Source organism: Quercus suber, unplaced genomic scaffold (genome assembly GCF_002906115.3).
Source record: "Quercus suber isolate HL8 unplaced genomic scaffold, Cork oak 2.0 scaffold_89, whole genome shotgun sequence".
NCBI classification, from domain to species: Eukaryota; Viridiplantae; Streptophyta; class Magnoliopsida; order Fagales; family Fagaceae; genus Quercus; species Quercus suber.
In genome coordinates this window covers 129,630-201,543 of record NW_027069554.1, presented here as the reverse complement: position 1 = coordinate 201,543, position 71,914 = coordinate 129,630, and the positions used below count along the sequence as shown (strand labels likewise).

The window sequence follows — 71,914 nt, the reverse complement described above, 5'->3', positions numbered from 1 at the left end:
AATTTGAAGATGATCAAAGATGAATAATCATCTCATCTATAAAATATTTAAATTTGAAGTTTTATATTTATGTTCATAGTAAATAACAGTTGATTTTCACGAAATTTGACATGTATGTTAGGAACATAATGGACATGTAATCTAATGGTGAATTTGTCAAAATTTGCATCTAATTTTAAAAAAAAAATTAAATTAAATTGTGTAATGATACTTAAGGTTATCCCATGAATAACTTTTTTTTGAGAATGCATCACATGTCACTAACTTTAACTATTAGAGGTTCTTGCTGATGTTAGTTTTAAATTTCATGATTTTTTTTCTTTTTGTTTTATTGAATGATTAAATTCATTGCATGAAAGGCACTAAAATAGGGCACCCAAAATTCAACCACACTAAAAGCAAAATATACACTAGGAAACATCAGGGCTACAAGCATTGACAAAAGTCAGGAAAATATGATGGAGGTAGGATCTCCAAAAAGTGAGGGTGGCAATTCATGTTTGTGGATTAGGTTTGTGTTGTGTGGAACCATGAGTATTTGACTATATGGATTGATCTGAAGTTGACATGTTTAGTAAATGTATTAAGAATCTTCAACCCTAACATGACATGTTTATTAAATAGGTCGACCTGACACGACACGTTTAACCCATTTAATTAACAAATCATATAAAGATAAATACAAATTACCCGTTTAGTAACTTGTTTGATTAATATGTAATACCTGACCTAAATAACTTGTTATCAAATCCCATATATCTAAAATTAAAATACAATTACAACCATAAATATAGTAATAAACATAGAATTACAACAACAAAAAGCAATGATAACAAAATAATAATAACAAAAGCTAATACCCTTAAAAGTTAAACAGGTCAGACGAGTTCGTATGTTGAACACGGACATGACTCATTTATTAAACGGGTTAACCATGTTGACCCAAATATGACTCCAACTCATTTAGCCTCAACCCATGATCTGTTTATAAACAGGTTAATCGTGTTGAGTTTGCGGGTCATGTCAGATTTTGCCACCTCTGCCAAAAAGTGACTATGATTATGATTTGCCCCACTTGGCCAAGCAGTGAACTGCCTTGTTAGAAGATCTAAGAACCCAATTGAAGAAGCAACAAAGATCACTATTGCTACTTGCCAAGCATGCTTTGAGCATTGTTGTTTTTGGGCTAGAACTTGAGCCTTTAGTTTGGCATGCTTTACTAAGGGACCAATACTAGTGCACCGAGCTCAAGTTCTGATTTTAAGGGTGTGTTTAGATATCGTTTATTTTGTTGAAATTGAAAAATTATTGTTGAAAGTACTGTAGATAAAGATAAAATTTAGTTAAAATAGTACAATGAGGCTTATGAATAGTGTCAAGAAGTGCAGTGTGGCCCATAAATAGTACCAAAAATAAGCTGAATAGTGAAATAATTTTAATTTTTCATTTCAATCCAAATGCACACTAAGACTTTTTCAAATAGAGTTGGGTTGGCTTTAGGCTTACTGCATTGGCCTAGAAGATGTCCAAATAGAGCATTTAGGCCCAAAACTAGTTAAAGGTACCAAAAAAACAAAGAGACAAATGAAAAACAACGAATCAAAAATGTTGGATCATTTTTTATTATTATTTATAATTGGATAGCTACAATAATGGGTAAGAAGAATTTAAACTCTAGATATTTTTGTTGAAAATATCAAAAAAATTTAATTGAGTTACAACAATAATAACTAAAAAAATTGAATCATGAACCATAAAATTACATGCTTTGGTCCACCCAAGTCCAGTAAAGCTTGAAAAAACAAGCAATTGAAATGTCCAATCCAGTACAGTTAAAAAATTGTCAATGCCATTCACATGAAAGATCCAAGTATTTAAGTTAATGATCAGCCAGTACATCGTTTTCGAAGAAAACAACCTCCCAATTTCCAAAATTAAAATAATTGATGCTTACATATGTTAGTTATGGTCCTCGTGGAATCAAATTCTAAAGGGAAATGATTTGAATGACCACTTTCTTCATCCGTCATTCAAAGTGAAAATGGCCACCTTGTCCTCTTGCATAACTATATTATTCGAGGTCATTTTCCAAGATTGCTTTCCATTCACTTCTTGAATAAGTGGTTCATTAAAATGACAAATTTCTCTTTGCACTGATTATCTTCATATAAATAATGACAGGTAACCCTATATATTTTGCTTTCTTTGGGCATAGCAATGAAAGATGAAAGAGTTATAATTAGTCCCAAAACCCACCCAATTGGGCTAACTAACCAATAAAATAACGGGGGACAAGTTTTACAATGAGAGCAAGCTGACTATGTACTCTTTATTGTGGACTTGATTTCCAAGTGGACATCCCAACTAAGTGATTAAACCCCATCAGAAGAAAAATGATCCACTTAGAAGAAAAATGATTCATTCAGATTGGAGTATAGCCGAAGTTGTGTGCATGTCCTTGTGTGCCTGTTTGATAACAGTTTTTAATCTTAAATTTTCTAACTACAATTACATTTAACCCATTTCAATAAATAAACTTTCAACAAAAAGTACATGAGAGAGAGAGAGAGAGAGAGAGAGAGAGAGAGTTTTCATAAATTCATCAATACACATATGTAGTACAATCTACTTTTTGTCCCATTAACAACATTAACTTTCATCCTTACATCATTCTGTACATCTCATATTATACTACAACTTATATTTACCAACCTTGGCCCAAAAAGGGAGAAAGAAAAAAAGAGCTTACATATACCAACTAAAACTTGACGTCCCTCTCTACTTTTATGTGGCCTTTAACATGCATGAAGATAGCTACACCCACCCGGATGCTCAAACAATTGACCAACTTGCTCTCTCTCTAGCTGCACAATAAGGTAAATGTACATTCAAGAATATCATAATGTCACCAATATATACCACCTTCAGATGTGACCTTTATTTCCGTCTCTTCCCATACAGTAAAGCACAAGAAACTCAGTCTTGAGGCTAACCAAAAGCCAGAGGGTAGTTTGTTATAAACAATGAATTTTTACTTTTTATGAAGCCTATTATGACTAGGATATTGGTAGCTCTATGGAAAAAAAATTCTAAGAAAAGTATATTGAAAGAGAAAAAAAAAAAAAAAAAAAAAAAGCTCTATGGAAAAAAAATTCTAAGAAAAGTATATTGAAAAAAAAAAAAAAAAAAAAAAAAAAAGGAAAATATTATAAGGTCACAGATCAATTACTCAACTTGAAAATCAAGTAAAGGAAAAGAGGGAACATCCTTCATCAACTCCTCCAAGTCCCATTCTTCCCCCATTCTAAGCTCTTCTCCTTCCCAATAATTTCCAACTCGAGCTAAATTTTCTGCTCGATTATTGTTGTTACTGCAGTTGCTGATGTTGTTCAGGTTATTTGAGGTGTTATTATTCATTGTCCTCTTATTATACATATTTTCAGTTTTAACATTTTCTTCAATGCTAATACTCTCTAAAGGAGGAACAAATAGTTCACCATCTACGCCCATATCAGCACCCCCAAAGACTCCATTTCCACCATAAAAACTATCTCCATTGACACCAATTTGAGTCATGTATTGTGGTGCTGCATTGAAGTATCCACTTGCATTATTGGACATGTTTAGGCCATGATGGATCATAGGTAATGGATCAATCATGTGGTTTAAGGTCATAGCCTGCATGGAATTTGTTGTTGACGATGATGAATCCAAGTACAAGGGCATGATGCCTTGTTCTTGCATGGAAATTAGCCCTCCCATAACATCTTTAGGTGATGATGAATCGCTTGTATTTGGTGAGGGTGTAGATGAAAAGTTCTTAAGCCTTTTCTTTATTGTTGAATTCCAAAAATTCTTGATTTCATTGTCAGTTCGTCCAGGCAAGCGTGCTGCAATTTGAGACCACCTTGAAATGAGAAACATAACAAAAGTGTCAGTTTCAACTAAAGTGTATTATGTATTATTTATTTTCTGAATGCATGATTTGCATGCTAAAACTAGAACTCAAAAAAAAGGTAAGGAGTGTCTTTAACTTAAAGTGCAGACATCGACACCACGTTACCTGTTTTCTTTTGGGTCAACTTTGTCTTTCAAAAGAAGTATTTGAAAACCAAAATTATATGTTAGACTCTAAATTATGTAATATTTTATGCTTTTTAAGTGTTTTTCCCCCCATGAAAGCTTAATTCATTAAACAAAAATAGGGTATGGAGTGTCTTCAACTCAAAGAGCAGTTGTCCACATCTGAAGACCAATGTCCCTTTCAGCTCTAATCCTCCAAAAAGAGTGTTTCAAATATATAATATAACCAACCCTCGTGTACATAAGTCCAGATATACTACACGAATGAATAAATACAAACACATAATTGTCATGTGTGTGTAAATCTATGTCATATGTACAAATTTTAAGGTTCATCAGAAGAATGTAAAAATTACAGATCATATTTGATGGCTAAGACTAACATATTATATTGGTTAGGAGATTTGGATAAGATACGTAAAACATGGGCTGATTATGTGCTTGTTTGACTCTTTGCACACACTTAGTGCTTTTCTTTCCTATATATATATATATATTGATTTTTTATTATTATTTACTTACTTTTTGGGTTCCAGGAGTTTCCACAGTAAGTAAATTAGAAAACATAATTACTACTATTTATATAATGTATCCTTTTTAAATTTATTTACTTATGTGCAAAATTTTTAATTTTTTAAAGATACAATTTATTAACTTTCAACGAAAATCATAAGTTCCTTTAGATGCACCATTTTGTTGAAATTTATTTGTTAAAATTTGATTACGATATAATTGTACCTGAAAAGGTGAATTTTAAAAAATTGTATATAAAATAAAATAAAACCTAAATTAGTAAAAGAAAAAACCGTTAGCAAAAGTTCATAATGCCATAATCACATTATGAATTTCTATCCTCTTCTTTTTACGCCATTCACATAAAAGAAAATGCTTATAAAATTGACTTAAATCTTAAATAAACAAAGTATAGAAAAAAAATATATATCTTTTTTTTTTTTTTTTTCCCTTGAAGGAAAATATTTTATCAAACACAAGAAAAATTAAACCGAAATAAAGTTGGGTACATCAAAGGAAGGCATTAACAAACTCAAGGAAACACTAAACCATTTATTTCCATACAAAAACCCCAATTACAGTACCTAAAAAAAAAAACCAGTTAGTGCGCATACACATATATATCAGAAGTTCTAAATAAAAACAGCAAAATACATTATGACAGTACAGAAAACAGTTAAGCATGATGCAAATGATTATGAGAGATATGAATGGATGAACCTGTTGCCAAGAAGGGAGTGCAAATGGATGATGAGAGCTTCTTCTTGAGGCGAGAAGGCGCCGCGCTTAAGGTCAGGCCTCAAGTAATTAATCCAACGAAGGCGACAGCTCTTTCCACACCTCTGCAAGCCAGCATTTCTTGCTACATCACTCCAGCAGCCTTGTCCGTTGTTCATCATATAGTTCATGAGCTTGTCATCCTCTTCTGGTGACCACAAACCCTTTCTAAGCTTGTTGTTGTTAACTTGGTTGTTTTTCCCAACTGATGAGAGCTCAGGCTTCCTCATTATTTTTGAGAGACTAGCTAGCTTTGGATCCAATATTTGCTAGCTAGCTTATTGGTATATGAGTATTTTGATTTCTCTCCCAAATGAGTTGATGTAGATTGGTGAACACTTTATAGATAAAGAGCTAGCTTGAGAGAGAGAAAGAGAAAGAGAGAGAGAGAGAGAGTGTGAGAGAGGAGGCTTCATGAAGTGGGAAAAATGATCATGATTATACTGATGGTTGTGGGGTTTGCTTAGAATATAGGGAATAGAGAGAGAAAGAGAGAGAAGCGTTGGTTGATGGGTCTGAGTAGAAAACGGTTTGGAGGGGGACCTGAAGAGAGAGAGAGAGGCCGTCTTGTCTTTGACTCCATGACTCCATAACCTTTGTCTTTTTCTATTACATATTTCTCTTCACTCACAAGGTAATCATCAAATATAAATCATAAAGAGCATGAAGAAAAATATAACAAAGTTTGTTTTATAACCAAGCCAATGTATTTGCTTCCACTTCACATAATCTCACTGTCTCTCTCTCTCTCTCTCTTTGTGTGTGTCTTTCTCTCCTCCACACGTGTATCTGAAGGTAAAAAATAAAATAGTAAAAATTAAATACTGATGATGATGCACGTGGGGCATGATCAGTCCGTCCAAATCAAACGGTTTAGAATATAGTCAAGACTAAATATTAGTAACACAACTCTTTTTCACCACATTTTTTTATTACTCTGCCAAATTGGCAAATTATAATGTCGTGTTAACTGAAGAAATTACTTTATGTCAAATTTCTTTGCTTTATATTATATTTTTGACTAGTTTCATAGATTATAGAGTCAATGAAACTAACCTTTTGAATTCCATTTATTATTTCAGCATTTATGCTAATTTTTTATTAACTAGACTTCACAATAATTCATCCTTAAATGATACCATATGGTGCTTGTTAACATTTCTTAAATATAATTGAAATTTTTTTACTTTAATCTAAATCCATCACTTACCACTTTTATTTATGATCAATCACAATAAACTATATGTCAATAATGGTAAAAAAATATGTATTGTTCCACTCATTGTTTGGCTAAGATGCTCCCTTTAAAGTTACTTAGAGAAATTGAGGAAAAGTATTTAGTGGTTACTCTCCATAATATAGGAAAAAATGCCTATAAAAAATTTTCACTTGAGAGGTAGCAAAAGAAGAGATTTGGAACTTTCTCAGATACCTTGTTATTTGCAAACATAGAGTTTACAGTGAAAGTTGCACACCATCATCATGTTCTTCTGTTGACTACACAAAAACTTTATACCTAGGTGATTTATAACTATGCAAAAATTTCTGTGCATTTTTCATTTTTTTCCCATCGACAGGCTCTCTCCCTCTCTCTCCAATATATTACTGAAATATGAAAATCCAAAAACAGTGGGGACATAATTAATCTTCTAGAATGTAAAAATACCTAGTCCATGACTGCGAATTGCTTTCCATGTGCCAAACAGACCTTGTAGTAGGTTCAAGATCAAGTGGTAATATGAGAGTCTTAAAATTTCTCAAAATTAATTACTGGCAAAAGAACAAACAAGAGCCTCCACACCCGGGGGTCCATAATTGGTTGTCATTACATGGGAATCTTCTAAACTGAGAAACATACACAACTAACAAATCACATAAAATCTTTTCCAGAGAAATAGACCCTAAAACAAGTGAAGATTGGCCACACCAATCAGAAATATATATTGCCATGACACATTACACACACACACACACACACATATATATATATATATATATGCTTCTACATTATATTCTTCCTATGTTTCTGTCTCACTGCAATTTCTTTAGCAGCTACTCTATTGATGCCAAAAAGAAAACAAAAAAGTTGAAAGGAAGTCTAGAAGCTTGAGGGCAGTATAAAAGTAAACAAGTAATTGATTGATAAACTCTAAGAGTCCCCATTGGGACCAAAAAATGAAAAAAACGTTAACTCATCTCAAGTGGGTAAAAGAGGGAGGACCAAAGAGAGTCAATAATAAAATCTCGTACTTATGAATCATTATATGTGGCAACGTAGGATTTGTTTGGGATTAAATGGAGAAAAAAATATCAGCGTTCACAATTATGTCGTTAGTAGCACGTCATTGTGCCGACTACAAATCAGTCTCGTGATTAATCACAGTGAAAGCAAGCTATGCTAAAGAAAACAAAGATACAATGAGTAGTGAACAATGTCGGCAATTAAACAGAATACTTGAGCAGACTTAAAAATACATCATCATATATTATCAAAGTAGACAAGACCAAACTTGCTTAAACTTGCCTCCAATTGCCTTTTTATTCACAAAAGAATCAGTAACCCCAAAAATACATATGAAATTGATAAATAATAAAAATACTAATGGAGAGTAACAAGTACAGGAAAACATTATAAGCATTCAAAAGCTTCCAATTTTTTCCATGCTCTCTCTTTACAATTGTCAAGACAAATTAAGAAGCTTTGTTCTCGTTCCTTTACATATTGATTGCCTTGGTGATAGGCAAACATGGGTTTAGGTTTATAAGACTGGAATAATTAAAAAGAATGACCTTCCATTTCAGACATAGTCAAGGAATGAGCAATTACATCATCAAGCCCGTCTATCTTCTAATGCAGGGGAGGGCCATACGTACTAGAAAGATTCCATTAGAATACATCACTCAATTAAAAGCAGCCGCAATAGAAACATTGTTGAAAAGGCAGGGATTTTAGCTATGAAGGGAAATTATTTCCCCCCATAAATTTTTATTTTGAGGTAGAGAGTATCACCTTTTCAATGTTAAAAGAACATACGAGCGTAAGAAGCGACAGATAAATATGTTTTTGCAGCATCAACAACAGTTATGAAAGAAGTAGCTTGAAAAGAAAGGGAACTATTGATTGGTTCAGCTTCTCTTTTGTAGGACCTAAGCATTTATGAGTCCCCAAGAAAACTGTCTCTCTCTCTCTTCCAATCCTATCTTTCATTTCATGTATAATTGGCTTGCCCCTCCAAATGGGAATGTGCAGAAAACTTAGATCTTACCCCCAAAGCAGCTTGATCATAACCAAAATTTCTTTTTACATTATCAAAATTTTCAGTTTTGATTGCATTCTATGTATTGCCTCTACTTTGATTAAAAATGTAGGATAGAAGATTATTACATTCAAAACTATTTGATATATTTGCTTTTGCTGTAAATAGATGGATAGATGAATAAAGATAGAGGTACCTCAAATACCATGGAATTATCTGTAGTCAGGACCAACATGCATGATAGCACACAAAGTGTGATCAATGAACATTTGACAGATTGGGAAGGATTTGGCTTTAGTAAATTAATGTTGAAAGACAGGTCAAGGTAAGGAAAATTTCTAAAACTAGCTAAGTTCCAGTGTCCAATTTTAAATCACTTGGAAAGAAGTTTAAAAAGGAACTCCTTCTAAAGTGGCACACAAGTGTTTTAACTTTTAATCAGTGAAACCTGAATACACATGGACCATAAGATAACAAAGGAATTGACATATGAATGTTCTACGTCGCATTAAAATGGTCACGAAATGCTAGTTGTACAGAAGCAAATTGCAGCTCAAAGCATTTCAATTGACCTTTGAGGTCAGTAAAATATTAGAAAGCAAAAGCTTAAATTAAAAAAAAAAAAAAAAATTGTTATCTAACAAAAGCTAAACTCAATGTTTAAGTTTTTCAAGAGTCTAATTGAATCGCTTAACCCAGAAGCCTAAATCCGAACACTTCACAGAACTTATGGCATACACTAAATATTCCTTATGTTAGAAAACACATACAAAAATTGTTGACTAGATGAAGTCCACAAAATAGAAAATACATGTTGCACTGTGGGGAACCAAGCATCACTATCTTTTAGCTCACCTAACAAACATCTTCACAATGCAAAAACTTTAAGATCTACAAAGGTCAGAAGATTGAAGACACCTCTCCTTAATCTTCTGCACGCAAAAAATTGAGGCCAAGCACATTCAGCTTTCATTTATTGCCCTCACAAATCACAAACAAGATAATTGACTGAAGTTTCTACACTATTTATGCAACATCCAAATATAATACTCCAAGATAGAATTATGACTGATGAATCAACACATACAAATTGGGTGATAGGAAGGACACAAGTGCAGTGTGAACTACTGATCCTCCTATGCTCAGGGGCCTTTGGTAACGTTGTTTTAGTAACATTGTATGTATTTTTTAAAAATACATATAAGTGAAAAAGTATGTCAAAATATGTGTAATATTGTTTAAAAACTAAAAAGTGACTCTTTAAAAACCAAATATTGATAGCAACTTCTCCAATAAAAAGGTATATGCCAATATTGACTGACAACCCTCACAAAAAAACTACCTGTTAGTACGTCTGCATTAAAAACTTACTCTTGGTACTAGACTACTCAGACTTGCCATCGGTACTGAAACTAATTAGTTCTTTGAGACAGAAGCTCCATGAGCATGAAGAATAGTTCCAAAGTTCAAAATATCACAAACCCATGTGCCATATGGGACCAAATAACCATTAGTGGGCTAAATGATTCGTAAAGATGCTGACAATGTTGGCCCCCCACGTCACACCAAAATTGTTCTTGTTAGATGCAAGGTGACTCAGGTGCAAGTGTCTCTTCAGATGAGCAACACATGTATATAGATTATTAGCGCAAAGTCACATAACCTTTCATATGTCTGCTAAACATAGAATTCAAGTAGCTAAGATTATTTGTGAAAGATGTAAAAGAAATGCATCTAGATCAACTTAATCTTCACTTTCACATGCTAATACTATAGGATAAGTTAGATTGAGAACTGCAAGGATACTGTTTGTTTATAAATTAGCCTGTAAACCGAGAATGTTGTGTTTGTTTATCTAAAATGGACATCCCTCAAGGTCAAATAGTGGTATTGGGTTAAAGTTGATTCTATTAACTTTTTGCTTATATGTTTACTTGCAAAAATTGGCAAAAATATAATTGTAACTATAAAAAATAAAAAAAATAAAAAAAAGAAAAAAAGAAAAATTAAAAAAGGTGAGTGTAATACATAAACAAACATACTAAACCAAGCGCACTATCAAACATTTAAAGGCATTTATAGACTAGATAAGATGGCATTTGGAAGGGCAAAACAAAACTATATTATCTAGTGCTAGATGTTTTGCTAAAAGCATTAATTGGATATGGCCAAACCAAGGCAATTAGGGTCTCCATTCAGCATTCTCAAGACACAAAAGCACCTACCATGCAACGAGAGCATTGTCAATGTTAGGCGTTTTCCTTGTGAGAAATGCGACATCCAATAATTTGAGCTTTTTTTATTTTTTTTGACCTATACGTCCTAAATATCAATTTCCAACATATTCATACCAATTCTGAATTTCCCTGGCTTTGTCCCACTAGTCTCATCAAATTTCAAGTACCATGAGCTAATTCAGCAACTGAACGGTCACTTTTGGCCATTCACGTTATTTTCTTGCTAGGCGTCACATACTCGTCTCCTTACAAAACCAAAGATGCATTACGTACATATACATACACACGCAAGTAACACACTACCCCTTTATCCCCCATGTAATGTAAGATTGATACCTATTAAGGCACAAACATGCATGCCAGTATTGACCCCTAAACAATTAAAAATTTGGAATGATTATGTGAAAAATGCATACATTTCAAAGAGAGTATGCGATAACATTACAAAAGGTTAACAATTACTGAAAAAGTTCATAATTCTATATTATTATATAGACAGGCATACTGTAGTATCTGAATGATAACATAATAGTTGTCATTTATCTTGCTCATGTATAGTGGACCATTTCATTGTTGATTTTATGTTATTACCTTACTCTGGACCCTCTTCTTTCTTAAAGAAATCCAAGATATGGCTTATTTAACCTGATAAAATCTTTGTACAATCTTCCATTCATTGCAAGGTAGGACACTTCAGGTGCTACTGTAACTGAATCAGAGAACTGTTAAAATAGAAATAAATGAAAACATAATTTGATTTGGGTCTCGGAGTATCAAACAAACAGCAATTAAGCCAAATTCATCCGCGAACTCATACATATTTACAAGTTTAAGAGAAACAACCAAGCAAAGAATTTGACTGAATCAGAGAATTGTTTCAAAACGGTAATAGATGAAAACAAAATTTGAATTGGGTCTTGGAGTATCTAACAAACAGCAATTAAGCCAAATTCATCTGTGAACTCATACACACTACAATATTAAGAGAAAAAGTCAAAAAACAAAGCAAAAAAATTTAATATGAAGTCACGTTCAAGACGCTTAGGAAAAATTATAATTTAAAGCGTTTCTCAAACTCAAAATTGCCTCAACATTATGCTAAAAGAAAGAAGATAACAAAAATCTGCTGATATGCTGCCATGGTCAAGGAGTGTGCAACCTACAGCTAAACCAATGTATTGATGGAACAAAATTCTTTCTTGACTGCAAGTAAAACCAAGGAATGCTGTCTCCACGAACCATGAACCAACATGCCCTGTACAAAAAAGCATCTTGATTATTACTCTAAAGAAATCAAACCTCCTGAAGATTTTGAAAATTCCTGTCTCTAATATCGTAATATGATGTCAATTATAAGGGCTAGAATGGGAAAAGTAGTCAATAAACCTGACCTCTAAGCTCTTCCAATTGCCTTTCTTAAGGGTTAAACAGCCCATGCAAGAATGTAAGCAGAATGAGATTATTCCACATGGCTAAAAAACTATTCCAATGCAAGAACAATTTCTTATATTTAGCCATATCCAATAAAGGATATAAGCTGGTTTGCATGCGAGGAAAATAAAAGGGGATGCTCTTGATTCCAAAAGAATTTTGGAGAAAGGAAGAAAAAACGTGCACCTTACACCTATCGATATGATATTTAGCATATAAGAAACTGAAGGTAATCAACATACCAAACTTTTCCATACAATGGATGCATGGCAAAGAGCTTAATAAAAATTTACAAACACTGCATTTCATTCTCAAAAAAATAATAATCAAGCATCAAGGGAACTTCCAAATATATACTTTACCTAGGAATCTCGGATAAAATAGGTTACATTGTCTGATGTTTTAGCAATTTTATGCATAAAATGATTTGATGACTAAAATGTCTCAAAGTGGAACCAAGTTACAAGAAAGGTGAGTACCATCATCAACACATGTTCAATCAAGAACCAAATAATTGCTGCTGACAGCTTTGGCATCCTCCAATTTACCAGCATCCGTATAATCTGAAAATCTTAAAACAGATACATCTGTTCCAAAAGCATGCCGGGGAGAAGGAAAAAAAAGCACCCGAAGCCTTAGATAACAGGCACGCAGTGAAACCATGAACATACTGTTGTTCCTAAGAACAATAATTAATAAATAAATTGAATTTCATAACATTCAACATATCATATAAATGATTAAAATTCACATAAATTAGAATATATGATAAAATTAGAGAACAATTGAGAGATATTACCTCGATGATGCTTTAAATTAATCTCATAGCATCAGAAGCAAATTACCATCAATTCATAAATGTTTTTAGATGGTGGGGTTGAGGTGTGGACCATATCATTGTCTTGAGACGATGCACGCGTTTACGGGATTACCGGTGTAGTAGACTAATATTGTGCGTGTCGCCTCCAGGATACAACAACCCAGCCACCTTGCTAATTATCTTTACAAGCCTACACAGCTTGTAGGATAGGAAGCTCTCAACAGTATTTTTCTTCTACCCGGAAATATAGTATATACATAGATATATTATTTTCATGGAACTAGAATTTTTAACTCAGCAAAAATGTAGGGAGTTTTCTTTTTACATGAAAATGGTGCACATAAGAAAATTGATTTTCTCATCCCAAAACTGGACATTGCTGCATCTTCATATAGGCTAAAGAAACGTTGAATTATATAAACGGAAATATCATAACTTGCTTTTAGTGGTCAAAACGTTTTAAAGCAATAACTTCAGCCAATAAGGAAACAATTGATAGCTTTAAAGACTCCAACGTATGGAATTATTTTTAAACAACTAGCATGAATTTGCCAACTCATGAAATGTATTTGATCCATCTATGAGATATTATTATATGAGTAATGCTACAGACACAAACTATTCTACAAATATTTTACAAACTGACGATGTGGCAAACTCCACATCAACTTTTTAAAAACTAAAATGCCACATCAGATATTAACAAATTCTAATTAAAAAAAAAACCCCAAATCAGCTTTACTCTATCCTAATTCCTAAACCAAAAACGCATCAGACACAAAACCTGAGCTCTCTGCCTCATCGGCGCCTCCCAGCCTCCTTCATTGGTGCCACTTGTGTCCTTGCCTCACGACGGACGACGGACTATTCCCTCCTTGCCTCACGATGAACGGACGGCACCTCCCTCCTTGCCTAATCGGTGCTAACAAACTCCTAAACACAAAATGCTCCGGCGAAAAACCCCGGCCTGAAGCTTCTCGCGGCCTAAACACAAAACTCCTAAACAAAATGTTTTTATTTTTAGGCCAGAAGTAGTGTAGCCTTTTTCTTTCTCCTTTCCTATTTTCCATTGAGCTGATATTTAGTTAAGCCATTAGGTCTACACCTGGTTTGCCTTTCGCTGCATTAGAATGTAGTGGCATTCTAACACACAATAATCGTTGTTGCAAGAGATGCAATTTACTGCTGATTTTCTTTAGAGTTGTTATGTTTGGCTGCAATCTGCACACCGACCTTGTGTTTTATGAGAGAAGTAAAGGTTTGTTAATTTGTCTGAGATATTCTACTAATTAAGAAAGTTGTTGCTTAATATATGAAATTAAATACAAAATCAGAGAAGCAGCGCCGTGAGTTATGCCAGAATTCTGATTTGGGGTTCCGGCGCGAGGCAGAGAAGCAGAGAAGTTTGAGGCGAGCAGCGGTGAGCGCCGTCGTTCCGTCCTGAGGCAGAGAGGTTTGAGGCCAGGGTTTTAGAATCTAGGTTTTCTATTAGATGGTGTCTGATACGTTTGTTTAGGATTAATTCTGTAAAGGGTTTCTTTTTTGTTATTTTAATTAGAATTTGTTAATATCTGATGTGGCATTTTAGTTTTTAAAAAGGTGATGTGGAGGTTGCCACATCAACCATTTGTAAAATATTTGTAGAATAGATTGTATCTCTAGCATTACTCTTATTATATTGATTGAATTATAAATAGATAAAACCGATTTCATCATTCAATGAATGACCATTTAATCAAAATTATGATTTAAAAAAAAAAATATTCCAACACATTCAACATACAGTGTAAATACTAGTTATTAAACAATGTAAAGATCTCTTAAATATCAATAAAAAAATGCAATCTTAATATATATAGATAAGCAATGAGAAAAATCATGAGTGAGTTAAAATAAAAGGACAGGCTCAAGTGAAAATGAAAAGGCAATGCACATGGATTTACCTCTAGTAAATCAACGTCTATCAGTTTTTCCGGTAGACCGCTTCCCAGAGAACAAATGCTTTGGTTTCAAAGTAGGTATTACCCTATCTGCCTCACCACGACGTGCATCCTTGTTCCTCTTCTTGGAAGATTTCTTTGCAAGCTTTTGTGCCTTAACCTTTTGAGCAGAGTCCTTGAAGCCCTCTCCAGGGACAACTTCACCCGGTGGCCGTGAGACTGACCTTGCTCGGGATCTAGACCTCATTCGCAGCTTCTTGTTAGGTGTGTCCACATCCATATCCATAGCATCACCACATTCATTATCAGGTGACCTCTCCCTCTTCCGACCCCTCGACCTACTACGGGCTCGGTCAATAGCCTTAGATGGATCCAGCCCCAAAGCAGATAGCTGCCTTCCCATTCTCCTGGTTGTGAACTGCTTGTCCTTGTCAAATTTTCTTGGTACAATAGGCCGGCTCTCTGCAGTGCTTTTCTTGATCCTGTGCTGTTGAATGAGTAAGCTTTTCTTTTTCCTAATCTCAGCCAATGCTTGTTGCTCTTCTGGAGTCAATTCCTTGCCATCCATCTCAAAATCATCATCAACTTCCTCTGCCTGCCTTAGCCCTTCTTCTTGTTCCAACTCCTCAAGCCTTTGTAAAATATCAGGATCAATGAAGTCATACACATTGTGCCCATCAAGAATTTCTGGCAATACATCTTCTTTCCATTCATCATTAGCTAAGATATAATTCTTCTTCAAACTAGCAGAGTATACCCCTGCACCACCATTCTCATTCTCCAAATCCTTTTCAGTTTTCCTCTTTTCCTTCTCGGCTGCTTGCTTCGCTTTAGCTTCCAAAACTGCCTGAGGTATACAAGGTGGCCTTTCCTTCTGGTCCCGTGGCTTTGGTATCGCAACATGAAAACGATTTAAGCAATCATTTATCTTTTTGGATTTCATCTTTATTTCAACCCTCTGATCCAATAACCTCTCACAAGCTGCATTTTTCACAGCAATTACCCCATCCTCAGTCAAAGTACTCATGGTCAGCAGCACCCCTTGGTCATCAGTAGGCTCACCTCCTTGACCAATCACTGTTTTCATAGCTTCAGCTTTCATCTCCATGACCAACTTCATATCTTCCTCTGATATCCCTTCAAGTGGTTGCAAATCAGTCTTGTTGCATACAATAGTCAAAGGTTTGTTCATAAACAGAGACTTAATGCTGTGAAAGAGTGCAGCCTGTTGTGCAATGGTATACCCACAAGACCCCGAGATGTCTAAGAAGAACAACACTGCAGCTCGAAGATGTGCCAAAGCCGTGATACTGCACATCTCAATAATATTGCGATCCTCAAAAGGCCGGTCCAAAATACCAGGTGTATCGATGACTTGATACCTTAGGTATTTATAGTCTGTATGACCGACAAAGAGCGACTTTGTGGTGAAAGCATAGGGCTGGACATCCACATCAGCTCTAGTGATCTTGTTAATGAAGGAACTCTTGCCCACATTGGGATACCCGCAAATCAAGATGGTCCGAGTATTTGGGTCAATTGAAGGTAGCCTAGCCATATGCTGTCTGATCTGTTCTAAGTAAGCCAAACTAGGAGCAACCCTTTTTATGACAGTGCACATGCGACCAAGAGCAGCAACCTTCAGACACTTGCATCGGTACAACGAATCACCATACTTCAACAGCCTGACATAATCTTTAGCAATCTTACTAATCAGATTCCTTGCAGTATTGATTTGGCCAAGGGCAAGCTTGTAGTGATCTTTGTTGTAGAGCACATGGAGAAGATCTCCATAAAAAGGATGGATATCATCAAGGCGAGGAAACTCGTCGATGATGGTAGAGAGCTTGTCATAATAGTTTGTCTGGGTATACTTCACTTTACGCATATAAAATTGGCGGAGGCGAGAGATAGCATAGCCTTTGTGGACAACTGTCGGTGTTTGCCGTTGGGTACGAGACAGAATTATGTCGATGAAGTCCTTCCCATTTGGAACCACAGTAATGTTCTTAAAATTATACTGCACCATCTTCAAGGTTCAGCAGCTATCACCCTACAACAACAACAACAACAAAGTACTGAAAGTAAAATTAAATTTCATTCATAACTACACAGAAACAAAATCCACAACCCCATCTAATTTAATAGAATAAAAAAACAACAGAGACAATTTAGCATCCATCCAATTTTCTTTACTGAAACAAAATTATTCAAAAACTCCAAAGGGTATTAATACAATAACCTTATTACATCAATGGGTACAACATCAACAAGCTATTTCCATCATAAAATTACTATAAAGCGTGAAGTAAACCCAATCTCTCTCTAGCTTCAACCAGAAAAACAAATTATAAAAAAAAAAAAATCAAATCAGAAACCATTAAGACAATAACATATCCAGCTAAATAAGCAAATTCAAATTCCAAAAAAGAAACGCTAAGCATATTATTACACGTAAACAAAAGGAATAGTTTCTTAGAAGTGAAAGAAAGATCGAATATTAAATAATGTACCTGAAATTCGATTATCAAAGAGAGAAAAATAGAGAGAGTGCGTACGTTAGGGTTTTAGAGAGAGAGAAAATGAGGAATTCGGGTCTTTTTGGAAGAGACCCGAATTCGGTACTAGTAGTTTTATTGGGCCTTTAATTGAGCTTTTATAATTTTTTTTTTGGGTCTGTCTCTCGGGATACAATCAGGCCCAAATAAAAAAATTATATTATATAAAAAGAAAAATTCCTCTTGAATTAAGAGCTAAGAACTGGGCTATGGGTAAGCTGTAAAAGTGTGGGACGGTGGCTCAAAGCTTTCACCGTGTGTGTGTGTATTCTGTTTTGATAAACTCTCTTTTACCGTGTGTGACTGCGTAGTGTACTTGTGTAGTTAACTGGTTACTTAAAAAGTGTTTTGATAAGAAGCTTTTGAGTTTTGAGTTTTTATCTTTTTCACTTTTGATCTGTGACCTTCAGGTTCTATGCTTGTGTTTACTGTTTGATTGTTTAATGTGTTTTGATTTACTAGTTTGGGCTGCACGTGCAAGGTGCTTTGCCAGTACGATGAATAGTGATAGCCAGTATGTTGAATAGTGATATAAGAATAAGATCAAGTATAGAATCTACTATAGCTTTCACCCATAATATAAATCCCACATCTACAATAAATTCCAATTGAAGAAAACACATATTATATGTCATGAAATAATGAAAAAAAATATTATTATATGTCATAAAAATTGATCTTTCTCTTCACTCCTTATACTTCTAATTCTGTTTTTGATGCACACTTCTTACTCTACCAAAGGTTTAGGCTCTCAAGTATCCATTGTCTTAAGTCATAAAACCTTCATAAGTTGACATCGCCATATCACACAAGGTGACCACCTATTTAGGAATGAATGTTGTTTACTGCACCACACATACAATACAAATTAACAAACAAAATTTTTTTATGTAACATAGGAAAGAACAAAATCAAGTAATCGGCTGTATCTACTATCTAGCAAGATAAACTGCTAAAATAGAATCAGATCAATGTTATTGTATAGCAAAAATTTTGAAAAGTAATGTAACAACATCTATTCGCAAATTTTAAATAAAAATCTGAAAAAATATGACACTCTTGTTCAAGATACATGATGCTCACCATTAATCAAAATGAGGAAAATATAACATGTATAGTTGGACCAAATCCTTTTTATAAAGCACTAAAAAATAGAATTCCTTGGACCAAGCTGCAAACAATGACCAAGAGATCATGAGGTTCCTAATTAGTAAGCACCCATCAGAATCTATCCCAAGTATTCAAAGCGATTACAACAAACAACAATGTTTTCATCATTTTAGGATTCTTACTGTCATTATCCAGTCTACATTACGTACAATGAGGCTTTAGAGAATTTGATTGAACAATAAAAATCTGAACAAAATATTTATTTTTGAACAGTGAACTGAAACTCTTGGTAACGTTAGAGACAATCATTACAATGAAACTAAATTGTTGATAGTAAAAGTATATTTCTAAAGAACTTGCAATACTTTAGAAGGAAGTCTAAACCAATTCCCTATAATTTATATTAAAGAACTTGCAATACTTCAGAAGGAAGTCTAAACCAATTCCCTATAATTCCCTATTTTAAAAAAAAAAAAGCATTATTTTAAGGCTGTAGCGTTTTCAGTGTTGTTGAACCTAAATTGAGAAAATGGCTTAAACATTTACAATAACATAATGGCTAGTCTATATATAAAAAGAATCAATAGGTTTAGTGAGTTGCCTTTTTCCTTTTTAAGGATCTTTGTATATTTACTTTCTACTTGTAATATAAGCTTACATTGTATACACAAAAAGTGGCAAATATTATATACATTTGCAACCAAAAAAAAAAAAAATTGTACAAATTTTGCAAATGTGTACAACATTTGCCAATTTTATGTGTTTACAATATAAATTTTCCCCAAACTTGTCAACATGTGCTAATAATAGCCTTATAGACATTTGTGACACTTGATCTTGACCAAAATGTTTCCTCTTTCCTTTAGATCCAATTTTTCCACCATGTTCTATAATGAGTTACATACAATCATTGTATACCTCCTAATCATAAATTGAGGCAAGTTTTCAAGAACTCTATAGAACTCCAATTTATGATTTTCTTCCACGCTATCTATGTGGGAGAGTGCAACATCAAGTACACAAATTAATGTATACATTCATTTCTAGTCTAGCATTAAAAAAAAGGTAAATAATCTTCAGTTGCATTATTTCCATTTAAAACAGAATTTGGATGCATGTTTGATTCAACAACTCAGGGAAAATAGAATTAATAGGAGTTTCTTTGAATATATTATGTTGACCCTACGACTATAAATAGAATCTATATAAGATTTCAAAGAAACTATTATGTATTTACAACTTAATATAAAGGATAAACAAAAACCTTGAGATTGAAGACAGTAGCTCATTATCTTTGTCTAGGTCCTCCACATCAGCATTCTCATCCAACAGAACAATACGAGCTGCAAAATAGAAACGTAGAAAACTTATTAAATTTTTCCCACAAGTAAAACAGTAGTACAAATACAGCATCGGTTTGTCACTGAATCCTTAAAATTGAAACACTAAGCAACACAAATTAATAAATCAGAGAGAACTTTAAAAAAGAGCATCAAGAACTCTCATTTTTACCTTCATGTTTGTGTATTGAATTGATGTCAGTTGCATTGAAAACTATACATAAAATTAAATAGCAAATTAAACAGCAAAATTATATCAGGGGAAGGAAAAGAATTGAAACAAAAACATGCCAAGAGACTACCTAGATGTTCATGGCCTTTGTGTTGGACTTATGTTGTTCGTGGCTTTATAGACAATAAAAGTTTCTAAAATTTTCACACTATTACATTCCCCAAAATTCACCAAATTTGGCACACTAATATTACTGCAAAATGCATGTTCTAAAACCCAGATAACTTGTTTAAAATTTTAAAAAAATTAACAAAATCAAAATTATTCACATTAAAAAAAAAAAAAAAAACTTTTTGGGTAAACTCTATAAAAATAAGCAAATTTAAGAAAAATAGAGAGATTTATCATGCACAAAATCCCTAAGAAACTCGTGCCCTCAGGAAGTTACAACTAAAAATTATAAAAATTAAGGCCCCAAAAAAAAATCTCATTTAACCAAGCACAACATAATATTTACTTTATCCAACTAACATACTACATATATATAGCAGCACATTGATTATCAAAAAAATATAGTAGTACATTCTTTTGGAGCTAAAAAACAACATAAGAAAGAACAAAAAAGAAAAAACACTTCAATGCAATAATTATATTAAGCTTATTACAACAAATAAATAAATAAAGGAAAAAATAAACAATAAACAAAGAATCATAAGTAACCCCTGCTTAATCAAGTTCAGCTACAAATATGGAAAAAAATTTGCAAGCACCTGCAACGAATGAAGAAGTTATTAAGATGTTCTTCACATATGAATAATGGTGTCAAAAGAGTTCCCAAATCTGTTGGATTGAAAGAACCAATGAAAATAAAATAGAAAAGAATACCATAGAAACATCTTAGTAAAAAAACATAATTATCAATGCTATAAATAAAACTACCATTCCATCTACAAAAAACACTTCGACAATGCAAAAAACTATCATTCCATTGGATTTTGAGTTAAGCAATAGTTGCATTGCCACTTGCCAGCATTGTTGTCATTATTAGAAAGATTAGGATGTCAAAGAAGTGACGATAATCTAAATTTATTGTAAATCTACATGGAAAAGTCATTAATTTAGTCCTCATCACATGTACCCCCAAACCGCAATTCATTCCTAACATGTTTACTGGTATATTGCATAAAACACATGTAACACCTTAACTACCACTGTTAATATGGTTTATTATCAAAATTCAGACCTACTTAATATAGCAACTAACATAATAAAAGCTCTTGAAGATAGTATCTTTCCCTCTAAAAAGCAGAAATATGATGCAAAATATTGGCATATATCCACAAATATCAGAAGCCCAATCAAATTCCCACAATAGGCTTACATTACAAGTTTACAAATATACCAAAGAAATACCTCTACTTATTTATTCTAATGCAATGGAAGCTGAATAACAATTCAAAATCCAAAATAAGCAACTGGGTATTCACCTAAACTTCATTAAGAAGCACAAGATAAGAAAAAGAAAGAAACTTGGTGGATTGGGAGAGAATTGAACAACTTGGACTTTTTTTCTTTTTTTTTTTTTGGGAGAAACAACAACCTGGACTTAAAAAAGGAAAAAAGTGCGAGACCAACCACAACAGATTAATAGCTTTCCTAATATTTAGTTTACTAAAAAGGACTCATTCATTAACTTATAATTAGAAGCTTTTTAATGTAGCACCTACCAAAATGAATACTCATGGCAGTCTCAATTTTCAATCAATCTTGTATTCCCAAAATAAGCTACATTGAACAGAGTGACAATCTAACAAAGAGGCAAATGAAAAGATGAAAAAAGAAAAAAAAAAAAAAAAAAAAAAAAAAAAAAAGAGAGATGTAAACAAGAATCTACCTAAAAAACCATCTCTATAACTAAAATTTAGCAACCAACATTAGGAAAGAATTATAGCCGGATTCAAAATTGGAATCACATATATTATAGCACTTGCAATTCATGTTGATATAAGAGTCTTCGGATGCTCGGACTATCTTATGACAAAAATTAGAATTGAATGAAAAAGATGGCATAAAGAAACTGAAACAAATCCTCCAACAAAGAAAAAACCATAACCTAAATAATTTGCTTTATACAAATGAAAATCCGAAATGAACATAAATCAAGTATTCCACTGCAATGAACATCATTAACTTCTTCAACAAATTTTAACACCTTTAAAGCAAAAGCAACCAAATTTTTAATAGTTATCAACTTTAAATTAAAAGATACAAAATGTTATGTCTAGAATCAATATATCAAATATATATATATATATATATATATTCAAAGACCTAACATTTTTACCAAAAACATAAAGCATACCTTACCTTTGTAAGGATGATGTCCAAAAGATTAGTCACTATTTTTGAATCAAATAGCTCAACTTGGTGGCTGCAAATCAAATATAACAAATTAGCACTTCTAAAAAATTTGTTTAAACCAAAAAAATAAAAAAGAGGAGAGATGAGAGTGGGTGAGAGCGACAAACAGAGAGGGGTGAAAGATGAGAGACCTCATTTTGGCACTAAAGAACTCTGAGTTTCTTCTTTTCAATGGAACCAAATCTCCTTTCTTTATCAAAACCTAAAAGACCCGTATTAGCAAACAATCAAATATTGAAACCCACAAGGAAGTAAATATAAACATAGATCTTAAGAACAAAAAAAAAAAAAAAAAAGAGGAAATTTTGAATAAATAGAGAAAAAAAAATGATACTTATTGTAAAAATTAGTCGGTCTTTCTTCCCATGTTTTTTTTTTTTTTTTTCTTTCTTCCTTTCTTCCAAAGCCGATCTAGTCCTATTTTCCTAAAATGATAGAGAGAAAGAGAGTTCCAGATACCCTTTGGCCTCTCTCCCTTTCACTATTATATGTCTCTCTCTCCCTTTTATTGTTTTATATATTCAGCCAAAACGCACCATTTAGCACTCCACAAATGGACAAAAAAGGAGGACTCACGAAACCAAAATCACTGTAGAAATCACTGTAAATGGCATAGGCATGGCACGTGCAAGGCACATGTTGCCTCTTGGATGAGAAAATTAAAATAAAGCTTCTATTTGAAAAAGTATAAAATCATATACAAATAATTCATACAATACTAATCTGAGTAATATAAGAATTTTGATTATGCACAAGCTTAGAGTAGCTAATTTTTTTTTTTTTTTTTTTAAATATAAGAAAGAGAGAGTTCAACTTAGAGTAGCTATTTAAGATTGGAAGCTTTTGTCAATCAGCATACATGTACAACAAACACGATTTCCAATACCAAGGAAGCACCTCAATTTCTTAATTTTACAATTGAAAATAACAAATTCAAAATTATTTCAATTTTACACACACACATCACCACACAAAAGAATCTATAGCTGTAATAGTTCATTTTGAAGAAACTATTCAATCTAACACATCACCAAAAAAAAAAAAAAAGAAATAAAAACTCAACTCATCTAAAACAAATAGATATCTAACACATCCATATTAAACCAAAAAAAGAAATGGCAAATGAAAAATATTTGACCACAATACACATAAAAGATTTTGTAAGAGAGAACTTGTGGTTATAGGGAAAGTTGGTAATAAAGAGGTGGAAACATAAGGAGGTGGTTGGAGGAGTGCGTATAGTTGTGTCATATATGCAAATGCACCTAAAAAACACCATCACAAATATTCACAGCAAATGATGCGTTGACTCTATCATGACTTGCTTTGATTAAATTCTAACATTTTTATCATTTAAAATGAGAAACAGATATATTTAAAGAGTAATTAGTCAAGCAAATGCTAAAAGCAAAATCTATAATTTATAATGTGCATTTTCAAAAGGTAGTCTTCCATTGCTTCTCTTCCTAAACAAATTGTTCAACCATTGCAATTCAAAAAAAAAAAAAATCAGTAAGAATATTCAAACTGAACAAGTAAGCAAACTAATTCGTTTGCATTGGAGAAGTATAATCTATTAAAGGAACCTAAAAATTGATAATGACAGTGGTATTTTACCTTTATCTGACAAGAGAGTCACAGAAAACTACTAAGTCATATAACAAAAATAAAAAAATAAACAATTGAGACAATGGGGAGTAAAAAGTATAAACAACAAGGACATACAACTCTAAACAAAGCCATAAAGATAAACCATCAAACAATGATCATATTGCTTGGCCAAAATTAAGGTAGAGGTTTTTGATCAATCAAAATAAGGGTATAAACAACAGTAATTCATCCATTGGTTGAATCAAGATAATTGTTCAATTACACAAAGTCATGCCTAGTCATATCAAATAAAATCTAAACAATTAGTTATACACAAAACAAAAATAAACTAAGCCTGTTCTTCATATATTAAAAGTTTTAAGCATTTAAACTTGAAATCAAAGCAAATATGCAAATTACAACTCAATCTTGCTCTGTTGAAGCCTAGGAATCTGGTAGGGAATCACAAACCTCTGATTGATGACAATGAGTGTGAACAAAAACAAAAACCTCTAAATCTAAAGCCCTCAAAAGCCTATAATAGTCAACAAAACCATGAAAATATAAAGAATAGGTCACAAATTTTTTTACCATAGTGCCATCTCAAGGCCACAGTGGGTTGTTAGCCAAAACCCTGACTAACTGAAGCTTGTGGCAAACCAGAGGGCCCCTTTTAGATCAGAGATAGAGCCTCTAATCTCTTTACCTCCAATAATCAAAAAGGCATTCTACTGAAGATTACATATTACAATGATTCATTTATGAAAAACCAATCGACGCCTGTATACACCAAATTAATCGGATATTAGTAAAAAATAAAAAAAAAAAAAAAAAAAAAAAAGAAAAAACCCAAACTTTCATTCATATACATACATAATTATATACATGATATGACAAAAGAACATCTAATAGCAAATATTAACACACAAAATTATCTAATCAAAGAAAAAATCCAAACTGTGAACCCCACGCGCAAAGATAAATTCAAAGAACATCTATATATAGCAAACACAACATAAATTCAACCAAGTAGACTAAAAAAAAAAAAATCCAAACTTTCATTCGTATAATCTACATATAACACAAAATATTTTGACCCATCCGAGTAAAAAATCAAACTTTTATACAAAAACTCAAATCAGACGAAAACCAAAAATCCTCAATTTCCTTCCGTTTAATTCCAATAGTCCCTAATTTTCCCAACAACCATGATTTTGTAGTACCAAAAACCAAAAAAATAAGTAAATAAAATAGAGTTTCAAACCTGCAACCATCTATCTCTCGCACATCCACCAATCCCCAGATATCACAAACAACGTTTGAGCTCCACTTTTTTTTTTTTTTTTTTTTTTCTTGAATCTTCATGTGTAAAGAGAGAGAAGAAGAAGATAAGTAAACAGTGAGTCACATGGTTTGTGCTTTTTTGAGAAACATTTCCACACCTACCCATAACACATATCAAAAATCTGGAAGAAAGAAAGAAATAAATAAATAAAAGCAAAGTATATAGAAGCAAAAAGGAAGAAAGCAAAAGATTATCCCTTTCAACTCAAAGCCTTCCCTCACTCTGATCTACCCATCCCCCTTTGCTCTATTCAAATCGGCCGATATACCACCATAGACGTCCAAAAAAAGCCATCAGCAACCATGGCTTGCTCTCTCGTTCCAAAAAGTTCAAATCCTCCCCTCTTCATTGTAACTATTGATTTATTTATTTATTCATTTTAAAAAAATTTGTACATGGCTTTCAAAAATTAAATTTATGCAAATACCATCATAGTTAGCTAAATGATGAAATTACCCTCGTATCTAACTTATATTAAATATTGCCACCCCAAATCCTCCCTTTGGTATGAGACAACTCTACCTCAAGTATTGAAATATGAAACAATATGAATTAAAGAACTTAATACTTGCTCCTATTTTGGAATCACATTTGATAGCACAAAGTAGTGGAGAAAAAGTGATGAGTTCATATGAAATTGATAAACCATGTCAAAATTGTGGCAAAAGTTATGGCACAAATATTCCTAAAATAGATTTCTTGGAATCTAAAAGGTTTGTTTTGGAGGGCTCATCAATTGCACATACATCAAAATAATCCCCCCCGGATAAGAAGATGGTATTTGGTGTTTTGAATTCGTACTGCATCACACTCAAAACATAGGTTATTATTATTGATTTGTGTACAATGGAAATAATGCAGCATGGTCACTTATAAAATAATAATAATAATAATAATTATGCAACATGGTTATGTGAGAGTGATGTGGTTATGCATACAACATAACCAAAATGGAGCTTCGACTAACAATGATATATTTGTGAAAATCTGTGAACACAACTTTTGTTCCATGCTTGACGTCACTTAATATGAGTGATGAAGAGAAAGTTGTGAATTCATTTGAAACTAATAAGTAATCAGTAGTCACTTACAATTTGCCACAACAGAGCTATGACAAAAATAATCGCCAAAAACATTCCTAATTTCGATATGTATTTTAGTTTCCTTATGGGAGATCATGGAGATGAGAGTCCTTTTGATGGACCGGCTAATACAGTTGTTGCTAATACCATCGTCCATGCTTTTCTGTCAATTAATTATGATGCAAATGAGCAATGGAGTATTGTTGGTGTTGTTCAAGGTGCATTTGACTACAAGACAATTACCTCACATGAAATTCAAGAGTGACTCAAAGTTTGTACAAGGGCGATATTGACGGCATTACAAAGCCTTACCATTTTTCTTTTTGAGAAATAATTACAACATGCTACTAACCCCGCAGCTCGAATCCTTTTCTTCCTAGACCCCCAAGCACTTTGTGCATGGAGATGTGCCAATTCAGCTACAAGGCCTTTGGCCCTTACAATTTTAAGTGTTCAAGAATTTGCAATATTTAGTTATTAGCAGGTAAATAATAAAAAGCATTTGTCATGTAGTATTAAATTATGTGCAAATGCATGGCGCTAGCCTAGAAGTTCTAGGGCATTTTCTCTATATAAAAAGTGCGAATGCACAAATAGTGATTTTGCTACTATGCTTTTGGTTTGTTCAACCCACACTGTTCATCAGTTTTTCTTTTTTTTTTCTTCACCGGTATTGTTCGTGTTTTTTTGTCAATTCCTTTAAATATTTATTATTTATATGTGCATATATAGTTACACTGACTTAACAAATTCTTACAATATTTTCACAATTATTTGGCAATCTGCACTGTTTATTGGCCTCTCTTTTTTTTTTTCCATAGTACGCCACTTTTGCTTGTGCTCTTTTTGTCTTTTCTTTTAAATATTTATATGTGCATACATAGTTATATTGACACAGCACATTCTTACAATATTTTTCTATATAAAAAATGCGAATGCGCAAATAGTGATTTTGCTACAGTGCTTTTGGTTTGTTCAACCTGCACTGTTCATTAGTTTTTTTTTCCTCTTCACCGGTATTGTTTGTGCTTTTTTTGTCTTTTCTTCTAAATATTTATTATTTATATGTGCATATATAGTTACACCTACTTAACAAATTCTTATAATATTTTTACAATTATTTGACAATCTGCACTGTTTATTGGCCTCTCTCTTTTTTCTTTTCTTTTTCCACAATACGCCGGTTTTGCTTGTGCTCTTTTTGTCTTTTCCTTTAAATATTTATATGTGCATATACAATTACATTGACACAACACATTCTTATAATATTTTCACAATTATTGATGTGTCAAATTTTTAAAAGTCAAAATAAAATAATAAAATAAGAAACTAAGAATTACAGCCATCTAAAACTTAAAATACGTGAAGAAAATTTTTGGGATGTTAAAATTTATTGGGAGTATTTTACACATTACACAATAAATATATTAAGAATCATAAGCTCTCATTAGAGTTTAACTGAGAGAATAACAATATAACATATTTGCTATTTTTCAAAATATTGAGGGAAAAATTGCTTGATTTTAAAGTTTAAGGAGTAATGCTATGTTCACAATATTTTCTCTATAATTTTACAACAAATTTTATGTGGCAAGGTATTTTTGATGGATAAAAAAAATGATATCAGTAGTGGGCTCAGTTTAAAACCAATAACAACTTGTCATTTAGAGTTTGTTCTAAATATGTTATGAATGTAACATTTCTCTCAAATAAAAAAAAAAAAATCTATTCAAATCCTAAAAATGAAGGTATTATGAAAATGTTGTGATATTTTGTTGTATTCTTAGACTTCTTTTTTAGAATAGTCAAATTGGGTGAGCAAAAATTCACGATTTCACACAATTTTCTTGTGTTGTCTTTTTTTTTTCTTTTTTTTTTTTAATGCATAATTTTAAAACCAATAATAATTTTTCTCCGAAGATTTTCAGTGAAAATGTTGTGGATGTAAAAAATAAAATAATAATATCAAACTGAGACCTACCACAATTGGAAATAAAAAATATTGCGAAAATGTTGTAACCTTTTGTTGTGTTCCTAGAATTCTTTTTTGTGTGACATTTTGTTGTGTTCCTAGGCTTCTTTTTTGTTTAATCAAATTTGGTGAGCCAAAATTCATTTTTTTAGGCACAATTTTCATCAATTAGCTTTTTATTTTATTTTATATATTTTTAAATACATGGTTAAAAGTGGTTAGCACAATTTAAAATTAGTAACAATTTACTACCTAGATTTTATTATGAAAATGTTGTTGATTAGCATTAATCTAAAATAAAATAATAAAATATCATACCAAAACCCACCATAGCTAGAAATAAAGGTATTGTAAAAATATCATAACATTTTGTTGTGTTCCTAGACTTCTTTTTTGGTTAGTCAATTTGTTGAACCAAAATTCATTGTTTTATGCATAGTTTTTTAGGTTGATTTTTTTTTTAACACATTTTTTCAAGTTAAAACACACACACACACAAAAAAATTGATGAAGTAGCACTTTCCTCCTTTAAGTTTGAGGTAGTTTCATTCCTCCAAACTAAAGTTGAATAATTTCCTCCTTTATATTTTGTAAATGATCATATACTCCTATTGTTACCCTCTTAGTTAAGTAAAGAAATCTTATAATTCCTAATATATTCCATTATGCAATGTCTAAAATACTCCTACTAAATTTTAATGTCCTAAAAAATGTCTTAATGTATTTTGAATATTATGTGGTAGACTGGTAGTCATGCTAGAAAAGTTAGAATGATAATTGTATGGACATGTTTTGCAGTCCAAGCCCAAAATGTAAAAGATGTTGGCCCAATGAGCACAATACAATAAACTTGTAGAGAGTGGGTCAAAGAACTCGGCCCTAATGAATTTAACAACAACTAGTATGGATTCAGGAGATGATTAAGCAAGAACGAGGAACATAGAACTAACTGAATTTCCCTATCCGATGAGGTAAATATCTAAATAAATCAATTAAACTGATTACAGGTATAACTTTGATTTCTACAGTATTCTTTCTCTATTTTTCTAATCCTCTGCTCATGGAGGGTCTCTTACATTATATATCTTCCTTTAGACCATCTTGATCCTACACTTGTTGATCATTTGAGCCCTTACTTGAGTCCCCGTCCCATCAGACATTCTCTTTGGCTTTCTGTGAGTTGTAGTAGCCAAGGCAGTACTGTTTAGGGGTCTTCTTCACATAAATGTGGCCAGAAAAGTAGCTGCAGTGCATTTAATGTGGTGGTAGCAGCTTTTCCTTAGATATTTTTGGGTTCCTTTCCTTCTTTTATGTTCATGAGGCACATCCCTATCACTGGAGCTTCTATAAAAGTTACTTTCATCATTGGAATATACATCTGAGCGATATTTATCATACCGGATGAGGAATTCCTCCTCGGACCGCCTTCCACTCATTTCTTATTTATGAGACTCTAAACTGAAATCCCTCATAATTATTTATCCCTTCTCGGACCTGTCAACATCCTCGGACAAAGCCCAAGGCCCAATATATGATTTTGGGTCCTTATCCCTACAATAGCCCCTCAAAACTCTGGTTTTTCCTTCTCATCCAAGGAAAAAAAGTGGGGTTTTGATTTTTAAGAGACAAGACCATTTATTTCTTTGCTTCACATGTGTGAAATTACCGTTTTGCGCGTCCTATGATTGCTACTGACGCTTCGAAGTATGCGAGACGCCATTAATTACTCCAGGTGGCGCCTTATTCCCCACATCTAACGATGGGGCGTAGATCCAATGGCTGATCTTTCTCTTGGAATTTTGAGCGGGATAACTCCCACTCATTTTCATCCTCTATATAAAGCCTTGAGGGAGATCATTCTCCCTTTACTTTACGAATTTTCAAGTTCTTTAGAGATTTCAAGCACTCTAACTCACTAAACTCCTGAGTTTCCCTAACTTTTTTCCTTAAGAAATTTCCAAAAGATTTTCCTAAAGGTTCAGGATTTAATACACTCACTTGCTTTTGTAAGTATCTATCTCTTTAAAATTTCTTTTTCTCCTCGGCCATCCTCCTCGACATTCTTTCTTTTTTAGAAAACTTCCTTTGCGTCATCTACATTTGCTTAGATGGGTAGATCCAAGCACTTAGTAGACTCTCCGGCCGATATATAGGGTTTTAAGGCCAAATACCATATCCCACAGGGAGTAAGCCTACAATATTGCGCCCCAGACCAAGTATACACGGATAGAGAAGAGGGTGAAGTTGTCATTCCAATGATCGCCTTTATAGAGGGAGGAATGACTCTTCTCATGGGTAGGATAACTAGCGACTACCTACTCAATCATAATTTGTGTCCCTATCAGTGCGCTTCCAACCTATTTAGAGTCCTAGGGAGTGTAGATGCTTTGAACGATCAGATGAACTTTAGGCTCACATGGCACGACGTCATTCATATGTATGAGTGCCATTCCCTTGCTAGCGCGGGATATTACCTTAAGTCCTGGTCCGATGTTGTTAGGTTGATATCATGTCTTCCTAAGTCTAACAAAGGTTTGAAGGATGATTATCTTATCGCCTCCGAGGAGTGGTACGACGGTCTTCCTTACCCAACTCGGGTAGAAGAGCCAGATGGGGTACCCTAAGATTAGTTCCTTTGGACAAAGGGTTTAACCCGTTCACTTTTAAAACTTCATCTTCTTCTGATGATAATTTTCATTGGTCTAACCATAATTTCCTTCTCGGATGTTTTTGCAAATAAAAGGCACGTTGCTCCAAGGATCATTTTGACCAACGTTCCAACTCTCAACTACCTATTGAGGTCGAAGATATTTATAAGCGAAGACGGATAGCTACGGGCCGCTCACCTAATTTTGGATTACGTGCCTCTATCTCGTATATTTCAGGATGTAGGCCAGGCAATAAGGGTTGGTAACCCTAAACTAGCACGCATAGACGTATCTAAGCCAGGGTTTTTGGCTTGGAGAGACCTCCCACCTGTTGAGCTGCCCAATCAGTGCGTCCCTCAGGAAGTAACCGCTTCAAGAGAGGAGACAGCCTCTACACACTTATCCCTCAAGGCCGAGATCGACCAATTCCATTTCGAAGTGGAAGAATGAGCGCCGAAAAGGCCTGTGCAGCTCTCGGATTCCGAAACCAAGTCCAATAGATTTTCTACAACTCATCTGCCGAAGTTAGTTGTTGCCCAAGTCACCACTAGCTCAGAAGAAGAAGAAGAAGAAGAAGGGATGGACTTGACGCCAACGACTAGCTTAAAGGGTTTACTAGCCAACAGGAACAAGAGGTCAACTTTAAAAGAAGTCTCCAAGACCCAAGTTCCTCCCAGTCTTCCTTTCATTAATGAATAGACTTTTATTTCTATTTATTCTGTCCTTACTTTATATGTTTCTCAAGTTTACCATAGATTTGAATTGTTGCGATTCTATCTTTAATAAAAACTAACAATACTACCCTGCAGTCAACTCAAATTATTTGACTAAATACCACCAATAAAGAGATTTGCCATATATTTTCATTGAGAAATGGAACCCTTTGTGATGAAAGTCGAACATAATGAACATACATAATTTACCTCAAAGTCACTAATCCGAGGAATTGGGCATATTCTTGGATTAGATTTGACATTTAGTAAAAAACAAATAGATATCTTTGAGTGTTAATTTTACCAAAGTATGTGGTCTGGGGAGCTAAACATAGCTAAGGCTCTATTTAACACTTGGAAAAAAATGAATAAGTGTCATTGAGTGTTAATTTCCCCAAAGCATCTGGTCCGAGGACCCAGGCATGACTAAGGTTCTGTTTAATTGCTTATATAAAGATGTCATAGAGTGTTAATTTTCCCAAAACATCTTGTTCGAGGACCTAGGCATGACTAAAGTTCTGTTTAAGCACTTATAGAAAGAATAATAGAAAGTACAATGCCTTTATATAACAAATGAACATATTGATAGAGGAAACTTTTATTAATAATAATACATTTTTATGTTGTTTATATTCTAAGGGCATGGTATTACATGCTCATCTAAGTCTTCTAGAAAATACACTCCTATATCAGCCACCAAGGTGAAGCGATATGGGTCTTCCCAATTGGGCCCTAGCTTTCCCCACTCTGGGTTCTTTGCAATACCTAGAACTTTTCTCAATACCAAGTTACCAGGCATTAATGGCCTCAGCTTTACATTGGCATCATAACCTTGCTTGAGTTTGTGTTGGTAGTATGCCAATTGAACCATTGCATTTTCTCTTCTTTCCTCAATAAACTCTAGACTCTTTTCTAACAACTCGTTGTTACTGCTCGGATCGAATGAGTTGGTCCTTAACATTGGGTAGCTAGTCTCCAAAGGAATAACAGCCTCAACCCCATAGGTCATTGAAAAAGGGGTTTCCTTGTTTGACTTGTAAGACGTGGTTCGATATGTCCAAAGGACATGCGACAGCTCTTCCACCTATTTTTCCTTCGCATCATCCAACCTCTTCTTGAGTCCATTAACTATGACCTTGTTAATAGCCTCAGCTTGTCCATTTCCTTGGGGATAGGCTGGGGTAGAATATCTATTCATAATTCCCAAATTACAGCAATACCTTCTAAAAGACTTGCTATGAAACTGAAGGCCATTGTTTAAAATGAGGTTACGAGGGACCCCGAACCAGGTAATAATGTTTTTCCAAACAAACTTCTTAGCATCAACATTTCTGATATTCACCAAGGGCTCAACTTCAACCCACTTAGTGAAGTAGTCCGTGCCAACTAGCAAAAATCTCTTGTTCCCTGCTGCCTTAGGGAAAGGACTAACAATGTCCAAGCCCCATTGAGCGAATGGCTAGGGGCTGGCCAAAGGATTAACGACTCCTCCCGATTGGTGTATGTTTGATGCGAATTTTTGACATTGGTCTCACTTCTACATATTCTTGTGCTTCTTTTTGCATGTTGGGCCACCAATAGCCTTAAGTGATAGCTCTGCGCAACAAGGATCTTCCTCTAGTATGGCTTTCACAAATCCCCTCATGCAACTCCTCCAAGAGTAACTCTGTTGCTTCGGGGTGTATGCATAGTAGGTATGGCCCAGAAAATAAGCATTTGTACAATTTCTGATCCTTAGATAGCCAGAACCGAGGTGTCTTTCTTCATATTTTGTTAGCTTCTGACCTCTCCTCGGGTAGGATATTCTCCTTCAAGAATAATGCTATGAGGTCCATCCAACTAGGCCTTATTCTAACTTGGTGAACATGAACCCCCTCTCTGTTCACCTCTATGGGTTTACATAAGTTTTCCACAAGGATGACCCGGGTAAGCTTTACACCAAGGAGGTTGCAAGTGTGTTTCCACTTCTGGGGATATACAACAGGTTGAAAGATTCAAAACTTGACTGTAAAAGTCTAACCTGACTCAAGTACCCTCGCATTCTTTCATCTTTGGCTTCAAACTCTCCTTTCACTTGGTCGACGACCAATCTTGAGTCCGAGAACAGCTTTATGGCCTTTCCATCTATTTTTTGAACCATGGCCATTTCCATCAGCAAAGCCTAATATTCGGCTTCATTATTTATAGCCGAGAATCCCAATCTTAATGAGTTCTTAATGGTGATTTTCTCGAGTGAAACCAGAACTAGCCCCACTCCAAACCCCTTCTAATTTGTTGCACCATCGATGTATACTTTCTAGGATAAGGGACCTTGCTGGAAGATCATGCCAATCGATTTTTCATCCATATTTTGATTCTCTGTTTCTACTTCCAACGGGGATTCAGCAAACTTGGCTACCAGATCTGCGAGGACTTGACCATTGACAAAGGTGTGATGCATATATTTGATGTCAAAAGCCCCTAGGATCATGCCCCATTTAGTGATCCTCCCCGTGTAATTAGCACTTCGGAATAGAGTTCAGAGCGGGAGTTGAGTTAGGACAACTATCGTGTGTGCTTGGAAGTAATAGGGGAGTTTACGAGTAGCATGTACTACCACCAAAATGACTTTCTCCAGTGGCAGATAGCAAATTTTGGCCTTATGTAGTGACTTGCTCACATAATAAACTGGCATTTGTATACTGCTATCAACTTGTATCAAAACCAAGCTTATAGCATGAGGGGCCACAACAATATAGGCAAACAAGACCTCATCCATTTCAGGACTGGACATGATAGGTGGCTAAGAGAGATAATCTTTAAGCTATTGGAAGGCTAAGGCACACTCCTCAATCCACTCAAACCCCTTTCACTTATTCATCAGTAGGAAGAAGGGTCTGCACCTATCTACCGACCGAGAGATAAATCGATTTAAAGCAACAGTCATCTCGGTCAGCTTCTAGACTTCCTTAGGATTTCGAGGTGGTTGTAAACTGTTGATTGTCTTAATTTGATCAGTGTTAACTTCAATTCCGCGATGAGTAACCATATAGCCTAGAAATTTGCCTGACCCCACACCAGAAAAGCACTTGGAAGCGTTAAGGTGCAACTTGTGCTTCCTCAGAATTTCAAAAAGTGTTTCTAAGATCTCCCACATGCTCGGACACTACCTTACTTTTCACCACCATGTCGTCTATATAGACCTTGATGCTCTTGCCTAACTGTAGTTCAAAAATTCTAGTCATCATTCTTTGATAGGTAGATCCCGCATTTTTCAAACCAAATAGCATCACCTTGTAGTGATAGTTTCCAATGGGGGTGACAAAAGCTGTTTTTTTCTGATCATTCAAGGCTAGCGGTATTTGGTGGTACCCTTAAAAGGCATCTAAGAAGTTCATCCGAGGATGGCCTACAGTTGTATTCACCAGCTGGTTTATCCTAGGCATAGGGAAGGGATCTTTTGGTTAGCCTTGTTTAGATCTGTGAAGTCTACACACACTCGTCATTTTCCATTCTTCTTTTCACCACCAAAATATTGGCCAACCATTCAAGTTAGAACACCTCCTTGACAGGCCCCACCTGCTTTAGTTTTATCACCTCATCCTTGACAACATCAGAATGATCCTTGGATGAGTGCCAAGGTAGTTGCTTTTTGGGGGTGACAGAGGGATACGTTTAAATGATGATAAATGAAGCTTGGATCCACCCTTAGGGTCTCATAACCATTCCATGTGAACACGTTAACATTTTTTCTAAGAAACTCTATCAGCTTTTCATTCTTTAGAGGAGGTAGCTGAGCCCCGATTTGAAAGAACTTCTACGAATCATCACCAACAGCGACTGTTTCCAAATCCTCACATTTCACCTCTATGGCCGATCCATTAACAGGCAACACTGAAACTTTTAATTGCTATAAGCCCCCTTCAGCAGAGGCCGAGGATTCAGGTTTGGGCTGATGTAAAATGGCAGCCATTAGGCATTGCCTAGTCATGGATTAACTTCCCAAGATCTCCTTAACCTAGCCCTCAGACGGATATTTCACCTTCTAGTGCAGAGTAGAAGAGACGGCTCTCAAGGTATGAAGCCAAGGTCTGGCCACATTGGCTGTGTAGGGTGAGTAAGCGTCCACCATGATGAAATCCACCTCCACCACTTCTAAACTAGTCTGTATGGGTAGTCTAATTTGGCCCTTCAGAATAATGACCTTCCCATCAAAACTTACTAAGGGCGAATTATAGGCTATTAGGTTCTCGAGTCTTAAATTTAGCCTCTTGTATAGGTCGGGGTATATAATCTCAGCACCATTGCCCTGGTCCACCAATACTCTCTTCACATCATACCCTCCAATCCTGAGTGTGACCACTAAAGCATTATTATGGAGTTGGATGGTTCCGATCTTATCCTTGTCCGAGAAGTTCAAAACCGGTTGGATTTTTATTCTAGCCTTCTTTGGCTCCAAATTAGTGCCCTCAATGGATAGCCAAGCCACAGACATCACTCTGGAAGGGTAGGAACCGGTCCTCCCTGGAGCAGCGAAGATGACATTTATCGTTCCCAAGGGCAGTCTTGAAGAATCATCCCTCCAGGATTCTAAGTTTGTTTGGCCTCCCTGGCCACTAGAGTGACGCAAGAGTTGCTTTAACTTTCCTTTGCAGACAAACTGGTCCAAATGATCTCACAGATTTCTGCAATCTTCTGTGATGTGTCCTTGGTCTTAGTGGTATTGGCAATAAAGGTTTTGATTGCACGTTGTGAGGTTTCCTACCATCTTATTTGGCCATTTTAAGAATGGCTCATTCTTGATCTTCTTCAGAACCTGATGCACCGGTTCTTGGAACACAGCATTAACCACTTGAGTATTGGCAAATCTTGACTGCCCAGCAAAATCTCTCTGTGACCAGTTGTTATTATATCAGTCCAACCTGAAATCCCTCCTCTCCAAAGGGATAGCCTTATCCTTTTCTTTCCCTTGTTGCTAGTCTTCCTCAACCCTTTTATACTTATCAATCCAGTCCATGAGTTAGCGCACACTGGTGACAAGTTTGCCAATTAGAAATTTCCTCAAATCGTGCTCGGCTGGGAAGTCGACTTTAAAAGTACTGATGGCCACATTGTCAAAGTCACCATTTATCTCGTTGAACATCTTCCAATATCTATCTGAGTACGTTTTCATGGTTTCTCCCTCTTGCATGCTTAAGGACAGTAGGGAAGCCAAGGGTTGAGGAACCCTGCTACAGGTGACGAATCGGGAACCAAACATCTGGGTGAGCTCCTTAAAGGAACTTATGGAATCTGCCCTCAGGCTGTCAAACCATCTCATCACAACAGGTCCTAGACTGGATGGAAAAACCTTGCACATCAAGGTTTCGTCCTTAGAATGGATAGCCATTCTCTGATTGAAGTGGCTCACATGATCCATGGGGTCTGTTCTACCATTGTACATGGTGAAAGTGGGCTAGGTGAATCATCGAGGAAGTTTCGCCCCTTCGATTTTGCGCGTGAAGGGCGACTTAGAGATTTGGTTCAAGGTCCTGCTCATAGCATTGTTTCCCACGCCTTTACGAGGCGGGCTTCTAACCCTTCGTTCATGATGGTGCTCCTCCTCGTAGGAGAAAGATTCGCTGGGCTGGGTTCGAGACCTTCGCTTGTAATTGACGACCCTTTTGTCATCAAAAGAAACATCAGAGTTGGAGGGGGTTCACCTTCGCCTTGCATGGCGCAACTTCCTCTTCAATTGGTCAATCTCCAGTTGCATGCCCTTGTTACTCTTTGCATGAGAGATATGGCTTCCACCTCGAGGTTGACTCTTGTCAGTATGTGTGGTATGCACACTTCCTTCACGGTCACCTCTCTGCTCAAGGTTGACAAGGAGGTAGCCATGTTGGGATCCCAAAGACTCTACTTGGTGTGAACTTGATCCTACCATAGTCAGGTGTTGTACTCACTATCGCACCAATTCTTCCTACGAACGGCGCCAATAATATATGATGTTCTATTTGTTACCTAGAGAAGGTTTAAATCTTTTAAACTTATAATTTTATCTAATAGAAACTTTAATGATAGATGTCTTTTGTTATTTATTCTTTTTTTTTTTTTTAATTTCTTTTCCTACTTAAAATGGTGTTCATTAAAAATTAGTAAGCTAAACATTGTAGTTAAACTCATAAAATAAGATGATAAAGAATGAAGTATGAATAACAAAATCTTCATTGTAAATAATTAAAAGTATTTAATTTGATGAAAATCTTCAAAAAAATTGTAGCATATATTATTATTCATTGCGAAAATTTAAATATTGTGGAAAGATGATGACATTCATTATCATTCTTTGTAGCATTTTTGGTAAGTAGATATTACATTTAGTAAATAGATTCTAAGAAATTGTCATAGTAAATATTCAAATAGCTATTTTAAATTTAAGTACATGATTTCATATTTCTTCAAAAAAAAAAAAATCTATATTAATTTTCCCACTAAAAATGTAGCATGTGCAACCCACACTAGTCTATATATAAAAAGAGCCAATAGACTCAATGAACAGTATTTTGGTTTATTGAGTCACCTTTATCCTTTAATTTTTTCTTTTTCTTTTTCAAGTTTTGAATAGTTGCTACAATGCCAATTTGGTTTGTTCAATTGTCATGGTAGCAACAGTGCTTTGGTTTTGTCAACCTCTACACTGGGTTGAGCACTACTCTTAAGGGATAAGTAAATTCAAGCCTAGCAAGCCTAATACAATAAATTTGTAAAGAGTGGGTAGAAGAACTGGGCTTTGATGAGTGTGATAACAGTTGAAGATGATTTAAAGAATGAATAAGCAATTCAACCCTCGGCACTAGTCCGAGGAGTTTCAACTTATTATTTCTTGAGTGACAGTGACAATGGTTACAAAGTTAGTTCAGATTGCTACAGTATTTTCTCTAATAAAATCTCTGATCCCTTTTCTCATAGCTCATTCTTTCTTATATATTACTTTCCTCCTTCATCTCCACCATACACGTGCAGGTCAGATCTGCTGTTGTTGGTCTTTGTCCCATCAACCTCCTCCCAAAGCTCTTAAGTAGTAGCTGTGAGTCTAAAAAGCTACTGCTCATGTATCATTTTCACATTAATGCGACTAGAGTGTTAGTTGTGGAGCATTTAATATGGAAGTAGCAGCTTTTTCAAGAATTGCTCTACCGCCATACTCCAATGTGCTTACTTGCTATACTTATCTTTTTCCTTGGAGTGCTTTGGAAGATTGTGTTTGTCGATAAATCACTTTTCTTCTACCTCGGCTTTGTCTGGCCGAGAACAGAGTTGTCCCTCAGCACGATTTCCTAGGTTGCCATGATCACCACTGTCTTTTTCATATGCGATTATGGGCCTCGGCATGGGCCTTAAGCCTAGTACAAAAGGTGGATGTATATCACTAGACTTTATGACCCCACAATAGCTCCTCAAAATTCTGCTGTCTGGCACCTCGGACAGAAATGAGAATTTTGATGTCCTCAGGCGTACCTTAGGCTTATCACGTCTTGTCTTCTGCCAGCGTCAGTAAACTTTCTTTACTTTCCTTTCTCTGTGTCTTTCTTCCTTCACCTCTTTTTCCCAACTTTCTTTAGCTTCTCTGAACTTTTCCTAGGAATGGGTAGATTTAAGAGTTTGGTAGAGTTCAAGGAAGGGATGGAAAAATTTAAGGTTGACTATAGGATTCCACCCAATGTGGGTCTGAGATATTGTAAGGAGGGCGAATGGCATTTTCAAAGGCAAGAGGGTAAGGTGGCGATTCCCATGATCGCCTTCATAGAAGGTGGCGTGAGAATTCCTATGGGGCCGGTGATGAAGGATTACCTTAGGTTTGTTAGGCTAGCCCCCACTCAGTGCGTCCCAAACGTCTTCAAAATATTAGGATGTGTAAATGCCTTAAACGAGAAAATGGGCTACGGTTGACCCATCATGATGTGAATTGGGTCTACAGCCTTCACCATTTGAAAGGGAAGGGGTCTACTTGAAAACAAGGCAGCCTGAAATCAGGCTCATACAGTGCCTTCCCAAGTCTAGTAAGGGGCTCAACAAAGACTTTCTGATCATGTTCGGGGAGTGGCACGATGGCGTCCTTTGCCCAACGGAAGAGGGGTAACTAGGTGGGGCTCTAAGGATAGGAGTAGGACTTGTTCACTGCCTTATCGTGATTTGTGTTGTTAGGCTGCTAACCCTTTGCTTTTTCATGGTTCGTGTTTTTACTAACATTTGAGTAATCCTAGTAGTGTGATTCATCTTTCATTGAACGGACAATCAAAAAATACTAAGTCCACAACGTAAATTTCAACTTAGGCTTTAATTGATAATTGTGTAATCTCAGTAATGCAACTTGCCTTCTATTGGGTGGGCCACAAAAGAATTTAAGTTTATAATGTAGATCCCATACCTTCTAGGTTCATACATTATGGAAGGACATGCAAAGGTACATTTTTTATAAACTTACTGACCCCAAGGAGACACTATAGTATTGACTATAAAGGAAAGATAAGCCCAGTGTACCTTGAAAATGCTTTAAGTGATGCTCATGAACGGACATTTGTTTACATCTTTGTTGAATAAAGACAGGGCAGGTGATCTGAGGAGCCAGGCTCCATTTAAGATCCTGTTTATCACTTAGATAAATGTCTAAAGTAGTTAATTTCCTCAAGGCTTGTGGTTCGAGGATCCATGCAATACCTTGGCTCTGTTTAACACTTATATAGTTGCCAAAAGTTATTAGTTTCCCCAAGGTTTGTGGTCCGAGGATCCATGCAAGACCTTGGTTCTGTCTAATACTTAGATAGTTGCCAAAAGTTATTAGTTTCTCCAAAGTTTTGTCTGAGGAACCATGCAAGACCTTGGTCTTGTCTAATACTTAGATAGTTGCCAGAAATTATTAGTTTCCCCAAGGTATGTGGTCTGAGGAACCATGCAAGACCTTTGTTCTGTCTAATACTTAGATAGTTTCCAGAGGTTATTAGTTTCCCTAAGGTTTGTGGTTCGAGGATCCATCCAAGACCTTAGTTCTGTCTAATATTTAGATAGTTGCCAGAAGTTATTAGTTTCCCCAAGGTTTGTGGTTTAAGGATCCATGCAAGACCTTGGTTCTGTCTAATACTTAAATAGTTGCCAGGAGTTATTAGTTTCCCCAAGGTTTGTGGTCTGAGGAACCATGCAAGACCTTGGTTTTGTCTAATACTTAGATAGTAGTGAACTGCATGCCACGCAATTACGATAAATCAGAGTGCAAACAAAACTGCTTTCATTAATAATAATACATTCTTAGGTTATTTACATTCCATGGGCAGAGTACATCTTTCTCATCTAAGTCTTCTAAATAATATGCACCTATTCCTGCTACTAAAGTGATGCGATATGGTCTTTTCTAGTTGGGCTCCAACTTTCCCCAGGCTGGGTTCTTGGCACTATCCAAAAAATTTCTCAGCACCAAGTCTCCTGGTGCTAGTTGCTGTAGCTTCACACTGGCATCATACCCTTACTTGAGTTTCTGGTGGTAATAGGCTAGTTGAATCATTACCTTTTCTCTTCTCTCTTCAATTAAATCCAAACTCTTTCCTAGTAGTTCATCGTTGTTGCTCGGAGTGAAGGTACTCGTTCTCAGCATTGGGAAGCTAGTCTCTAGGGGGATGACAGCCTCGGCCCCATATGTCATGGAAAAGGGAGTCTTTCCTGTTGACCGACGTGGTGTAGTCCGATATGTCCATAGGACGAGTGGTAGTTCTTCCACCCATCTTCCCTTCGCATCATCCAACCTCTTTTTCAGTCCATTGACTATAACCTTATTAACAGCCTCAGCTTATCCATTTCCTTGGGGGGAGGCCGGAGTGGAATACCTGTTTGTAATTTCCAGCTCACAACAGTATCTCCTGAAGACCTTGCTATCAAATTGAAGACCGTTATCCGAGATAAGGGCATGAGGGACCCCAAATCGAGTAACAATGTTCTTCCAGATAAATTTCTTAGCATCCACATCCCTGATGTTAGCCAGGGACTCGACTTCAACCCATTTGGTGAAATAGTCTGTGCTGACTAATAGGTATCTCTTATTTCTTGTCGCTTTAGGGAAAGGGCCTACAATATCTAAGCCCCACTAAGCAAACGGCCAAGGACTAGAGAGAGGATTGAGGACCCGTCCCTGTTGGTGGATGTTTGGAGCAAACCTTTGGCATTGATCACACTTCTTGACATATTCTTAGGCTTCCTTCTGCATACCCGGCCACCAATATCCTTGAGTGATGGCTATATGAGACAGAGATCTTCCTCATGTGTGACTCCCACAAATTCCTTCGTGCAACTCCTCGAGCAATAATTTTGATACTTCGGGATGTATACATAGCAAATATGGCCCAGAATAGGAGCGTTTGTACAACTTACGATCCTCGAACGGCCAGAACCGAGGAGCTTTTCTTTGTATTTTCTCATCTTCTAATTTCTCTTCAAGTAGTGTATCATCTTTAAGAAAACTCACTATAGGATCCATCCAGCTTAGACCCACTCTGACTTGATGGATCTGAACTATGTCCTTCTTAACTCTATCTGCTCTGCACAAGTCCTCAACAAGGATGACTCGAGGTAAACCTTGCGCCAAGGAGGTGGCAAGAGTGGCCAATGAATCTGCGTGCGTATTTCCACTCCTAGAGACGTGTGACAAGTCTAAGAATTCAAAATCTGATTGCAAGCTCCTGACCTGGCTCAAGTACTTCTGCATTCTTACATCTTTGGCCTCTAGTTCCCCCTTCACTTGGCCCACAACCAATCTTGAGTCCGAGAACACTTCCACTGCCTTTCCCGCTATTTTCTGTACCATGGTCATTCTTTGCAATAAAGCCTCATATTCGGTTTCATTGTTTGTGGCCAAGAACCCTAATCCCAATGATTTCTTTATGGTAATATTCTCAGGAGATATTAGAACCAGCCCCACCTTGGACCCCCTTTAGTTTGCTGTGCCATCAACATACACTTTCCAGCGTGAGGGTCTTTGTGCGGAGATTATGCCAACTGATTTTCTATCCATGTTTTGCTCCTCTGCTACTATTTCTATCGGGGGTTCAGCAAATTTGGCTATTAAATCAGCGAGGACCTAGCCCTTGATAGAGGTCCGAGGCATGTATTTGATATCGAAAGCCCCTAGAACTATGCTCCACATGGCAGTTCTTCCCATGTAATTGGCACTTTGGAGTACAAACTTAAGTGGAAGCTGAGTTAGAACTACAACTGTGTGCGCTTGGAAGTAATGAGGGAGTTTTTGCATAGCATGCACTACTGCCAAAATTGCCTTCTCCAATGGTAAATATCGCACCTCGGTCTCATGTAATGATTTACTCACATAATAGACTGACCGTTGTATGACACTATCAATTCGTATCAACACCAAGCTTATAGTATGAGGGGCCACCGCAATGTAGGCGAACAAAACCTCGTCGGCCTCAGGGCTGGACATGATGGGTGGCCAGGATAGGTGTTCCTTAAGTTGCTGGAAGGCCAAAGCACAGTCCTCGGACCACTCAAATCCTTTCCATTTGTTCATCAGGAGGTAAAAAGGTCGGCACCTATCCGCAGATCTGGAAATAAACCGATTCAAGGCTGCGATCATTCCAGTGAGTTTCTGGACTTCTTTGGGGTTCTGAGGAGGTTGCAGATTATGAATTGCTTTGAACTGATTTGGGCTTACCTCAATTCCCATATGAGTTACCATATAGCCTAGAAATTTGCCAGACCCAACACCAAATGAGCACTTAGAGGAATTAAGACGCAGTTTGTGTTTCCTTAAGATGTCAAAAATGACTCTGAGGTCTCCCACGTGCTCGAGCACCACTTTACTTTTTACCACCATGTAATCTATGTAGAATTCAATACTCTTGCCCAGTTGTGGCTCAAACATTCTAGTCATCATCTTTTAGTAGGTAGACCCCGCATTCTTCAAACCAAAGATCATCACTTTGTAGTAGTAATTTCCAACAAGAGTCATGAATACTGTTTTTTCTTGATCACCCAGGGCTAGTGGCATTTGATGATAGCCTTGAAAGGCATCTAAGAAGCTCATCTGAGGATGGCCTACAGTTGCATCCACTAACTAGTCTATCTGAGGCATGGGGAATGGGTCTTTTGGACATGCCTTGTTTAAGTTTGTGAAGTCCACACAAACTCGCCACTTCCCACTCTTCTTCTTTACAACCACGGTGTTAGCCAACCATTCAGGTAGAACACCTCCTTGATAGCCCTTACTTACTTGAGCTTTCTCACCTCGTCCCTGATAACGTCGACGTGCTCCTTGGATGGGCGCCGAGGTGGTTTTTTTTTGGGAATGGCTGATGGATTTACGTTTAAGTGGTGACATATGAAGTTTAGATCAATTCATGGGGCATCATAAGCGTCCCATGCGAACACATCAACATTTTTTCTGAGGAACCCTATAAATTCCTTATTTTCCTGAGGGGGCAGTTAAGATCCCACCTGGAAGAACCTTGCCGAGTCATCACCAATGATCACCTTCTCTAAATCCTCACATTTTGCTTCCTCAGTTGGTGCATTAATAGGCGATACCGGGGTCTTTGATTGCTATGAGCTTTCTTCGACAAGGGCCGAGGACTTTGCTCTGGGCCGATGTGAGATGGCAGCCACCAAGCACTCTTTTGCCGTAGCCTGGCAACCTTGAATTTCCAGGACCTGACTCTCGGAAAGGAACTTCACCTTCTGATGCGAGGTGGACGCAACGATTCCTAGGGTATGAAGCCAAGGTCTGGCCATGATAGCAGTGTAAGGGGAGTAAGTATCCACCACAATGAAGTCAATCTCCACTATCTCAGGGCTAGTTTGCACAGGTAGTCTAATCTGACCCTTTGGCATGACAATCTTCCCATCAAAACTCATCAAGGGGGAGCTGTAGGGCATCAAATCTTCTGGTCTCAACTTCAACCCCTTATAGAGATCGGGGTACATGATCTCGGCTCCACTACCATCATCTACCATTACCCTTTCCACATCGTAGCCCCCAATCCGAAGAGTCATTTCCAACGCATCGTCATGGGGTTGGATGGTTCCAATTTTGTCTTCCTCGGAGAAACTTAAGACCGGATAAGGATACACTTTGGGTCTTTTCAGCTCTGGGCCAGAGTCATCGGCGGGTAGCCGAGCTACAAACATCACCCTAGAAGGGCATAAACCCGTCCTCCTTGGAGTAGCAAAAATTACGTTTATCGTTCCTATGGGTGGTCTTAAGGAAGTGTCTCTCCGGGGCTCCTGGTTTGCCTGGCCTTGATGACCATTGGAGGGATGCAAAAGGTGCCTCAGTTTCCTTTATCGAACCAGCTGATCCAGGTGGCTCCAAAGGTTCCTGCAGTTTTTTTTAGTATGTCTGTGGTCCTGGTGGTACTGACAATACTGACTTTGATTGCGCTTCATGGAGTCTTCAACCATCTTATTCGGCCGCTCGAAGAATGACTCGTTCTTGATTTTCTCCAAAACCTGATGTACCAGTTCTCTGAATATGGCGTTAACCGTCTGCATGTTGGTTGATCCGGATTGCCCTGCAAAATCTCTCCTCGGATGGTCATTGTTGTATCGGTCCGACTTGAAATCCCTACTCTTTTGAGAGATAACCTTCTCCTTTCCTCTCCCTTACAGCTGGTCCTCTTCGACTCTTTTGTATTTGTCAATCCAGTCCATAAGTTGACGTACACTGGTGACAGGCTTGCCAGTCAAGGATTTCCTTAAGCCGTGCTCAGTTGGGAGACCACTTTTAAAAGTGCTGATGGCAACGTCATCAAAGTTGCTGTCCATCTCATTATACATTTCCCAATATCTGTCCAAGTATGCTTTTAGAGTTTCTCCCTCATGCATGGATAATGACAACAACGAACTTAGAGGCCAAGGAACCCTGCTATTCGTAATGAAGCGAGAACCAAAGGCTTGGGTGAGTTGCTTATAGAAATCTATGGAGTTCGTTTTCAAGCCGTTGAACCACCTCATCGCTACAGGTCCTAGGCTAGACGGGAAAACCTTGCACATCAAAGCTTCGTTCTTGGAGTGGACGGCCATTCTTTGATTAAACTGGCTCACATGCTCTACAAGGTCCATTCAACCATTATAAACGGTGAACATAGGCTGATGGAACTGCCGAGGTAGCCTAGCCCCTTCTATCTTGTGCATGAAGGGTAACTTAGAGATCTGATCCAGAGCCTTACTCATGGCATCATTACCCAAGTCCCTACTAGATGGGCCCTTGTGTTTTCATCTATGATGGTGCTCATCTTCATAAGAGAAAGTCTCGCTTGGAGGAGTTCTTGATCTCTGACTGTAATTGTTGTCCTCTTCATCATTAAAGGATATGTCAGAACTGGAAGGAGACCGCCTCCGCTGTGCATGGCGCAGTTTCTTTTTCAAGTCATCTATCTCCTACTGCATGGCTTGGTTATTGTTTTGTCTCTGGGATACGTGACTACCCACTTGGGAGTGGCTTTTGCTCGTCTAGGTGGTATGCACACTTCCTTCTCAATTCCTTTCATTCTCTTGATTTTGTTCATGTTCAGGGTCAGGAAAATTACCCTATTGCTGGGATCCTACGGTTTCTATCCGTTGGGGACCTGCTTGGCATGGGTTTTCTTGGTATGGACCTAATCCTACCATGTCTAACTGTTGCAATCACGAACGCACAAATTCTTTCCCACAGACGGCGCCAATTGTAGGGACTGGGTTTGAGCACTGCTCCTAAGGGATAAGTGAATTCAAGCCCAACAAGCCCAATACAATAAATTTGTAGAGAATGGGTAGAAGAACTGGACTTTGATAAGTGTGACAACAGTTGAAGATGATTTAAAGAATGAATAAGTAAAACAAATATGGACTTAGGCAAGTAATTCAACCCTCGGCACTAGTCCGAGGAGCTTCAACTTATTATTTCTTGAGTGAGAGTGACAATGGTTACAAAGTTAGTTCAGATTACTACAGTGTTTTCTCTGGTAAAATCTCCGATCTCTTTTCTCAGAGCTCTTTCTTCCTTATATATTACTTTCCTTCTTCATCTCCACCATACATGTGCAGGTCAGATTTGCTGTTGTTGGTTTTTATCACATCAACCTCCTTCCAAAGCTCTTAGGTAGTAGCTGTGAGTCTAAAAAGCCACTGCTCAGGTATCATTTCCACATTAATCCGGCCAGAGTGTTAGTTGTGGAGCATTTAATGTCGAGACAACAGCTTTTCCTGGAATTGCTTTACCGCCATGCTCCAGTGTGTTTACTTGTTGTACTTATCTTTTTCTTTGAAGTGCTTTGGAAGATTGTCTTTGCCGATAAATCACTTTTCTTCTACCTCGGCTTTGGCTGGCCGAGGATAGAGTTGTCACTCGGCACGGTTTCTTGGGTTGCCATGATCACCACTGTCTTCTTCATATGCAATTATGGGCCTCAGGCCCAGTACAAAAGGTGGATGTATATCACTGGGCTCTATGACCCCACACATAATTTTAAAACCAGTTATAATTTTTTACCTAAGATTTGCTATGAAAATACTGTGAACATAAAAATTAAATAAAATATCAAACTGGGACCTACCACAGCTAGAAATAAAAAATATTACGAAAATGTTGTGACCTTTTGTTATATTCCTAAACTTCTTTTTTGTGTGACATTTTGTTATGTTCCTAAGTTTCTTTTTTGTTTAGTCGAATTTAGAAAGCCAAAATTCGTTGTTTTAGGCACAATTTTATTCAGTTGGCCTTTTATTTTATTTTTAAATGCACGGTTAAAAGTGGTTAGCCTAATTTAAAACTAATAGCAATATACCACCTATGATTTATTATGAAAATATTGTGAACGTAACATTACTCTAAAATAAAATAATAAAATATCAGACTAGGACCCACTATATCTAGAAATAAAGGTATGGTAAAAATATCGTGACTTTTTGTTGCGTTTCTAAACTTCTTTTTTGGTTTATTCAATTTGTTGAACTAAAATTCATTGTTTAATGCATAATATTTTTAGGTTGATTTTTTTTTTTAACACATTGTTTCAATTTTTTTTAAATAAAAATAAAAACACACACACACACACACATTGTTTTACACACACACAAATTGATGAAGTAACACTTTCCTCCTTTATGTTCAGGACAGTTGCATTCCCCCCTAAACTAAAGTTGAATAATTTCATCATTTATATTTTGTAACTTTTATAAATGAGCATATACCCTATTGCTTCTCTCTTAGTTAAACCTTAACAAAATCTTATAATTCCTAAAATATTTCATTGTGCAATGTCTAATATACTCCTACTAAATTTTAATGTCCCAAAAAATTTCTTTGTGTATTTTGAATTTTATGTAATATATTGGTAGTCATGCTTGGAAAGTTAGAATGATGATAAATGGTGTTTTATTTGTTATCTAGAGAACACTAATTTATTAGGTTTAAATCTTCTAGACTTATAATTTTATCTAATAGAAACTTTGATGACATATGTCTTTTGTTATTTTGTTCTTTTTTTAAGTTATTTTCTTGCTTAAAAGGGTATTCATTAAAAATAAGTAAGCTAAACATCATAGCTAGACTCATAAAATAAGATAATAAAGAATGAAATATGAATAACAAAATCTTCATTGTAGATGATTGCAAGTATTTAATTTAATGAAGATCTTCAAAAATATTGTAGTATATATTATCATTTATTGCAAAAATTTAAATATTGCAGAAAGATAATGACATTTATTATCATTCTTTGTAGCATTTTTTGGTGAGTAAATATTACATTTAGTAAATAAGTTCTAAGAAATTGTCATAGTACATAGATATTCAAATAGCTATTTTCAATTTAAGTACATGACTTCATACTTCTTCAACAACAAAAAATCTATATTAATTTTTTCATTAAAGAGCCAGCACGTGCCTTGCTTGTGCAACCCAAGCTAGTGCTTAGAAAAAGGGAGAAAGATTAGTGCAAGAAACAAATAAAAGCTTTTATTGACTCACAGGAGAAAGTGAGGCTCGATTTTATCCACAACGCTTATTATCACATCATATGTTCAATCAGATTTAAATCAAAATGAAGCCTCAAACGTCATTGCTTGTCTTATTGCATATGTTCCATGCTTTATTCAGCATATCTGAAACACCTTCCATTCAAGGACTTGTCAAACAGGAAAACATGAAAAAAAGAAGAAAAAAATAAACACCTTTCATTTCTTTTTTCTTTTTTTCTTTTTTATTTTTTACTTTTTTGGGTGCATAATGCAACATCATATTACAAATTGGTTGAAAATTTTGTTTTATTTTACCTAAGTCGGGATCCCAAAATTTGGAGACTAAGGCTTTTGTTGTTATTGTATGCACGGAGTAGACCCCAAGTTTCAATTATAGCCCTATGACTACTATTGAACCATGGCTAAGTAAACAACCCCAACATTATTGGATAATTTTGTGTCCTTAAGACAGACAGGGCTTCTGCTTTTATGCTTTTGCACCTATTAAGCCTTAATTCTGACAACTGGTCTAAATCTGCAAAACAGTTAAACATTTGCAGCATTCATAGCTTGTTCATGGAGAAGAGGTATCTGTATGCAGTCTTGCATTGGGTCACCTTCTTCCTCATCTTCCGTCTCCCACAGGAAACTAGCATATGCTGCAAGAACATGACTGAAAAAAACAATAGAGCAAAACACGTAATGTCATATATACCTTATTCTTTTAATATTTTATTTGTAATAAGAAGTGGGGGAGGGGAGATTTGAACCTTGGTTATCCTTCTAAGGAGAGCAAATAATACCATTGAGTTACAACTTACAATGTTCTTAGCATAAGTACCTTGTTGAGAACTTCCTTTTGCTTTTGGTGTTAAAATAAGAACTTATAAATTTCCTACTCTATGGAGACTTTTATCATGTAATGGAAGCCTATCCACCAATGTCTGGAGAATAGGATTTGCACAAGAGAAGTGAGTTGTGACAACTTTTGGCAACTGTCCAAACTTTAAGTATTCTAGATCCCTATTTTTCAATTTCTTTACAAGCCTTTGAAGTGGCACCCAGGATTATCCAATCATAAATAACCTTTTAGATGGGGTTAATTGAGAGTTATCTCCTGCATGATCATGATACAAGTGCGGAATGCAAAGTGTGTGCATTAAGTGTGAAGGAGCATGAGCATCTAACATGATGAGAATATGGGAAAGCTTCTAAAGTTTAAATAGAGAAGCAAGGAATACTGCAGGAAAATTGTACCTATCTCCAGGAGTAGCCTCAACTGCTCTCTCAAAGTAGCACAATGCTTTATTTCTATCATGATGAAGTTCCCACACCAATTTAGCATACTGAGAAATGATTTCACCATCCCTAGGATCAGCTAGTATAGCACGCATGTAAAATTCCTCTGCTGCTGGGAGGTCTTCCTTGGACTGTAGGTTGAACGTAATAATTACATAATTGATATTGGATCAACTTAATGCAGAGACACTGATTTAATATACCACAAATAGGTCAATCAAGCTAGTGAAATTAAGAGGAGCCATGCATCATCTTCTCTACACTTCTTATCCCAATCAAGGTTCATGTGCTTTATGGTAAGTGATATATGTTTTTAGAAAATGTTAAGATAGGTATTTCTGTGCTGCCTTTAATTTGCACTCTAGGTCAAAAATTTATCTTGATTTCATAAAATGGGCTACAGACCTGCAACAACTAATATATATATATATATATATTCAAACATGTCGTTTGGGCAAAGATGGCCATAGTAACTTGGATGGATATATTGTAACCGAAAAAATGCAGCTCCTATCTTCAACCCTGTGGAGCACAATTCTCTCTCGAGTTATTTGTGTTCATGGATTACTTTGATCTAAAACTTGAGACAATGGATTCATTCTGAAAAATGATTCATAAGTGGTTATTAAAAGGAGCATTTAAATATTCTTTTGAGTCCATTTACCTAAATTTTCATCTTCTTCTCTGTATTTTAAAGCAAAATCCAGCTAAATTCATGTGTAGTCATCTTGAGGTAGGTAGATAGTGGGGGAGGGGGAGGTGGGGTTTAAACTACAGACACAGGGCAACACAAAGGATGCAATTACCACCGGACTATCACTTGAAGGAACCTTGGTTATCTTGTGGACTAACTATTGATGATGGATATGAAATTTTGTGAAAATTATAATCCAGCTTTGGGACAGTTCAGTGGCTTTTAGTGTTCTCTCTTTGGGGCAACTGAGAGGGCCTATAATTTTTGAAAGCTTAAAATGCCAAAATAGCTACAAATATAAAGAGGCATATGAAGTTTCTGATGTAGTCTCATGATTTCTTGACTTGGGCGAATTTGTCTTTGTTTAATCACTGAAAACCATGGAATGGTTGCCATTGATATCCAGACTACTTAATCAATAACATCAGGAGCAAAATTGGTAGGATTTATTATATAGACATTACCTTTCAGTAGGAGTTAGTCACAGACATTCATATAACATGTTTGAAGCTATTTTAATGAATTTAACTCCATGTTGAAATCAAATTTTCAGCCATGGGCATTAGGTGCTCATTTTGCTGAAAAATAAGTAGCAAGAGGTATGTTTCTTTATGCCAAGGTGTATTCACAACATTACAATTCTGTTGGTGCATAATTGTATTTGAAATATGTGTAGCTTGTGGGAAGGGTGTAAGCCAGGGTCGTGTAGGAAATTTGCTAAAAGGCTCCTTATTAGACCCCCCAACCCCCCCACGCCCTAGAAGGAAAAAGGAAACACACAACACACACACAAGCAGTTGTATCCATCAGTTACAACTCACAGTATATTTTAATCTGTAGTAAGAGCAAAAGGACTCTTAGCTGACATTAATCATAAGAACTTAATGAAAAGGCTAACTGAGAAATGGTATCTCAGTCTAGTAGGTGGGGAAAAATCAGATTATTCAGAAACTTTAGTAAAATCCAGAGCAAAATCATATGCTTTTCGAATTACTAAAAGCGTTAGATCAGTAAACGTCTTCCACAAAGCTGGATAATGAGTAGGCCACCTATAGAATATGATATAGAACTGGGTTCCATACAGATGATGATCTTAAAATCTGTTACCTGTATTGGAATCAATGAGCTCTAGCTCAAATGACACTTGCTCTTCCCACTAGAATGAGTGGAGGGACGTTGTGGGTTCAAAACTCACTAGTTGTGTGCCCAACTTATCAGTAATAAATAAAAAAATATATGTTATCTGTATTGGCCTCACATTCTTGTCAATGGTTGCTCAGTTTAATGAGATGACTATGAAGAGTTGAAATAAAATGGGGAACAGAATGTTCTTATCTTACCTGACACAGGAATTGAGCATAATTTCTTAGAAACAAGGGGTTGTTAGGGCTCTCATTAATCATCTTTTTATAATACTCCTCAACATTGCCAACGTTGCTGGATTCATCCGCAGTAGAATCAGCCACATCCATCCCAGGTGCTGCTGCAAGGTGTAGGGATGGACTAACTAGTCCAATTTCTTCTTTGGATGTTGAGATTTCAATTTCTTTCTTACATTCTTCCTCTTCAATCTGCACATAATATGCAAGGCATTAGATCAATCCAACTATGTGAAACATTTTCCAGAGTCACCAATTCCTCTGACGAAAGTAACACCTGAAAGTGATCTTGACGTGCTTCATCCTCTTCCCCGTTGCCCCCTATTTCCCAGAGGAAACTAGCATATGCTGCGAGAACATGGCTGGAAATGAGACTAAAAGGTTAGTTTTAAGACATGATAAACAATCAGGTTGCCAGGTTCAAACTAGGTCATCTGGTTTCTGCAGGTCAGTGACAGGTTTAGCAAACAACTGAAGCTAGAATTTAATCCAAATCTATTTAGTAGAATCTCCGGCTGTTTGAAGTACAAACTTAGGGTTGTATTTCTTTTAGAAGCCAGATGGAGAAAGGAAGTACTCACCTATCTTGAGGAGCAGCTTGAGCAGCACGTTCAAAGTAACTCAAGGCTCGATCTTGGTCATTAAGGTTTTCCCACACAAATTTAGCATACTGAACCAAAATTTCACCATCTTCAGGATCTGCTAGTGTAGCACGAGAATAGTATTCCACCGCTCCTTGAAGATCTCCCTTAGACTATCATATAAAAAAGAATAAGAAAAAGGAAGTCCACTTCATGCATAAGGTGAGAAATCAACATCTAATTGCAAATGCACTGCATCCCTTCATTGAACATGATTTGGGCATTACTGGTTATTTTTCAATATTTTTGTTATTCCTATTAATTTCCTGTTCATCCATAATTGACATAAATATAATGCTTCTGCAATTGAGTAGTAGATCTTTTTAATCAACAAAGTTAAACTAAGTTTCCACATACACTAATTTCAGCTTTACCAATAAACTATTGGTTGGCAAGAGAAGATTTGTGAGAGACTTTATAATTAGGAAGGAAGCATATCATGTCTCAAATGATGGTTTAATTGGTTAGTGGGGCATACATGTGTTAGCAATGGAAACACATCATAGACCTGCAATTTTGGTCTGCTCATCAATCCGATATTTCAGTCAATGTTCACATCTCTAATGATTTAACTAAAAATCCTGCTTTGGATTGAGATTTGGTCCCCCAAAATGAAGGTAATTCATTGAAAGTTTCGGTTGCACCACAGATCTGGACTCTTCACCCAAACCCAGATGAGTAATACGTCTACGCTCATGCATAAATTATGCTGTTCGAGACCTACTCCTCATGACATGAACACACAATTGGCCTTAAAACCTAAGGGCATCAGAGCAGCCCCCCCTCATGTCAAGGTTTCTTCCCCTTGAGGCACTTTTGCTCAGGTATAGTGGTGATACATTTTGGAAAAGGGTCATTGGACGCACATAGTTTATGGTTAGACCTAGCAATAGGACTATAGAAAAAGTAGTAACTGCAGCAGTAACAGCACTGCCACTGCCGCCACCAACAACAATACTAGTACAGAAGCAAACTGCATAAAAGTACCCCCTGAAGTAAGGTCTATTTAGTGTGTAGCATAGCCTTTGATTTTCCCCACACTTGGATAATTAGAACAGGATTTTCAAAAAGCTTGGACCTTCTGCTCATAATCCCTATTATCAAGCAGATCTGATAAAACAGGGCAACAACAGGAGTTGAAAATAGGTATTTGATCAATCTATGGGTGCACAATCAAGGGTAGAATTCACACGTGTTAGCAGTTCATAGTTCCGCCTAATTTTGTGAAGCTCTAATAAGTTTATATATTGAGAAAGCAGAGAAAAGATGAGAAAAAGAAGACTAACCTGCAAAACCTGAGCATAGTTTCTCAGAAACAAAGGGTGGCAAGGATACTGATCAACCATCTTCCTATAATACTCTTCAACATCACTGCTATCATCAAAGTTCGCAGGAGATAAAAAGTCCCCATCAAGCTCACCACCACCAATACTAAAACTGTCAATACCAAGCCCAGCAGCAAGATACATGGGAGGACTACCAGGTTCATTTCCTACTTCAACACTCAGATTCTGAATCCCATTTAAACCTTCTTCCTCTTCATCCTCCTCAGCCTCCTCAATAAACCCCATACTCTTCTTATTACCAAAACTGAATTCACCACTACCCATAGCTTCTATGCTCTCTCCTATTGTAACAGTTCTCTCCTGTTCTTCTTTGCTAGGATCTTGCAGCCTATTATTATTCTCTCCATCTTGAAACTCATCAGTTGAAGTAAATATCGAGAAAGATGGTGATGTCTGTAACATGTTGGTCCCAGTTAATTTGCTATGTTTATGAAAAAACTCTCTTGGTTTAGTTGAATTGCCAAAGTCTTCTATGTCACAATAAGAACCACTATAACTTAAGCCTTCCAGGTTACCATCAGACCAAGCTCGTCGAAAGCCAGAGGATTCAGAGAAGTGGGAAGCACCGTTAGAGACTGTAGATGAGCTGCATGAAACTTGGGAGAAAGAAAGCTTTTTGGAATGGTGATCAAACAGTAGTGGTGGGTGTTTGTTGCATTTTTTGTTTGTAGTGTCTAAGTCTCTGGTGGGACTATCTGAGAAAGGTAACCAATGGGTTCCAATATGTGGGGTTGAAGAGCTCCTTATTAGTAGCATTTTATTGAAGCTTTTGGTAATTTGCTTGCTTAAGATTGCATTGCAAGGTACAATTGCTTTCTGAGCTGTGAATAAGAAGAGCTTAAAATATCAATTTAAAATGTATAAAATAGAAGAGAACACAGAATAATAATAATAATGAAAAATAAATATAATAACATCAAACTCTTATTCACTATAATTTGAGTGATTAATGATTAATAATACTACTAGTACTTGATTGTAGTTAATTAGTACATGTTAGGTTGACTCATTTAATTACAATAAAATAAACGGGTTATTTTGAAATGGTTTGGGATTCTAATAAGACAAGTGTGGGGTGAGATTTCTAAAGTTTAATTACTCTTGAGTTTAATACTAGAGACACAAAAAGTCTCACAATTTTTGCCACAATTTGTCACGTGATGAGTTGTAAATAGTAGATTCACATCTCCACCACTCATAAATTCACCATATGACAAGTGATAAAACTTTTTGTGTTCCTAGCATTACTCTAGAAGAAATGTATACACACTTTATGTCTACACTTTATTGAGTTGTATTTTGTATAGAAAAGGAAAGTTGTGGAAGCCCAGGTAGCAAGATACTTGTGATTCCATTTAAAGAAATGTGAAAGACACTCTGATCACATGAAACTTGATTTACATTTTTAGTGCTTTCTAAAGATGCAGCCGTGAAACAGGTGACCTGTTAGCACTACTAAGATCTCACCAGACTTATCTTAAATGGGGTGACTTATCAGCAACACTTTGAAAATGTCCCATCTATCTCGGAAGTTTCAGTGACCCATGTGCCAATCACGAGATCGGATCAAAGGCATATATAAGTAGTATATTTTTTTAAAGAAAAAAAAAAGTTCTAAGAGGGATTTAAACTCAGTGGGATTACTCAATAAGAGCATTCACATTAAGTGTGTTAAATGCTAAAAATTTAACATACCAAACAATAGAGCATCTGCAATGGAATGGCTTAATGCCAAATTGATGCTGATTTCACCATTCAGCCCAAAAATGACCACTCCATTAGATGTGCTAAAATGTAACTATTGTAAAAAAAAAATATATATAATTGTGAGGTGTGGAGGTTGTGAGTTTGTTCATGGGTTTCCGGCATGGGTTTGTTCATCGGTTTCTATGGATTTGTTCATCGGTTTCCGGTGTTTGAGTGGTGTTTGGGTGGTTGGATTTAGGTGTTTGCTGGGTTTGATGGTGGGTTTCGGTGAGTTGGGGGATTTGTGATTTTTTTCGATGGCTGTGATTTTTTCTGATGGGTTGGGGGATTTGTTCCGATGGGTTTGATGGTGGGTTTCAATGTTTGCTGGGTTTGTTTGGTAGTGGGTTTTGGTTCTGGTGCTTGTTTGATTTGGATGATTTTTTGTTGTGATTTTGCTAGGTATGGGTTTACTAGAGGTTGAGGTTGAGGTTGAGGCTGGTGTAAGAGGTTAAGGGAGAAAGAGAGGAAAAGGAAGAGAAAAAGAGAAATTGTAAAAAAAAAAGATTATAAAAGAATATTTAAATAAAATGGGAAAAAAATAGAGTTTTGGATGTTGAGTGTATTATAAAATGGTATTATATAATGAATAAAGTAGTTTTTTGGGATGGTAAAATAGGATACAATTGAAAAAACCATTGTGATGCTCTAACAAATAAGAAGATTAGAAATTTTATTGATCAATCAAACTCATCCTCTTGTAGCCACATTTCTTTGCTAAAGCCTAACTTGTAAATTGTAATGTTTCAAGAAAACGATATGAGCTAAAAGCTTTGTAACTTAGCTGTATAATTTGCTCTCATTTATAAGGAGAAGCAAGGTTGAAATTGTCCACTTTATTGCTATAACTATTGAATTACATATAAGCGAAAAGCACATTTTCGTCCTTACATTTTTAGGCGATTCTCATTTTGGTCCATATATTTTATTTTCACCATTTTTAGTCCCTATTTACAAAAACGCCATCCATTTTAGTCCTTTTCGTCAGTGCCCTAACGGAAAATCCTAGGTGGCAGACGGAATTATTAAAATAATAATAAAAAAATTTATTTTGTCGTTAAAAAATGCCACGTTAGCATTTAAATTAAAAAAATTAATTTATTAATTTTAACTAAATAAAAAAAATTAAAAACAGAATTAAAAACCAAAAATCACATGAATTATGCACACATACAAACATGTGCAAGCAAGTTTTGAGACTGTTTAAATAATAAAAATCGTTCATGTGAAGTCTAAGCGATATTTTTAATACCAGAATAACAAATTATTTAGGGTATTGAGGAGAGAGATTGAATTTGCAACGGTGTTGCCGAAATTCTAACAAAAGTATGAGAGAGAAGAGAAAAAGTGGGAGAGAGAAAAGTTGGAATTTTGGCAATGGTATTACCAAAATTCCTGTTGCCCGAATGCCTGCCCGAAGTGTGCTGCTTGTGTCTTATGTTAGGGGGTGCCCAAAGGGAAACGCAATTGTGGCAATGGCATTGCCGAAATAGGGGAAAAAATTGTGGCAATGCTATTGCCATAAATGGGAGGGAAAAATAAATAAAAAAATGCTACGTACACAATATTTTTATAACATTTGCACAATAAATCACATGTGATTAATTTTTATTAGTTCAAATTTGAATTTAACACTGAGTTACTTTTTTAATCCAACAATAAGAACCTACCATTTAAAATTTGTTGTAAAAATATTGTAAAAATTGTATGCACATATCATTTCTAAAAAAAAAAAAAAAAAAAAGTGGAATGGATTGTGGCAATAGCATTGCCGAAATAGGAGGGGAAAATAATATTTCCCTCCTATTATTTTCCCCTCCTATTTCGGCAATGCTATTGCCACAATCCATTCCACTTTTTTTTTTTTTTTTAATTTTTAGAATTGATATGTGCATAAAATTTTTATAACAAATTTTAAGTGGTAGGTTATTATTGTTGGATTAAAAAAGTAATCTCAGTGTTAAAATTTAAATTTGAACTAATAACAATTAATCACATGTGATTTATTGTGCAAATATTGTAAAAATATTGTGTATGTAGCATTTTTTTTATTTTATTTTTCNAGATCTAAGTGTGTCTTGAACAAGAACAACAAGAACACAACTCAAATCTTAGAACACAAACCTAGAAATTAAAAAAAAAAAAAAAAAAAAAAAAAAAAAAAAAAAAAAAACTCCAAAACTGAAAATTTCGTTTTCTTTTGCTTTTCTTAGGAACCAAACAACCGCGAAGGATCATTTCTGTCTAAGTTTAGGTGAAACCTTTTACTGTCCAAATAAACAAAAACAACAGAAAAAATTCAAAAAGAGGAAAACTCCAAAAGTTATTTTCTTTTGCTGAACCTGACCAAGGTCTTTTAGAATCAAAGAATCCCCAACAACAAACCGCTCATCATCATCATCCAAACCTGACAAAATCAACAATCAATAACTTAAATTTACTAAATTGAACAAATAATTCTAAAATCACACAAAAAAACCATAACAATTCATTAAATATAATAAACCAGATAGATCCAAAACTCAGATCTGAGTTTTAAAAGACAAGGACCCATCAACAACGTCGTCGGAGGCACCCAAAGAAAGCGGCATCTGAATCAGACCAGACTCATCAGCTCCGGCGCCGACACCGCGAGACATAAAGAGTTACTGTTGGAGCATGATGGCAGCGGCAGCAGCTGTGGCGAAGGACTTAGAAGCGCCGAAAATCTGGTGGTTACGGAGCTTGGAAGCAAGGGTGGAAGAGATCTCTGGGCTTGAGATCCCACGGGGTTTTTGGGTTGAGGTCAAGCCAAGAACACAATGGGATGGTGGAGAACATTTGCTCCAAGAAGTCATTGTGGTGTGTTGGGGTCGAAGTGTGAGTTTTGGAGGTGTTGAATCTGAGAGTTTTGGGTCTGTTGTGGCTGTTGTTGATGATGAAATTTCAGTTTTGGAGTGTGTATTTTTTTTTTTTTTTGGGTTTGCGTTCTAAGATTTGAGTTTGTGTTCTTGTTGCTCTTGTTCAAGACACACTTAGATCTCAATTCATGTGATTTTTGGTTTTTAATTCTTTTTAATATTTTTTTAGTTAGTTAAAATTAATAAATTGATTTTTTTTTTAATTTAAATGCTGACTGGCATTTTTTAATGCAAAATAAAAATTTATTATTATTTTAATAATTCTGTCTGTCACCTAGGATTTTCCGTTAGGGCACTGACGGAAAGAACTAAAATGGAAGGTGTTTTTGTAAATAGGAACTAAAAACGGTGAAAATAAAATATAGGGACCAAAGTAAGAATTGCCTGAAAATATAGGGACGAAAATGTGTTTTTCGCCTTACTTATATACTAAAAACACCAATGCATTGATGGTTCTTCCCTCTAGGCAAGAATTAATTTTGAGAGGCGTACCAAGAAATGAATAGTAAAAGAAAGAAGTGAAGGGCTTTTTTTTTTTTTTTTTTTTTTTTAATTTTTTAATAATAAGAATAATAACATTTTAACTTATAACATCTATTTTATAATGATTATTATTTATTAACAAGTCAAGACACCGATTGGTCTTTTGGGATAGGTGGAGTTTGAATTTCAAATCTCTTATTCGACATCAAGAGACATCAATGTAGCATTTTTTTTTTTTTTTCCCCTTCCATTTACGGCAATGGCATTGCCAAAAAAAATTTTTTCCCCCTATTTCGGCAATGCCATTGCCACAATTGGGTTTCCCCTTTGGGCACCCCCTAACACAAGACACAAGCAGATACAACCAGCACACTTCGGGCAGGCATTCGGGCAACAGGAATTTCGGAAATACCATTGCCGAAATTCCAACTTTTCTCTCTCTTGCTTTTTCTCTTTGTCATACTTTTGTTAGAATTTTGGCAACACCGTTGCTAAAATTCAGTCTCTCTCCTCAGTTCTCTAAATAACTTGGAACAGTACCTATAACGCAAATAAATTTGAGATTCACCAATATTTAGCCAAAAGACTTGAGGAAAAAATATTTAAATAAAGTAGAGAAATAAATTTTGAGATTCTTGCATGCGTTCATTAAAATAGCAAAAGTGGGATTAGTTTAGTAAGAGCATTCACAGTAATGGAATTAAAATTTTAGATATTTGGTATCACAAAAAATTATTTTATTTATTTTACTTATTCACTTTACAAAATATCAATCCATTTTAGTATTCAACATAATAAAATAATTTAAATATTACAATAAAATAATATATTTATTAAAATATGATTGTTGCAAAGGATTCTTTATACATCAAGTAGTGCTACAAGAAGGACTACTATGTTTTTGGACGTTCTTTATTTTGACGAAATTTATTTATTTTTATTTAAAAAAAAATGCATGGACATATAATTAGTCTGAATATGAATTTTATTTGATTTATAGACGGTGGAAAACCAACTACAATATTTGAATTTTTTAAACAAAAAATAACAGGCAAAAACATATTTTTAGTTCCTATATTTTGGGCTAGTTTCCATTTTGTCCTCACATTTTTTTTAGTTCCTATTTTAGTCTTTAAAATTTTGAAATTGTTTTCAATATCGTACTTACCGTCATTTTACTAATAGAAATAGTTTACATAATACACAGAGTGCACGGTGAAAATAGCCAAATAGCACATTTTCACAAATTATTTTGTAATCTACCCCTGTTTTGGAAATATGTAGGAATTTACCACTTTTTGGATACTCGAGTGGTAAAATTGAGTTTTCTATGGTACTCGAGTTTATGGAACTTGAGTACCATAGAAAAATTTTGAAAATTTTTTATGGTACTCAATTTCCACAAACTCGAGTACTATAAAAAGTTTTTCAAAATTTTTCCAAGTATATTTTTTCAAAGAACTTGAGTGTTTGGAACTTGAGTTTCACGGAAAACTTGAGTTTCACAAACTCAAGTTTCAAAAAAGTGGTAGATTCCTACATATTTCCAAAACAATGGTAAATTACTAATTTTTTTGCTAAATAGTGATAGTGGGCCATTTTTGCCCAGAGTGCACAATTGGGAGACTGAATGCCTACATAGTAATTAAAATAATACTAAATTTAATAATAAATGCCATGTCAGCATTCACACATCATGTGACTTTTAAAATTTAATTTATCGATGTTAACAAAATAAAAATAGAATTAAAAAAAAAACCCAAAAAATCAAAAACAAGAAAACAAACCCAGAATTTTTTTATAAAAAAATATATGGTATTTTCCTTTATTTGGCATTTCCATTTTTTTTTTCTCCTAGAAAATAAACACACAAACCTAGAAAATCAAACCCACACGCAACACCAAAACAACACACACACTCTCTCTCTCTCTCTCTCTCTCTCTCTCTCTCTCTCTCTCTCTCTCTCTCATGCACCGTTATCGGACAAGCCAAGCATTAAAGATAGCACCACCTCTCTCTCTTTGTCTCACAATGTTCAATCTGTTGGAGTTGTGAGATCTATGATAGCTGATTTGAGAATAGATTTGTTATGGATTGGTTGGGCTTGCTGTTGTTGTGAGCCGAGTTGGTTGGGTTTTTCTAGGTTTATGTGTTTGTTTGATTCAATGAGCCGAGTTGGCCAGGTTGGTTGAATTTGTTGTTAATTGTTTGAAATAAACTGAGTTTTGTTTGAGTTTTTGGGTTTTTGAGTGTTTGAGATTTCTGGGTTTTCTTTGATTTTATGATATTGGCTATGAATCTTTGGGGAAGAACGAGAAAAATGATGGGTTGTTAGCATGGTTCTTTGGGGAAGAAGGATTTTTGGCCATGGGTCTTTGTTCCAACATTCATCTAATCACTCTTCAATGATTCCATCCAATCATTTCCACTATGATTCTCTCTAATTTTCTTCAAATTTCAATGGGTAATCTCTCAAAGCTTCTGAAGCTAGTTTGAGTTTCAATAGTCTTTTTTTTTTTAATAAAATCTCAGCTGGTTTCAGTTTCAATGGGTTTAAAGGAAGTTGATTTGAGTGTAAATCTAAAGTTTCAAGTCCTTTAGCTGATTCAATGGGTATATGTTGATTTTTTTCCCTCTTGGATTGTGATTTTTTTGTGTTTTGGTTTTTTTTTCTTTTATTGTAATAGGTTTGAATTTAGTTTGAATGAATTTTGATTTGGTCTTGTTCTTTTCTCAAATTTTATTTCATTATTGATTTGATTTTAAGTGGGAAAGGAAGTTGACTCAATAGGTTTAATTTTGATTTCGTGTTCTTGGGTTTGATTTTCAAGGTTTGTGTTCTTGTGTTTGAAATTTCCTATATTTCTGTTCTTATGAGTTCTTGTTCAAGATGAACCCAAATAAGAATTCATGTGTTTTTGGTTTTTAATCCTTTATTTTTTTAATTTTGGTAAAATTGATAAATTAAATTATTTTTTTTTAAATCAGACGCTGATNTTATAAACACACCTAGAAAATAAACCCACACGATCAAACCAAACACCAAACACACACTCTCTCTCTCTCTCTCTCTCTCTCTCTCTCTCTCTCTCTCTCTCTCTCTCTCTCATGCACCGTTATCGGACAAGCCAAGCATTAAAGATACACCACCTCTCTCTCTTTGTCTCACAATGTTCAATCTGTTGGAGTTGTGAGATCTATGATAGCTGATTTGAGAATAGATTTGTTATGGATTGGTTGGGCTTGCTGTTGTTGTGAGCCGAGTTGGTTGGGTTTTTCTAGGTTTATGTGTTTGTTTGATTCAATGAGCCGAGTTGGCCAGGTTGGTTGAATTTGTTGTTAATTGTTTGAAATAAACTGAGTTTTGTTTGAGTTTTTGGGTTTTGGTTTTTGAGTGTTTGAGATTTCTGGGTTTTCTTTGATTTTATGATATTGGCTATGAATCTTTGGGGAAGAACGAGAAAAATGATGGGTTGTTAGCATGGTTCTTTGGGGAAGAAGGATTTTTGGCCATGGGTCTTTGTTCCAACATTCATCTAATCACTCTTCAATGATTCCATCCAATCATTTCCACTATGATTCTCTCTAATTTTCTTCAAATTTCAATGGGTAATCTCTCAAAGCTTCTGAAGCTAGTTTGAGTTTCAATAGTCTTTTTTTTTTTAATAAAATCTCAGCTGGTTTCAGTTTCAATGGGTTTAAAGGAAGTTGATTTGAGTGTAAATCTAAAGTTTCAAGTCCTTTAGCTGATTCAATGGGTATATGTTGATTTTTTTCCCTCTTGGATTGTGATTTTTTTGTGTTTTGGGTTTTTTTTCTTTTATTGTAATAGGTTTGAATTTAGTTTGAATGAATTTTGATTTGGTCTTAGTTCTTTTCTCAAATTTTATTTCATTATTGATTTGATTTTAAGTGGGAAAGGAAGTTGACTCAATAGGTTTAATTTTGATTTCGTGTTCTTGGGTTTGATTTTCAAGGTTTGTGTTCTTGTGTTTGAAATTTCCTATATTTCTGTTCTTATGAGTTCTTGTTCAAGATGAACCCAAATAAGAATTCATGTGTTTTTGGTTTTTAATCCTTTATTTTTTTAATTTTGGTAAAATTGATAAATTAAATTAATTTTTTTTAAATCAGACGCTGATGTGAATGTTAATCTGATATTTATTATTATTATTTTAGTAGTCATGTAGGCTATTTTCACTCTTGAGATGATGATAAGTACGACTTTGAAAAAAAATTCAAAAATTTAGGTACTAAAATAGAAATGAAAAAAAAATGTGGCGAGCCCAAAATATAAGGACAAAAAAAATATTTTAACCAAAATAAAAATTATTCAAAGCCAAAATTGGTGATGAAGTATTGTTTAATACTGATATCCCAATTTTTGAAAATCCTTATACAAAAGTTTGACAAATTGAAATCATTGAAATTGACATTAATTTGTTAGAGTGTGATCCTAGAGAAAATAAGAAAATATGAGATTATCATGTTAACCAACATGATAATATAAATATATATATATATATTATTTTGTGTCTTTTTATTATTTTATATTTTTTTAATACTAAATAAATGTTAGCTTTAATGTTCATTTATTAATTTGATTTTGAATCTTAATATACATTAATCATGAATGTCGAAATTTTCCCTATTACTAGCAATACGAATGTCTTGATGCACTAGTTAGCAAAAAATCATAAGTAAATAAAAGAAATAATTTTAATAATAAAAATTGAAGTTAAACAATAAAAAAAATTGTAAAAAAAAAAAAAAAAAAAAGAGAATAAAAACTACTTTAAATTATGCGGTGAAAGCATATTGTGTAAAACTAGGTTTTTATCAAATCTAATTATAATAGATTAAATATTTGAGGCAATTGATAATTAAGTTTTAATGTGGGTAAAAGTTAGTCAATACTGATCAAGGTTAGTCAAAATATTAAAGTAAATTTTTTATCAATGAAGCTATAAAATTAATCAATTTTATGTTTAATTGGGGTTGATTTATCATCGATGAAATCCTACCAAACTTGGCCAATGAACTCAAAAAAGAAATTAAAAAAAAAAAAAAGATCTCACCCATAAGCATCTCACATAGAGTAAAAGGAATAAAAATAATTTGTCTCACTTTATGCTCCACCAACTATAGAATATCATGTATTTATATGACATATTCTTTTTCATATTTTAAACTTCAATTTCTTACAAATAAAAAAAGAGATATTTGACTAGTTGCAATTAGTGGAATATAACATGAAACATTCAAGGTGGGAAAAAGGATTTCTTTTTTTTAAAAAAAAAAAAAAAGAGGGGGACAAAGGATTTTTATTCCACTAAAATGTGTTGATGTTAAAAACTTAGGCAAGATTAAAACTTGATATCAATACATTTTTGTTACCAAATTGTAAGTTTACAACCTTAGTATGAAAAAAAAAATTTGTAATTTTACGACGTTGTGTGTATTTGTGTGAAAGAGAGAAAAAACTTACTTAGTTCTACAATTCCTTAAATTCTTGATATTATATTTTACAATTAAATTCAAATATAGTTACATTGACTAATGACTTACAAAATTTATCATATTTGCTAAAAGTGATACTAAGGATATTACGAATTTGCAACATAACATATATAAATTGATATATTATTAATCAAAAAAAAAAATTCTAAAATTCATTTAATATGTTTTTAAAATCCACAAATCATATTCATGATAATGTGAGTTTGTAAATGTTATAATAGTATAATTTGTAGAAACTTCTACATTTTCCATTTTCTAACAACAATTAAAGTCAATTTGCTTGTGTTCCTAAAAACAATTAAAGTCAATTCGGTTATGTCATTGAATTTATTTGGGCACTCAATATTGTGCACCTAATGAATATCCTTTCACATGGACTTGGATTTGAGAATTTTGTCACACATGGACACAATTCGCATATTTGTTAATGTATTTTATTATTTATACATTAGACCATCACCAATACTTGTAAAAATATGTGTACTAATTATGTCAAAGCGTGACTTCTTTTTAAAGTTAATTAATAATGAAATTAAAAAGAGAGAACAATAAAATCCTTAAAATCCTCAAAATAATCATATTACAGTTGGCCTTAGGTCAACCTACCTGGCTAAACAACCATCACAAGCTGAAAATAATTGCAGCCTCCCAAATTAGGAGTTTGACTAGTTAAAAAATAGTAAATAACAAACTTCCATCTCTTTCGGAGTTTTGACACTCTCATTTTCGCTAACACACAAATTACAACCTTTCTGTATCTGACCTTTTTCTTCGCTGCCTTTTCTTTCACATTCAGGCGCTATCCCTCTCTCGTCAGCCTCCTCTTTTGGTCGGCGACGAGAGGGATCAAATTTCACAAAAACCCCCATTTGACCAACTCTACCCTATAACCCATTCTTTCTTTCTTTCTTTCTTTTTTTCTTTCTTTCTTTTCTCATATTATCATTACCACATCTAAATAGCTATTTCTTCTTCATTCGTATTATTTTGCTTTTGTGTAATGTCAAACATTTTAGCCCCGTTCCAGCTCTTGGAACTGAATATAATATCAGCACAAGATCTCGCAAATGTGTCTCGTTCCATGCGGACCTATGCGGTTGCATGGGTTCACCCAGATCGTAAACTTTCAACACGGGTGGACACTCATGGCGACAACAATCCAACATGGAATGACAAGTTTGTGTTCCGTGTGGACGAGGAGTTTCTACACTCAGACACGTCAGCCGTGATGATTGAGATCTATGGACTCCATTGGTTCCGAGACGTACACGTGGGCACGGTCCGTGTCCTTGTTGGCAATCTGATCCCAACCCCACCTAGGCCCCACCAACCCAACCACCATCCTAAGATCGGAATGAGGTTCGTGGCACTTCAGGTACGCAGGCCGTCAGGTCGGCCACAAGGAATCCTCAACATTGGGGTTGCGGTCCTTGACAGTTCCATGCGGAGCATGCCATTGTATACACAACTCAATCTCTCTGGAGCCGTTGGATATCGGCATTTGATGGGTGAGGATGAGTCATTTATGCAAGGGAGTCATACAACGCTTACAAGCAAGCCTGAATTTCGTCGTACGAAGAGTGATACAAGTTCCATGATTGGTTCAGAGCTTCGAGCATCTCAATTCCTTGGGAAAACAAAACGTAAAGGAAAATCTAGTTCCATGGTGAACGAGTCTTCCTCCGAAATTGATCACAAGAAGAAAGGTCAATCCAGAGGTAGCTCTTTGATTAGTGGCTCCATCATGTTAAAAAGAGTGAAAAGCAAAAAGGGCAAAAAGACTCGCTCAGTTGTTAGTGCCTCGGATGCTGGAGACCGCGACTGTGACCCACATAATAAGAAGGGTAAAAAAGGAAAAGCAAGCTCGTTGGTGAGCGGGTCGGAAATATCTGTGGATCCTCCAAGGAAGAGTAAAACTGGAAGAGCAAGTTCGGTGTTGAGCACATCTGAGGTTAGTACGGACGTGGAGGCTCAGCCACCCATTAAGGTTATTAATGGAAAAAAGAATGGTAAGCCAAGTTCGTTGGTTAACGGTAACGGCTCAGATGTTGGGGACCCACCACCAAAAAAGGTTGTGTTAAATGAGAATCCTGTCATTGAAGAATCCGACGTTAATTGGTCAGAATCTGAGGTTGAAAGGATACCAACTCCACCACCACCAAAATCAAAGGGAACGAAATTAGAAAAAACCACAAGTTTCCAAATTGATCCTGTGATTCAAAACCCACCTCCTAGAAAATCTACGGGAACGACCCCGTTGCACCCACGTGCCACCAATGTCAATTCCAGTTCCACACCCAAGCATGCACGTGCCCATGCCACGCCCATCCATCCTCGTACTAGTGCAACACCCATGCATTCTAAATCTTTTGGTAAATTCACTGGCTTGACTGAGTACGGAACCCCAAGAAAGTTCTCCGAGTATGGCACTCCGAAAAAGTTCATACCCCCGGCTATACTGACGGAGTCGGAGCTGGGTCCATCAGCGTCGGAGGTGGCGGCGGAGGTGGCGAGAGCGCCGAGAGTGGAAGAGGAGGGAAGCTCTGTTGTTGGTGGGTGGAGCTTGGCTGAAGAGAGCGTGGAAGGCCTACAATCAAAGCTCGAACGTTGGAGGACGGAGCTTCCGCCCGTCTATGACCGTGGCGAGTTTTCCAGCATAAGGGCATCAACCGAGCCCCGTGGCCATGCGCGACGCCACACTGATGGTGGCAATGGGTTGTTTTCTTGCTTCAGCAATATTTGTGGGTGTCAATGCCATATTGTTTGCGGTGGTGACTCTGCTCGTGTGGACAAGAAAGGCGGTGCAAGTGTTCGGATCCCCCGGAGCGCATCCACTAATAATGTGGGCTATACTTGAATTGCCTGATTGACTTAGTTGTCATCATTCGTGGTCGTTTTTTTGACAATTGATGATGCAGTCCGGTGTGGAATGAGGGAGCTAACTCATCACTTTGGATTTTATTTCTTTTTAGTTTTTTTTTTCTTTTTAATATATATATTTTCCATTTTTGAAGGACTTAAAATTGTGTGGTATTGGAAGTTTAGGCCATGCATCGTGCCAAGGATGAACGTTAGGGAATCCGTATGTCGATGGGTTAGAACACCCTAACTTCTTCTTCTTCCTTTATAATATATTTTTTTTTCTCTCACAAAATTCTGTCTCTTTCATTCTTTGGGAGCCCTAGAAAACAAATGTACAAGAAAGGAGAAAAAGGAAATTTATTATATTTCTGCCTGTAGATTATTAATCTTCATGAACAATACATTTTCGTTATTCAAATGTTCAATATTATATATGTGGTGCCATAGTGTTTATTTCAAATGTTCAATAATGATATCTGCTCTTTGATGGCCATGACCAGTATATAAGTTAATGCAATGCTTTTAAATTTGGGCACAAAATAATCTGGACTGTTCTTAATTCTATTCTCATAGCTTGAAGTTCTGGGTATTTGTCACTGTTCCTGTTATGGTACCCAAACGTTGCTCCCACTGATCCTTTTCCATTTTCCTTTACAAACTAAATCAAATTTAGTATTTGCAGTTCTATTCCAGTGATGCCAATTACTGATATGCTAGCTCTCGTCAATAGTCCCCCAAAATATCTAACAATTTACAGATTGTACTACTTTTTGTTCAAATTTTGCTGGATGCCTTTGTAGGTTTATTCGAGAATGTGACATGTAGGTGTCTTCGTCCTATTTAAAAAATCAAATACATCACATACTATGATTGTTGAAATATAAAATGAGACCAAAAAAAGAAAAAGTGGGACAAATGATTATTTGTCTTCAAGTAATTAATTCCCTTCCCTAAATACGAATTCTTCTAAATGTGTCTCTCTTCTATTTGGTTGGAACATATCCTCTCAATTTCATCTTTGCATGGTTAATATTTAATTTTTGAATATTTTTTTGAGAGAGAGTTTAATCTATAGCGTTCACTACTCCTAATAAAAGTTTTTTTATTATCAGACGGAGATACCAATGGTTTTTGGTGTACGCGAAGATTGAATCCCAAATCTTTTATTTGATGATAAGAAACTTTACCAATTTTTTTATATATAATATAAGGAATTTTTTAAAGATGGGCCATTTGAATAACTTACCCCACCCACCATAACTAGTTGTCGAATAAATCTGATGGTATATATTCACCACTAACAAGTTAAGCATGCGTAATTTCCATACATATATATATATATATAGTATGACTTGGGTTTGGTCAATTATAAGAGGAGTAAAAAATGGAGAGAGAGAGAGAAAGAGATGCCTAGGTCTAACTCATGGCATAACAAACAAGGTTTCTTGCTTTCAAGATTACCTGATATAAGTTGATTTTAGTGAATTTTTCTTTGATCTTGATCTTGTGTAGGGATTTGTGAACAATTTTACTTGATCGATCATGGCAAAGCATAGACAATGGGAAAGGGAAAGGTCAAAGATATTCAGAGTAGGCTGAGGTTGTGACTGAGAAAACTGTACGTAGTGGGTTCTCCAAAGAAATCCTGGGTGAAGAGTGCTTTAATGGAGCATTGTATTAAAGAACCAGAGGCAGCAAACATTGAAATAAACGAGAGGCTTGCTTGGGTCTTGATATGTATAATTGATTTGGATAATGCTATTATTGTGGATCATCAGCCTAATGCTAAAGGACCTTCGGTGAGGCCCAATAGTGTGCCTCACTCGAATACAAGGGACATTCTCAAGACAAAGTCTAAGAATGTTGGGTGTGAAATTAGGGAATCACTAGTTAGGCTGGATTTATCCCTTCTTTTCATGATCTTTGTTCATGTGTTGGCTTGTAAGGAACATAGGGGCCTGAAATGCCCTTTAAAGTAGAAGGACGTGACAAGGACGGTGAAAATGTTTGGACTAAGCATTGTGTGTATAGTAGAAAAAATTGACTTTCATTAATTATTATCTTTTATATATATTAAGAGGATTCATAAAGTTAGTTATTGCTTTTTTTTCTATAAAAAATAATCCTAAAGTAATTAACCAACAACTTAAAAATGGGGTTAAAATAGTAAATTAGAAAAAGAAAGTTAGTTATTTTTTTTAATTGTCAAAAATACCCCTACCTAAAACTTAAAAATTGGGTTAAAATAGTAAATTGACAAAAATAATAAATTCTTACTTCTACATTAAAATGTCTTTCTGCTTCTAATAAACTCCTACTTTTACGTTGATTTAAATTTCTACTTCTACTCACTAACTCCCTACAAAATAGAATTACTCTTTTGTTAGTTTTAAAACTCCTCCCATCTACAAAACTCACCACCCGTTTTTTTTTTTTTTTTTTTTTTTTTTTTTACATTTTTTTTTTTTTTTTTTGTCCATAGCATCCTGTTTTTCTTTTTCTTGTAGGTCTANATGTATTGATTTTTTTTTTTTTTTTTTTTTTTTTTACAATGTATTTGTTTCTTCTGCACTCCTTTTTTTTTCAATTTTTTTTAAAAAAATTTCATTACACCCCTTAGTTTTTTTTTTTTAATGGAAAAAGTAAAAATATCAAATTATAATAAATGAAAATTATTAATCTTTACCCAAAATATAGAAGAGCTTTGAGCACGCGCATGAGCGCCTGCTCAGAAGCTAGTATTTAATTACTCTTTTGCCTCTGTATATTAAGAGAATACCAGGTTTGTTATCACTTTTCCGAATTGTCAAAATACCCTAATTTTTCTTTGTATATGAGTAGGATATCCAGAGTTAGTTATCATTTTTCCGAATTATCAAAATACCCCAATTTAATTAGATTGTCTTATTTTTAAAAAATAAAAAATGAGGATAAAACTATATTTCAACAAAATTTAAAAACCAAAACCTACATGATTAGAAAAACTCTCATTCCACGTACACAACCAAAAAGCACCCTACTCACACAATCAATTTCAATTTCCTCGCAATAACTTCCCACTAAATGAATACTTTACTAATAGCCCCGTGACAGTGGTTACCAACCACAATAAACTTCTCCTAATCTCAAGCACCATTTTTTGCTCTAAAATATTTAATATATATATATATATATTTAGGTAATTCTATCGTACCCCCCTCAAAAAAAGGGGATACGATACCCACTAGTAGGTAACCTGCTTTACCAGGTTACCTTTTCTCACATTTGATGGTTCCATCCTCATATTGTGCAGTTCTAGCGTCACATGTATATTTGACAGTTTCATCCTCACATTGTGCAGTTTTAACATTATATGTGACAGTTCTTTTATCACATTCAATAGTTCTATTATTTTTTCTCATATTTGATGGTACCATCCTCACATTATGCTGTACCAACATTACATGTGACTGTACTTTTGTCACATTTGATGGTTCCCCTATTTTTTTCTCACATTTAATAGTTCTAATATCGCATGTGACAATTCTTTTGTCACATTTAGTGATTCCCTTATTTTTTTCTCACATTTGACAGTTTCATCCTTACATTGTGCAGTTCCAATATCACATGTGATAGTTTTCTTGTCACATTCGTTGGTTCCTTTATTTTTTTTTCTCACATTTGACGGTTCTATCCTTACATTGTGCAATACGAACATCACTTTTGACCGTACTTTTGTCACATTCGGTAATATCCTAATTTTTTTTCTCATATTTGATTGTTCCATCGTCACATTGAGTAGTACCAATATCACATATGACCGTATTTTTGTCACATTCAACGGTTTTTTTTTTTTTACTCACATTTGACAGTTACAACTCACGTGTAGTCATACCAACATTACATATAAACGTAGCCAACCCACCCCACTGAGTTACCTAATAATCAACGAATATATATATAAAAATACTCCTAAAGTCTCCAAGATTCTGAAATACCCTTAAATATACTAAAATTACCAAAACGCATTCTAATAATTGAAAAGTACCAAAATAACCTCGAAGCTTCAAAAATTATTGGATATCCTTAAAACCTAAAA

At 35.3% G+C, this 71,914-nt stretch overlaps 6 protein-coding genes across 19 annotated transcripts; 1 reads left to right on the top strand and 5 right to left on the bottom strand.

The window, feature by feature from the left end:
• Positions 1–3,149: 3,149 nt before the first annotated feature.
• On the bottom strand, positions 3,150–5,796 carry LOC111996538 (transcription factor MYB46). Its single transcript, XM_024028521.2, has 2 exons — positions 5,317–5,796; positions 3,150–3,907 (listed from the first exon to the last, which is right to left on the bottom strand). The coding sequence occupies exons 1-2, from the start codon at positions 5,601–5,603 to the stop codon at positions 3,226–3,228; spliced, it is 969 nt and encodes a 322-aa protein (XP_023884289.1). The 5' UTR covers positions 5,604–5,796; the 3' UTR covers positions 3,150–3,225.
• Positions 5,797–11,756: 5,960 nt separating this feature from the next.
• On the bottom strand, positions 11,757–23,063 carry LOC111996523 (nucleolar GTP-binding protein 1). 14 transcript variants are annotated; one of them, XR_010629279.1, is made up of 8 exons: positions 22,994–23,063; positions 22,791–22,861; positions 22,601–22,669; positions 19,991–20,069; positions 15,062–17,111; positions 13,098–13,352; positions 12,778–12,977; positions 11,757–12,122 (listed from the first exon to the last, which is right to left on the bottom strand). XR_010629279.1 is itself a non-coding variant. In XM_024028510.2 (3 exons), the coding sequence occupies exon 2, from the start codon at positions 17,085–17,087 to the stop codon at positions 15,072–15,074; it is 2,016 nt and encodes a 671-aa protein (XP_023884278.1). In that variant the 5' UTR covers positions 17,088–17,111; positions 17,572–18,036; the 3' UTR covers positions 11,757–12,122; positions 15,062–15,071. The 14 variants fall into 14 exon arrangements, 1 of the variants encoding a protein (XP_023884278.1); XR_010629277.1 differs by having other exon boundaries at positions 15,062–17,136; positions 22,606–22,669; XR_010629270.1 differs by having other exon boundaries at positions 22,606–22,669.
• A 12,970-nt stretch (positions 23,064–36,033) lies between these two features.
• On the bottom strand, positions 36,034–37,431 carry LOC111996528 (uncharacterized). The gene is made up of 3 exons (XM_065774236.1): positions 37,018–37,431; positions 36,754–36,879; positions 36,034–36,648 (listed from the first exon to the last, which is right to left on the bottom strand). The coding sequence occupies exons 1-3, from the start codon at positions 37,429–37,431 to the stop codon at positions 36,034–36,036; spliced, it is 1,155 nt and encodes a 384-aa protein (XP_065630308.1).
• Positions 37,432–44,570: 7,139 nt separating this feature from the next.
• LOC111996527 (uncharacterized) lies at positions 44,571–45,155 on the bottom strand. The gene has a single exon (XM_024028512.1). It carries the CDS (start codon positions 45,153–45,155, stop codon positions 44,571–44,573), a length of 585 nt encoding a protein of 194 aa, XP_023884280.1.
• Positions 45,156–49,049: 3,894 nt separating this feature from the next.
• LOC111996532 (uncharacterized) lies at positions 49,050–55,097 on the bottom strand. The gene is made up of 6 exons (XM_024028517.2): positions 54,265–55,097; positions 52,919–53,091; positions 52,615–52,699; positions 52,299–52,529; positions 50,223–50,395; positions 49,050–49,638 (listed from the first exon to the last, which is right to left on the bottom strand). The coding sequence occupies exons 1-6, from the start codon at positions 55,078–55,080 to the stop codon at positions 49,512–49,514; spliced, it is 1,605 nt and encodes a 534-aa protein (XP_023884285.1). The 5' UTR covers positions 55,081–55,097; the 3' UTR covers positions 49,050–49,511.
• A 10,633-nt stretch (positions 55,098–65,730) lies between these two features.
• Positions 65,731–68,264, top strand: LOC111996521 (uncharacterized). The gene has a single exon (XM_024028507.2). The coding sequence runs from the start codon at positions 65,975–65,977 to the stop codon at positions 67,829–67,831; it is 1,857 nt and encodes a 618-aa protein (XP_023884275.1). The 5' UTR covers positions 65,731–65,974; the 3' UTR covers positions 67,832–68,264.
• The last annotated feature ends 3,650 nt before the right edge of the window (positions 68,265–71,914 follow it).

What these genes read in the sequence shown, in the direction of transcription:
- LOC111996538 (XM_024028521.2), bottom strand. Translation starts at nt 5,603, where the DNA reads ATGAGGAAGCCTGAGCTCTCATCAGTTGGGAAAAACAACCAAGTTAAC. An exon ending in CACTCCCTTCTTGGCAACAG is followed by an intron (nt 3,908 to 5,316) that starts GTTCATCCATTC and finishes TCTCATTTCAAG; the next exon opens with GTGGTCTCAAATTGCAGCAC.
- LOC111996523 (XM_024028510.2), bottom strand. Translation starts at nt 17,087, where the DNA reads ATGGTGCAGTATAATTTTAAGAACATTACTGTGGTTCCAAATGGGAAG.
- LOC111996528 (XM_065774236.1), bottom strand. Translation starts at nt 37,431, where the DNA reads ATGTACAATGGTAGAACAGACCCCATGGATCATGTGAGCCACTTCAAT. An exon ending in TTGGCAAACTTGTCACCAGT is followed by an intron (nt 36,880 to 37,017) that starts GTGCGCTAACTC and finishes AACTGGTCACAG; the next exon opens with AGAGATTTTGCTGGGCAGTC. An exon ending in TAAAATGGCCAAATAAGATG is followed by an intron (nt 36,649 to 36,753) that starts GTAGGAAACCTC and finishes CATTTGGACCAG; the next exon opens with TTTGTCTGCAAAGGAAAGTT.
- LOC111996527 (XM_024028512.1), bottom strand. Translation starts at nt 45,155, where the DNA reads ATGTTTGTAGCTCGGCTACCCGCCGATGACTCTGGCCCAGAGCTGAAA.
- LOC111996532 (XM_024028517.2), bottom strand. Translation starts at nt 55,080, where the DNA reads ATGCTACTAATAAGGAGCTCTTCAACCCCACATATTGGAACCCATTGG. An exon ending in CAAGCTGCTCCTCAAGATAG is followed by an intron (nt 52,700 to 52,918) that starts GTGAGTACTTCC and finishes TCTCATTTCCAG; the next exon opens with CCATGTTCTCGCAGCATATG. An exon ending in GAGGCTACTCCTGGAGATAG is followed by an intron (nt 49,639 to 50,222) that starts GTACAATTTTCC and finishes TGTTTTTTTCAG; the next exon opens with TCATGTTCTTGCAGCATATG.
- LOC111996521 (XM_024028507.2), top strand. Translation starts at nt 65,975, where the DNA reads ATGTCAAACATTTTAGCCCCGTTCCAGCTCTTGGAACTGAATATAATA.